The sequence below is a fragment of the Rhamphochromis sp. 'chilingali' genome (assembly GCF_963969265.1).
Source record: "Rhamphochromis sp. 'chilingali' genome assembly, chromosome: 13".
In the NCBI taxonomy this organism is placed as follows: domain Eukaryota; kingdom Metazoa; phylum Chordata; class Actinopteri; order Cichliformes; family Cichlidae; genus Rhamphochromis; species Rhamphochromis sp. 'chilingali'.
In genome coordinates, this window is record NC_137940.1 from 10099207 (window position 1) to 10164955 (window position 65749).

The 65749-nt window shown below is 42.3% G+C and overlaps 1 pseudogene across 1 annotated transcript; it reads right to left on the reverse strand.

Annotated features, from left to right (window-relative positions):
- Positions 1–40642: 40642 nt before the first annotated feature.
- Positions 40643–54053, reverse strand: LOC308408359 (TBC1 domain family member 2A-like; annotated as a pseudogene). The gene is made up of 7 exons: positions 54018–54053; positions 53547–53745; positions 42398–42611; positions 42190–42310; positions 41920–42105; positions 41174–41295; positions 40643–40844 (listed from the first exon to the last, which is right to left on the reverse strand). The product of its transcript is annotated as a TBC1 domain family member 2A-like (transcript).
- Positions 54054–65749: the final 11696 nt, after the last annotated feature.

The following is a 65749-nucleotide window of genomic DNA, read 5'->3' on the forward strand; positions in this document are numbered from 1 at the left end:
CAGACGCTTTTCTTTCCAAGCTCCTTTGACTGACTGTTAGGACAACTTATTTATTGCAAGCATGCAGTACAAGAATAACTCGATGTTTCTGACTTTGCATTACGAATTGTTTACCCACTGACAAACATTTCAAATGAAATTAAATTAAAAAACAATTTGTGGTAACCTGATTTTAATTCAAAAAGAATCATTAACAACACTTCTTGTAATGGTGTCAAAATCAGCCCAACTTTTATTTTCAAATGCAAAAAGTAAAAGAAAATGAGCCAACATACTGGACACATATAATTGTCAATATAATTGTTTATAAACAATTATACTGTCATCATTGTTACAGATATGGAAACTTTATTAACAATTTGTCCAAGTAAAAAAATGCCCTGCTAATTGTTGGGGTTTTCTCTCCTCTAGCCCTTTCCTTTAAGCTCTTCTTTACATCCCCCCACCCCCACCTTTTCTTTTTTCTTAATAATATAACAATAAAAACAATTGGCTGCATTTTAAATGTGTCAGATCAATGTCTTTATTCAAGAATACAAGAAATGGTAATAGCTGCATGTGTGTTTGTGTGTGTGCATAATATGCATACTTTACTTGTTGGATCCAAATCCCACAAGGAATCAAATAAAACAAGAAGACAAACAAAAACAAAACAAAAATATATTTCTCTCCCTTCCCAGGTCAGGTTCACAAAAGCATTGCAGCTCTTTATTCCTCTTGTACAGCTCCAGAGTCTGTCAGCCAAAAAGAAACTACTGAGGTTCCAACACCCAGTGTTTCTGTAAACACAGATGAAAATGAACAGTCATCCACATCTAAAAGATTTGTAGATTCGAGGGACCGGTATAATACATCTAGTACATCTTTGTTTAAACCTCAGAACACAAAAAGGGAACAAATCATTGTATACAGATTTAAAAGTGCGCAAAGCAACGAACAGTCACCCTCTGAAACAGCTGAGGTTATCACAACCATTGTTTCTGTAAATACACAGGAACAGTCACCCACCTCAAAAAGATTAGTATATTCAAGGGACCAGTGTATCTACTCTGGTCAAAAGAATCCATGCTTCGTACTGATGTCCACAATTCTTTTTTATTCCTCTCACAATCATGGAGCACCGTGAAAACTAGAAACGAGTAAAATAATATCAATAGCACATATGACATCCATCTCAGCCACTTATTTCTTTTCACAAGGTGCACAAGTGCTTAACAAATAACAGCATAATGTTTTTACCGTGTACGCCTTGTAAAACCAGTAGTAGAAAAGTTGTAGATTCGTGCTCTTGTGGGGTAGACGTATGTTATCCACCACCTCGATAGCTAGCCGAGAGTTCGAGGGTCACTAGAGCCGCCGAGAACGCATGAACTACTTACGGTAGGACGTTTTGCCAAAGTAAGACGTTTTGTCAGAACACCGAGTCCTCAGGAGGATGCAGCCCATGAATTTGGACACGATCTCAGATGCACTTCTGGTGTTGTCATGGCAACCCACACAAACATTTCAGCGTCAGCTACAATGAGGCGGAGCCCTTACTGAAACACTGAGCTCAGGTAGAGTGAAAGACAACATTTTTCCGCATCCAAAACAGCAGCGCTGTTCCTGTGACCTCTAGTAAAGCCTCTACTTGGGAAAAGGGAGTCTTTCATCAAAGCATCCTGCAGAAGTTGAATAAAAATATGCAAATGTTTAAATGATGCAACTTAATGAAGGCTGACAGCAGTTGTACTATTTTACATTGCAGCGAACAGGGGTGACCATTATTTTCAACGTTTTTACAGCATTTTTCACATTGAAAGTGAAATAATATAAATAATGTCTCAATTAAATTGCGCTAACGGAGTCGTGGCTAACATTGCTAACTCCGGACACGAGCGTGACACTACCGGGATTCCAGCTGCTGCGAGCGGACAGGACCAGAGACAGCGGTAAGAGGAAAGGAGGGGGACTGGCAGTTTTTGTGAACGACAGATGGTGTAACCCTGGGCACATCACTGTAAAAGAGCAACTCTGCAGCAGAGACATTGAGCTGTTAGCCGTTAGCATGCGTCCGTACTACCTGCCCCGGGAGTTCTCGCATGTTATCGCGATAACAGCGTATGTCCCCCCCTCGGCCAACACGGATGCAGCCTGTGACTCTCTCCACTCTGTGGTCAGCAGACTGCAAACACAATCACCGAGAGCCCTTCTCATAATATCAGGGGACTTCAATCATGCCTCACTGGACTCCACACTGCCCACCTTCACCCAGTATGTGACCTGCCCAACCAGAGTCAATAAAACACTGGACTTACTGTATGCCAATGCAGAAGAGGCATACAGTTCATCACCTCTCCCTCCCCTGGGCAGATCTGATCACAACCTGGTGCACCTTGTCCCTGTGTATGAGCCCTTAGTGCGCAGGGAGCCACCAGCCACCCGCACAGTACAGAGATGGTCAGAGGAGAGCGAGGAGGCTCTTAAGGATTGTTTTGAGTCGACTGTGTGGGAGGTGATTTGTGATGACCACGGTGAGGACATCGACAGCCTTACTACATGCATTACTGACTATATAAACTTCTGTGTGGATAACACTGTACCTACCAGGACTGTACGGTGTTTCTCCAACAACAAACCTTGGATTACCCCAGAAATTAAAGCTGTCCTCAAGCAGAAGAGGAGGGCCTTCAAATCCAGAGACAAAGAGGAGTTGAAAAGGGTGCAGAGAGAGCTGAGGGGACTGATAAGGAATGGGAAGGAGAGCTACAGGCAGAAGATGGAGAACCAGCTTCAACAAAACAACGTTGGTGAAGTCTGGAGAGGCCTCAGAACCATCTCGGGCCACAAACAGCAGAACTCTCTGCCTGGGAGGGATGTGAGATGGGCAAATGAACTGAATCATTTCTTCAACAGATTTGACTCAGCCATGAGGCAGTCTGCAACATCGGCTGCAGACTCACCCACCCCCACTGCTGCTGTTCCACCTCAGACACTTCACACCTCCTCTATTCACCCTGCTCACTCCCCCCCACCCCCAACAACAGCATCCAATACACACTCAACACAAGGCTCCAGCCTGTCTCTCTCAACCACCCAGGTTAGGAGGGAACTGAGGAGGATTAATGGCAAGAAGGCAGCGGGTCCAGATGGCATCAGCTCGAGGGTCGTCAGGTCCTGCGCGGACCAACTGTGTGGGGTGATGGAGCACCTCTTCAACCTGAGCCTGAGGTTGGGAAGAGTTCCACAGCTCTGGAAAACCTCCTGTGTTGTACCAGTGCCAAAGACTTCACGCCCCAAGGACCTCGACAGCTACAGGCCGGTGGCTCTGACATCCCACCTGATGAAGACCCTGGAGCGGTTGGTCCTGGCTCAGCTTCGGCGCCTAATAAGCTCATCACTGGACCCACTTCAGTTTGCCTACCAGCCTGGCATTGGAGCGGATGATGCCGTCATTCACCTCCTACATCGTTCCCTCGCTCACCTGGAGACCGCTGGAAGCACTGTGAGAATCATGTTCTTTGATTTCTCCAGTGCCTTCAACACCATTCTTCCCTCGGTTCTAAAGGACAAGCTGGTGAACTCTGGAGTGGACCATCACCTCACTACCTGGATCCTGGACTACCTCACCGACCGACCACAGTATGTGAGGACTCAGGGCTGTGTGTCGGACAGGGTCGTCTGCAGTACGGGGGCCCCACAGGGAACGGTTCTGGCTCCGTTCCTCTTCACCATCTACACTGCAGACTTCTCCCACAATTCCACCCAGTGCTTCCTGCAGAAGTTCTCTGATGACTCTGCAATAGTCGGCCTCATCACTGATGGGGACGACAAGGAGTACAGAGGTCTGACCCAAGACTTTGTGGACTGGTGCCAGCTGAACTACCTCCAGATCAACGCCAGTAAAACCAAGGAACTGGTGGTAGACTTCCGCAGGCACAAGCATTCTCCACTGCAACCACTGAACATCCAAGGTATGGACATTGAGGCTGTGGACAGCTACAGGTACCTTGGTGTTCATCTGAACAATAGACTGGACTGGACTCATAACTCAGACGCCCTCTACAGGAAAGGGCAGAGCAGGCTGTACCTGCTGCGGAGACTCAGGTCGTTTGGAGTGGAGGGCCCACTCCTGAAGAAATTCTATGACTCTGTTGTGGCTTCTGCTATCTTTTATGGTGTGGTCTGCTGGGGCGGCAGCATCTCTGCTGGGGACAGGAAGAGACTGAACAGGGTGATCCGAAGGGCCAGCTCTGTTCTAGGATGCCCTCTGGACCCAGTGGAGGTGGTGAGTGACAGGAGAACGGCGGCTAAGCTGTCATCCCTGATGGACAACATCTCCCACCCCATGCAGCAGACTGTGACAGCACTGAGCAGCTCCTTCAGTGGGAGACTGCGGCACCCACGGTGTGGGACGGAGAGATTTCGCAGGTCTTTCCTCCCCACTGCTGTCAGACTCCATAATAAAGACTTTAACTGATCAAGCACACACATCCATACATATGCAATAATACTAAGTGCAATAATCCTTTCTGTCATCGTTGTGTTTTTACTCAGTTGTATATAGTATTTGTATTTGTATTCTATTTTTATCTTATTGTATATTTATTTTATTTTATTCTACTGTATATAGTATATTATTTTATTCTATTCTGTACAGTTGTGTACTGTATTTATTCTTATTGTATTCTAATTTTTGCCTCATAACTTTTGCACTGTCCACTTCCTGCTGTGACAAAACAAATTTCCCACGTGTGGGACTAATAAAGGTTATCTTATCTTATCTTATCTTATCTTATTATTGTTGTTAGTACTGTTGTTGTTATGATTGATATTGTTATTGTTATGATCAGTTTTATTATTATTATTATCATTATTAATTTTTTAATACATTTGTTTATCTTTATTATTATTAGTAGTAATGTTGTTGTTTATGTTGTTATTGTTATTATTATTACTGGTATTTTTGACATTATTATTATTATTTTGTTGTTATTGTCATTATTAGTAGAAGTAGTATTAGTTATATCATTTTTATATCAGCCTGGAGTGAACAACATGAAAGCATGGATCCATCCTCCCTCACATTCACAATTCAGGCTGCTGGTGTAATCGTGCGGGGGATATTTTCCTGGTACACTTTGGGACCTTTAAATGCTACAGTCTGAGTATTGTTATGACCACAGTGTACCCTCTTCTGATGGCTGAAAGTAAAAGGGGGTCCAGTACCGGTTCCGGTACCAGGCCTACTGACAATTTAACATAATGTAAAATGGTAACATAGTAAACAGAATGTTACCATTTAACATAATGTAAATGGTAACATTGTAAACATAATGTTACCATTTAACATAATGTTAAATGGTAACATTGTAAACAGAATGTTACCATTTAACACAATGTAAAATGGTAACATTGTAAACAGAATGTTACCATTTAACACAAGGTAAAATGGTAACATTGTAAACAGAATGTTACCATTTAACACAATGTGAAATGGTAACATTGTAAACAGAATGTTACCATTTAACACAAGGTAAAATGGTAACATTGTAAACAGAATGTTACCATTTAACACAATGTAAAATGGTAACATTGTAAACAGAATGTTACCATTTAACACAATGTAAAATGGTAACATTGTAAACAGAATGTTACCATTTAACACAAGGTAAAATGGTAACATTGTAAACAGAATGTTACCATTTAACACAATGTGAAATGGTAACATTGTAAACAGAATGTTACCATTTAACACAAGGTAAAATGGTAACATTGTAAACAGAATGTTACCATTTAACACAATGTAAAATGGTAACATTGTAAACAGAATGTTGCCATTTAACATTATGTTAAATATAACTAACGGATTTACTTTACCAAATGGACCATCCCGGCCTTGCCGTATTGGTCTATTTGATTCACCTTTGTTTTTATTGTTTATTTTATTTTCACTTGCTACACATAGGACAGACATGACTGGGGGAAAGAAAGGGGAGAAAGAAAGAGGGAAAGAAAAACAGCAGGGAAGAGGAATGGTGATAAAGGGCAAAAAACAAAAACCAACAAAACAAACAGACAAAAAATATATATATCAGTCACTTCAACTCAAAGAAGTCCAGACGCTTTTCTTTCCAAGCTCCTTTGACTGACTGTTAGGACAACTTATTTATTGCAAGCATGCAGTACAAGAATAACTCGATGTTTCTGACTTTGCATTACGAATTGTTTACCCACTGACAAACATTTCAAATGAAATTAAATTAAAAAACAATTTGTGGTAACCTGATTTTAATTCAAAAAGAATCATTAACAACACTTCTTGTAATGGTGTCAAAATCAGCCCAACTTTTATTTTCAAATGCAAAAAGTAAAAGAAAATGAGCCAACATACTGGACACATATAATTGTCAATATAATTGTTTATAAACAATTATACTGTCATCATTGTTACAGATATGGAAACTTTATTAACAATTTGTCCAAGTAAAAAAATGCCCTGCTAATTGTTGGGGTTTTCTCTCCTCTAGCCCTTTCCTTTAAGCTCTTCTTTACATCCCCCCACCCCCACCTTTTCTTTTTTCTTAATAATATAACAATAAAAACAATTGGCTGCATTTTAAATGTGTCAGATCAATGTCTTTATTCAAGAATACAAGAAATGGTAATAGCTGCATGTGTGTTTGTGTGTGTGCATAATATGCATACTTTACTTGTTGGATCCAAATCCCACAAGGAATCAAATAAAACAAGAAGACAAACAAAAACAAAACAAAAATATATTTCTCTCCCTTCCCAGGTCAGGTTCACAAAAGCATTGCAGCTCTTTATTCCTCTTGTACAGCTCCAGAGTCTGTCAGCCAAAAAGAAACTACTGAGGTTCCAACACCCAGTGTTTCTGTAAACACATCATCATCATCATCATCAGCAACTTTATTCATAAAGCACTTTAAAACAACCACAGCTGACACAAAGTGCTGTACATTGGAACTGTAAAATAAAATTACATGAGATATAAATAAAAAACAAATAAAAGAAGAGTGAAATCATTAATTAAATAACTACTGCATTAAAAAAGAAACTAAGTCTCACTGAGGTTAAAAGCCAAGGAATAAAAGTGGGTTTTAAGACGTGATTTAAAAGTGGACAGTGAAGGGGCCTCTCTAACATGCATGGGCAAATTATTCCATAATTTTGGAGCCACAATAGAGAAGGCCCTGTCCCCTCTGAGCTTCCTCCTGGATCTCGGTACCTCCAGGAGCAGCTGGTCAGCTGACCTGAGAGACCGACAGGGTATGTGGGGATGAAGAAGCTCAGAGAGGTAAGGCGGGGCAAGACTGTGTAGACATTTAAAAACAAACATAAGAATTTTAAAATTAACTCTAAAAGACACAGGCAGCCAGTGCAGAGAGGCCAGCACGGGGGTTATATGCTCTCTCTTTCGAGTTCCTGTTAGGAGTCGTGCAGCCGCATTTTGAACCAGCTGCAGACGTGAGAGCAATAACTGACTGACCCCCACATAAAGTGAGTTACAGTAGTCCAGGCGGGAAGAAATAAAAGCATGGATCACTGTTTCAAGGTGCTGCCTCGAAAGAAAAGATTTTAGTCTTGCCAGTCGCCTTAAATGATAAAAACTGGACTTCACCACTGCTCTGATTTGGTTGTCCAATTTAAAATCACTGTCCAACTTAAAACCAAGGTCAGTAACAACAGATTTAAAATAGACTTCCAGGGATCCTAAAACAACAGAGGAGGACTCACAGGGACCACTGGGTCCAAACACCAACACTTCTGTTTTCTTTTTATTAAAATTTAAAAAGTTTCGAGCCAACCAAGCTTTAATGTCATCTAGACATGTCAAGAGAGGTTTTATGGAGATGGCATCCTTGCGTTTTAGTGTCAAATAAATTTGGCAGTCATCGGCATAACAGTGAAATGAGATCCCATGCCTTCTAAGGATAGAACCCAGAGGCAGTAGATACAGAGAAAAGAGCAGTGGCCCTAAAATTGAGCCCTGTGGGACACCACATGACAGAGGAGCAGAAGACGATTCGTAACCGAGAAGGCTGACAGAGAAAGTTCTATCTGACAAATAAGACCTAAACCAATTGAGTGCAGTGCCACCAATACCCACTACATCATGTAATCGAGAAATTAAAATATTGTGGTCTACTGTGTCAAAGGCAGCAGTTAGGTCAAGCAAGACAAGAACAACATGGTTACCAGAATCACATGCCAGAAGGATGTCATTAAAAACCCTTAGTAATGCAGATTCTGTGCTGTGAAGGGTTTTAAAACCTGACTGAAAAACCTCAAAGATTCCATTTTCATCTAGAAAATCTTTCAGTTGACTAAAAACAATTTTCTCTAAAACCTTGGAGACTAAAGGCAGCTTGGAAATAGGCCTATAGTTCGCTAAAACTGTGTGATCAAGGCCAGGTTTCTTAAGCAGTGGCTGTACTACTGCATGTTTGAAATTTGCAGGAACCACACCAGAAGACAGACTGCTGTTAATAATGTCAAGGACATACTGTTGTATACTAGGAAAAATTTCTTTAAAGAATTGTGGAGGGACAGGATCCCGTGGGGAACCTGTGGGCTTAATATGGCGAACCACATCCTCTAAAGAGGAGAGCGTCACAAGCTCAAACTGAGTGAAAACAGCAGCGCAAGGGACAGAGACAGAGGGGTCAGAGTCAGGAGCTGTGATAAGAGCCCTGATGGTGACAACCTTTTCAATAAAAAAGTTCAGAAAATCATTGCAAATCTCAGGAGAAACTTCCAAACAGACATTCAAAGGAGTATTAAGAACAGTGTCAATGGTCCTAAATAACACACGTGGGTTATGACAGTTGGAAGAAATAATATTTGCAAAATATTCCCTTTTTGCCTCTTTAACAGTGTTCTGGTAGCGATGCCAGCAGTCTTTGAGAATTTGAAATGATACATGCAGTTTATCCTTTTTCCACCTCCGTTCTGCTCGACGACATTCCCTCTTAACAGCACGACTGCTCTCATTAAACCAAGGCTCAGGTTTAGCCTTAAGCTGCCTGGTTTTTAAAGGAGCCACAGAGTCCATGATTTTTTGACAGCAAGAATTAAACCAGGAATGTAGGTCTTCTGTGTCAGAGGAAACAAAGTCAGAAGGCCCGCCGAGCTGATTAAAAGCAGCAGAAAACTGCGCAGCAGTGGCGGGGTTAATAACCCGACAGCACCGAGTAGCAGCGCCAGGTTTAACTGCGGTATATGTCAAACCAACGTTGAATAACACAGGCATATGATCTGAGAGTGCACAGTCACAAATCTCCAAGTCAGTGACAGGCAGACCATATGACAGAACAAGGTCCAGTGTGTGTCCGTGCTCATGTGTAGGGCCACGTACGGACTGTACCAGGCTAAAAGAGTCAATAAGGCTTAAAAAGTCCTTTACCAGTGGCTTATCAGGACAGCATACATGTATATTAAAATCTCCAACAATAAGAACACTATCATAGTTGGGCATAATCCCAGCTAAAAAATCAGAAAAGTCGTTTATGAAGTTCTTATTGTATTTCGGGGGGCGATAGATGACAGCGCAGAAAATCGGGTTTGTACGACTCACCTCAAATGAGGTAAGTTCAAAGCTGGAGAACGAAGGCTGTAGAAAACACTGCTTACATTTAAAATCCTTTTTGTAAACAGTCACTGTGCCTCCACCTCTGCCTGACGTCCGTGGCGAGTTAAAATAGCAACAATCCACAGGTAAAAGTTCAGATAGAACACTGGACTCACCAACACTCAGCCACGTCTCAGTCACACACAGAAAATCCAGATCACGGGAACTGAAGAAGTCCCGAAGAATAAAAGTTTTGTTTAAAAGTGATCTGGCGTTCACCAGGCCAATCCTAGCGGGAGCTGGAGTTGGCGCTCGGGGTTCAGGAGGTCCAGAAACCCGCCGCAGCGATCTCAGATTCCGATAATGTTGACAGCGGAGGTTTAGCCTGGGAGGGCATGGGCAGCGAGGCCGAGGAGCATCATCATCAAAGCCGACCACAGGCACCAAACAGGTATCAACAGGATCCAGAAAACGCTGAGACGCAAACAGCCTTGGCAAGAATCCATGCACTGGTCGGAAAACAGCAGAATAATTCTTTAGGTAAACCTTTAGCTTCACCAGGCGACCGCTTCGTTTACCCCGGCGACGAGGACGCTTTCGCCGGGAAGGTAGCGTGGGAACCCTGTACAGGTAACCCGGGGTTTCCGATGCAAATGGGGGCAAGGGTTGCTGCCCACCAGCTCCAAAGGACACAATATTTTGGACCACAGGTTTGAGGTCCAATAGTGTCTGGCGATCATACCTCAGCAGAGACTTTGTTTCATGAATGACACAAATTAAAAATAACATAAACAGGAACAAACTTGGCAGTGACAGACGAGCAGCCACACACACCGGCGCCATCTTGCCAATCTTCAGTGTGAGGTTTCCCTCAGAAGCATGTAGAACAGGGGTGGGCAATTCCAGATGAAAATGAACAGTCATCCACATCTAAAAGATTTGTAGATTCGAGGGACCGGTATAATACATCTAGTACATCTTTGTTTAAACCTCAGAACACAAAAAGGGAACAAACCATTGTATACAGATTTAAAAGTGCGCAAAGCAACGAACAGTCACCCTCTGAAACAGCTGAGGTTATCACAACCATTGTTTCTGTAAATACACAGGAACAGTCACCCACCTCAAAAAGATTAGTATATTCAAGGGACCAGTGTATCTACTCTGGTCAAAAGAATCCATGCTTCGTACTGATGTCCACAATTCTTTTTTATTCCTCTCACAATCATGGAGCACCGTGAAAACTAGAAACGAGTAAAATAATATCAATAGCACATATGACATCCATCTCAGCCACTTATTTCTTTTCACAAGGTGCACAAGTGCTTAACAAATAACAGCATAATGTTTTTACCGTGTACGCCTTGTAAAACCAGTAGTAGAAAAGTTGTAGGTTCGTGCTCTTGTGGGGGAGACGTATGTTATCCACCACCTCGATAGCTAGCCGAGAGTTCGAGGGTCACTAGAGCCACCGAGAACGCATGAACTACTTACGGTAGGACGTTTTGCCAAAGTAAGACGTTTTGTCAGAACACCGAGTCCTCAGGAGGATGCAGCCCATGAATTTGGACACGATCTCAGATGCACTTCTGGTGTTGTCATGGCAACCCACACAAACATTTCAGCGTCAGCTACAATGAGGCGGAGCCCTTACTGGGACACTGAGCTCAGGTAGAGTGAAAGACAACATTTTTCCGCATCCAAAACAGCAGCGCTGTTCCTGTGACCTCTAGTAAAGCCTCTACTTGGGAAAAGGGAGTCTTTCATCAAAGCATCCTGCAGAAGTTGAATAAAAATATGCAAATGTTTAAATGATGCAACTTAATGAAGGCTGACAGCAGTTGTACTATTTTACATTGCAGCGAACAGGGGTGACCATTATTTTCAACATTTTTACAGCATTTTTCACATTGAAAGTGAAATAATATAAATAATGTCTCAATTAAATTGCGTTAATATTTAAAAATACAAAAACTACAGCTTTGTTCACAAGCCAATAAAAATGTACTTGGGCCAGTGGTAAATGAAAATAACACTTATTCAGCACCTGGTTGTTGCGGCTGCATCAGGACACCAGATGTTCAGCCTCCATCCTGTAGGCAGACTTATCCCCGTCTGAGAGGAGTCCAATAATGGTGGTGTCATCTGCAAGCTTAATTAATTTGACAGACTGGTGGTTGGAGGTGCGGCAGTTGGTGTACAGGGAGAAGGGCATAGAAGAAAGAACACAGCCCTGAGTGGAGCTCGTGCTGATGGTCCGGGAGTCCAAGACATTCTTCCCCAGCCTCACTGGTTGCTTCCTGTCCGTCAGGAAGTCAGTGATCCACCGGCAGATGGGATCAGGCACATTCATCTGGGAAAGCAATCCTTGAAGAAGGTCTGAAAGGATGGTGTTGAAGGTAGAGCTGAAGTCCACAAACAGGATCCTAGCATAGATTCTGCAGGACAAAGTGTAGGGCCATGTTGATGGCATCGTCTACAGACCTGTTGGCTCTGTATGCAAACTGCAGGGGGTCCAGGAGGGGGGCCGTGAGGGTCTTAAGATAGGAGAGAACCAGGCGCTCAAAAGACTTCCTGACCAGATGTCAGAGCCACAGGTCTGTAGTCTTTTCGTCCAGTGATCTTTGGCTTCTTGAAAGCTATATATGATATAAAAATTATATAAAAACTGTTAATCAGCAAAAGAAATGATATCATAGTTCTTATAAAGAAAGCCTCTATCAATCAAACACCAGCAGTGTAGCAATGTTGTTCACTTACACTGTATATAAAACACTGATTTTGGCTACATCCAGTTTTTACTGTATTATAAACATTTTTTACCATGAAGAGTAAAGTGTTTGGCATTTTTGTCATTGTTATTGAGCTCAGAGATCAGGCCCAGCCCAGTATCTACCTGGTTATGAGCAAGGAGCTGGAGGTGATAACTCAACAATAACCAGGCCATGCATGCATGGATGGATGCATGGATGGATCAGTTTGTAGGCTGTGTGTGGTCAGCAGCAGGCTGCTGGGTGTGGACCAAGAGGGAAAGCCCAGCATGTGAAACCCATCAGCAGAAGGCCAGAACAAAGGTGCACAGACAAACGCAGCCCAGACACTCAGGCAGGACGAGTAAAATAAATGGCAGCAAACACAGTATGATGTGGTAAAATGTGCTTTCTTTCACAAACAGATAGCACAAACAAGAATCACAAGAATCTCCTTTGTGGTTCTTGTTTTTCTTTTGAGTACATTAATAAAAAGTTGAAATAAAGTGGCAATAAAATTCATGCACTGAAGACCACACGAAACCCTAATTCACCCTACTACCTGTTGCCTTCACATTCCATTTGCATCCCTTGTCCACAGAATCAAAAATGACCCTTCTTCACTAAAGATCGAACATAAAGCAATTGCATTTTAAATGGAAGCCCATTTTGCATTAAGAAACACTATCAGCAATCAGAAATTGTGTATATCAGAGTTCTCTGTTTTTACTGTCCTGAAAACTGCATTAATTCAGTGGATGCGGTTAGGTTCAAAACAACGTAATATAAGAGGGCAACCAATTCAATCTAAGAGGGATCCAATTTTTATCCATTCATGTACCAGCTACTGGCTTTTTGCTGTTATGTTCTCATATCGCGTGAGAGTTTATTTGCCAGGTGTCAGAAGTCTAATAATGAATAAAGTTCAGGATATGCTTAAAAACTCACCTCAGTATAGCCGTCATCAGAAGGAAGTGCGCTTCACTGACTCATCAACTTGTCTCAGGCTTTCCACAAAGTTTCACAGTTGACCTTAAAGTAAGATGCTGCAAGCTTACCTTGCAGTGTATTACTTTTCAAGGTCTAAAGACCTTAAAGTGCGCTATAGATTGAAGTGATTTGAACTGACAACAGGGCTAATTCAGCACTTCAAGTTAACATCAATAAAAGTTTTTAAATTTATTCTGATTTCCGTTTGTTTTCATTGCCTGTGCTATCTGTTATTTAGTTCAAATTGTGGGTAGATAATGCTGTGCTGTCATGTGACCTGTTCTCTCATGTGTGCCTTTCTCTTGTTTTGTATGTATTTCTCATTTGTTATTTATTCCTATTTTATTCCTGCAATTGGTATGGAATTCATTTTTTTTTAAAATTGATCAGTGTTTTGAAATTAGATGTGATGAAGATGTGACCTTAATTTACAAAATCAACATCATGTTGGATTCAATGAGACATGAAACTAGTGCATGAAACAGGTCTCAGTAAATGTTCTCATAGACTGCAATACACTGCCCCCTGCTGGTCATTATAAAGTCTGCAGATGTCATTTGACATGAATGTCATATTTGTGAAACAAAATAAAGGACTCTGTAAAATAAATGAAAATCAAATATTTATATACAGAATATTTATGTACAAATGCTGAAAAAGACATTTGAACAAGATGCACACCCAGTAAAATTAAAAAAAAGAAAAGTCAGTTTTATCATGTGACTATCATGCTGTCATTTCTGCACAATGCACTTTACACCAGATCAAAATAAAACACTGTGAGGTCGTTCTAACCGGAAGCCCAGAGAGCTTCGACAATGCAGCACAATGCCCTGAAGCATCAGCATCAAAATATACTTCAAGTACCAAAAAGTACTCATTGTGCAGAATGCCCTATTTTTGAATAGCTGGACATTTTAATTACTTTATCACCAGCTGTGACTACAGCTGATAATCAACCATGTTTCATAGGGATGTGACTACATTTAGAAATGTCACGCATTTTTAGGTATAAAGCAAAAGATGCAATGAAATAAATAAGCTATCACATATTAATCCAAATGAATTCACTGAAATACATCTGCACATTTCTGCAGCCTGACTTATTACACACGTGAACACAGTACACATTTGTTTACTGCAAGCTTGTTTCAGAGATGTGATGCAGTTAAATCTGTATGCGTCTGTTTCCTTGTAGTGTTAGTAGAGATGGTGAACCTGACACAATCCTGTGTTTAGTGTGAAGGAAACCAGTTAACAGCCGGTTTAGTGAAATTCTCTTGAACTCATGGAAAACTCATCGTCGTCTCGAAGTGAGCAGCTGAAGCGTCCCGTGTGATCAGAGGTCCTCGTCGTCCTCGCTCACCATGACGTCGAGCTCTTTGTCTTTCCGTACGACGCTCTCGGTGATGAACTCCTTGTGCTGCTCCTCCAGCTCACGCAGCTCCGCCTGCAGGCGCTCCAGGTGGAGCACTCGCCGGTTCCTCAGCAGCCGGCTGGGGAATGGGTTCATGTCGTTGAAGGCGATGCTGGTCAGCTTCCTGCATGGACACACGCAGGTGGAAAGGACTCGATCACCAACACAGAGGAACTGGAAACTGATCAGCTTGAGTGTTTCTGTTTTATGCTGCTTGATACTTCAGGTACTGCAGTTTGAGCAGGAAATACTGGACTGACTGGACCACATGTATCCGAGAGCTGCAGATACTTAAAAATCTTTAAATCGTTGTTACTGTGATCAGGGAAATTTAAACTTCTCACAAAATTTCAGTAAAAAGGGTTTGAAGCTCAAAGATTCAACAGCTACATCCGCTACACTTCTGAGAGTGTAACAGCTCGTAGATTAAGGCGGGTGGAGGCGAGTGCGTACCTGGCATTGGAGACGGTCTTTGTGAAGAAGCGTAGGTACTGGTAGATCTCCACGCTGTCGTGAATCTTCAGGATGTTGTCCTCTTTGTATTTGAACAGAGCCAGAGTGTATCTGAAGATCACCTGCAGCACAGACACGCATTTCATAACAGGACACTCACGCCACACAATTAATTGGAAACTTTGAGGAGGTGAGTCATAAATTACTCTTTCAGTTGTGGTGCAGTTGGGCCCTTTACTCATTACAGCTCTGATCGATTTCCAATAAGCCACTTGGTTCCTCAGTTGCCAGATAATATTAACTTACTTGGTAGTTGAGCTTTAAGTTTAAATTAAACTTTTGGGTTGGATCTACGTGGCTGAAGCTGTTGTCAGCATTTATCCCTGTGTGGTATATATTTCTGTGTCTGAACTGTGATTTTATTTCCTGAGACAAACGATGTAAAAGCTGTGCTGCATTTGTCACATTGCAGAAACAAGCCCAAAGCCATTGTCCCGCTCATCGTCTGGATTTACGCTGCTTGTGGTAGACTGTGAGGTCGTTACTAGAATTATCTGCTTTCCCACTCCTATTTCATGTCACATGACAGTTCCCCATGCTTAGTAAACAATGTCTTATTACTCCTAAAATGTAAATAAAGACATCTAAAGGTGAAAACAAAATCATTTTTGTTTCCATGGACACTACTGTGGTGCATTCAAGTGTTGTCTGCATTTCTGTCATGGTGTGTTCGGGTGTATGGTACCTTGGTACCCTCATACAGGAAGGCGTCCCACAGAGGCATCAGGATGTCGCTGGGCAGACTCTCCACAAAAACCACCAGGAACCAGTTGAAGGTGACCAGAGAGACCTCAATGTTGTGATCCTCAAAGTGAGATGCCAGGCGAGGAAGCTTCTCCGCCATGAAGTCCTTCAGCACGCGCTGGTCCGCCTGAGCACAAAGACTCACAGAGATCAGCCTCACTGATCACTAAAACAGATCACAGCAGGCAAGCAGGTGAGTGTGTCTGCTGACCTGAGAGGCCACCAGATTCTTGGTGTAGTAGTCCTGAGGCATGATGGCTTCCACCACTGCCACCAGACACCAGAAGGCGTCTTCGTCACTTTGGAGGACCAACAGAGCGAGGGCCGCTAACCTGTGGACATTGATGGAAGGTGAGGTTCTGCCTGGAAGGCGGGTCCACATAAGAACTCAGATATAATATTTATATTTTTGTTCTAACCTGTTGAGTCCCTGGCAGCAGCCAATGGCAAGGTTGTGCCAGCCAGCAGGATGCTGCGGAGCTGCTGAAGGGCGGGGCTGGAGTCTGAAAGTAAGAGCTCGTTTAGACTCTATTCTGTGAACAGGCTTGCTCCCACGAATATGTGAATTCATCTGTAAAAGAGTTTAACTCTAATGCACCTGTTCCTCCTGCTCCCTGCTGCAGGGCGGCCTGTTGGACTACGAATGCCAGTGCGGAGCTAAGAAGATCAAAGAGGAGCTGTTGTTCTTGAACCTGCCAAAGTGAGTAACCTCAAATCGGTCCTGAGGCATGATGGCTTCCACGACTGCCACCAGACACCAGAAGGCGTCTTCGTCACTTTGGAGGACCAGCAGAGCGAGGGCCGCTAACCTGTGGACATTCATGGAAGGTGAGGTTCTGCCTGGAAGGCGGGTCCACATAAGAACTCAGATATAAAATTTATACTTTTGTTCTGACCTGTTGAGTACCTGGCAGTAGCCAATGGCAGGGTTATGCCCGGAGAAGGCCAGAAGGATGGCTGGACGGCGAGGAGAAGTGCTGATTGGTCGTCAGGGTTCGGTGAAGGTCCAGCTGGACCTGCCTGGAGGCAGGATTAGGAGCTGTCCGACTCTTCTCACACAGCTGGAAACAGAACAGGATTACTGAGTGCTCGCCAGCATTCCCAACAGGAAGGAGGAAAGAGCCACCTGTGCTCAGGTGCGGATAAAGCACTCTCTCTCTCTACAGCTGTACCTGCTGATAGCGTTGCGTGTGGCACTCTTGGCTTGTCAAAGTTCTGGCTCGGACCAAACAGCGCCACACTCTCTGCCGATACTCCCGAGGGACGCCTTCACGCACCAGAATTTTGAGCTCAGGTGAGATGATGAAGTCATCGTCGGACCTGCCTGCAAGGTACTGAGCCCAGCGGCTCAGCAGGGGGTGCTCCAGACCCTCCTACAGAGACAATGATGTATGATATAAAAAGAGGATAACCATTATCTGTTAAGCATTATGTAACAATTTAACATAATGTAAAATTGTAACATTGTAAACATAATGTTACAATTTTACTTTATGTTACAGTTTAACATCATATAAAATTGTAACATTATGTTTACAATGTTACAATTTACAAATTGTAACATGATGTTACAATTTTACATGATGTTAAATTGTAGCTGTTAAGGGTGGTGAGTTAGCGAACCTAGACGCGGACCTCTCGTTTAAGTTGAACAGTGTCTTTATTTACAGTGAAGCCAAAATCAATCCACAGTTATCCACAGTGCAAGTCCCTTCAGTGCTCCTCTCCCCGTCTCCCCTCGTGTGTCCACAAAACTCCCTAGAATCAGTGAAGTGTCCCCTTCCGTCTCTCCGTCTCGATCGCGTCCAGGCTTAGTAGGCAGCTCAGAGCGGCAGCACGTACGGGTCGGAGGTCTCCCGTTGCTACGCGACCGCGTAACAATCGCAGCGGAGAAAAAGCGGAGCGAGAGAGGAGAACAAAAAAACACACACACACAGGTCGACCGGTCGGGGCACCGTCCGACTCTGACAGTAACATAATGTAAAATTGTATTATGTTTACAATGTTACAATCCCTACCCTCACCTATGGCCACGAGCTGTGGGTAGTGACCGAAAGAACGAGATCGCGTATACAAGCGGCAGAAATGAGCTTCCTCCGAAGGGTGGCTGGCCTCTCCCTTAGAGATAGGGTGAGAAGTTCGGCCGTCCGGGAGGGGCTCAGAGTAGAGCAGCTGCTGCTCCACATCGAAAGGAGCCAGCTGAGGTGGTTCGGGCATCTGACAAGGATGCCCCCTGGGCGCCTCCTGGGTGAGGTGTTCCAGGCATGTCCCACCGGGAGGAGGCCCCGGGGCAGACCCAGGACACGCTGGAGAGATTATATCTCTCGGCTGGCCTGGGAACGCCTTGGTGTTCCCCCGGATAAGCTGGAGGAGGTGGCTGGGGAGAGGGAGGTCTGGGCCTCTTTGCTTAGGCTGCTGCCCCCGCGACCTAGGATAAAGCGGATGAAGATGGATGGACTGATGGATGGATGGATGGATGGATGTTACAATTGTAAAATTGTAACATTATGTTTACAATGTTACAATTTCACATTATGTTAAATTGCAACATAATGTAAAATCGTAACATTAAGTTTACAATGTTACAATTGTAAATATAATTTACCCAATTAATTCTGTCATAACAGAAGTATGACTTCTCTGTGTTATTAATCCGTATTAATATCATAGGGATATTAATATCCCTACAATATTAAGCATCAGACTTTATCAAATTTTCTAAAAACTTTTTTTGTTGGATAGTGTAGCGCAGCTGGATAGTGTAGTGGTAATACTACACATCTTTGGAGTCGCACGTTCGATTCCCACCCAGTATCCAGTAAGGGTCCTGGCTAGACCCCTCATGCTAACCAAAAATCCCTGGAATGGTGCGGCTATGTCTGCAGTCTCTCCGCTTAAATTTAGAGCTTGCTTGTTTGTTAAATGTATTATTTACTGTTTTTAGTTTACTCCATGATGGGGCTGGATATCGGGCGTCCTGCACCACCCATCCGGTCTGGAGCATAGCGAAACCATTTCTGCACTGTTTGAACGAAGGTAAACTCAGAAACTGCCCCCACCTGCTGAGTCAGGCCATCTAAGACAACAAAAAACCCCAAAAACAAACAAACAAAAAAACAGTAAAAAAAAAGAGGGGTTCAATTAGAGTTCAAATATGAATAACCTCTCGCCAAAAGTCTTTAACAGCTAGAAAGCTGGCAAACTACTAAGCTGATCAACATGAAAGGCACAAGGTGGAAATCAGCAAACTGCTGCCTCACTTTGTTCACCTGTGCTCTATATTTCATGGTCCGGTTGGCGGCAGGACCAAACATTTGGCCTTACACCTTATTTCTTTATGTTTTGCTTCCAAGGTGCCAGACTTGTAGGTAACTTTTTACACTGACATGACCTCAGCAATAGTTTCCAGTCTTTCAACTTCCTTGGGTTTTGGCTGCTTTTTTACTCATTTTCAGTCCAGTCCTTCTACCTGACCATTTTCAGAGAACTCTAAGGAGCTTGGGGGAAAAAAGCAACCGGACTTCTTTAACTTTTTTGAAGACGTTTCGCTTCTCATCCCAGAAGCTTTTTCAGTTCACTGAAGCCTCATAAGAAAGTGACACAATGACATTTAGATAATAAAACTCGCCAAAAATGCACCTTAAGAGCACTGTCTCTTTAAATACCCTCTTTTGCTTGGTCTGCTCCTTATTTTTTCCTCATTTTTTCTTACTTTGGAGGACCAGCAGAGCGAGGGCCGCTAACCTGTGGACATTCATGGAAGGTGACGTTGTGTCTGGAAGGCGGGTCCACATAAGAACTCAGATATAATATTTATATTTTTGTTCTAACCTGTTGAGTCCCTGGCAGCAGCCAATGGCAAGGTTGTGCCAGCCAGCAGGATGCTGCTGAAGGGCGGGGCTGGAGTCTGAAAGTAAGAGCTCGTTTAGACTCTATTCTGTGAACAGGCTTGCTCCCACGAATATGTGAATTCATCTGTAAAAGAGTTTAACTCTAATGCACCTGTTCCTCCTGCTCCCTGCTGCAGGGCGGCCTGTTGGACTACGAATGCCAGTGCGGAGCTAAGAAGATCAAAGAGGAGCTGTTGTTCTTGAACCTGCAAAAGTGAGTAACCTCAAATCGGTCCCCAAAGGCCTCAAACCACCACAGTTCAGTCGGTGTCAGTTTTGTTCATGTCATGTCCTCCTTGCGTCTTCCTTTGAGCCTCTCCTCTTTGTCTCATCTCTTTCAGTGTGCTGATCCTCCATCTGAAGTGGTTTACGTTCACTCCATCGTTCACCGTGGAGAAGAAGAACAGCCCCATTGTTCTGACACAGCAGCTGGTGATCAGCCAGGACACAGCCTTTACTGAAGAGGTAAGGGAAAAGGCACACCGTTCATTTCAAGTATGGATGGAGCCCATTTCTACGCTAACGGGTGGTGCCGCTGCCCTCTCCCAGGAAACTGCTCGCTATTTGTTGGTCAGCGTGATCAGTCGTTTGGGCTCCTCAGCTTACAGCGGTGAGTGGGTGCTTTCAGACACATGTGCTGAATGCAGGTCAGCTTTGAAAGTTTATGAGACGTTAATAAGTGCGCCTTCTCCTCTCAGGACATTACGTCTGTGACGGCGTTCACCAGATGAGCGGAAGAGACGACGTCACAGACAGCCGGCTCACGTACGATGACGAGTTGGTCTGCCAGACCACGTGTGAGTCTGTGTGTGAGCAGCGGCAGAGAACAGCTAACCTGCTATTCTATAAAAGACAGGTGACGTCTCCCAGCAAACAGTCAGCATGTCTGTGCAAATATTCAGTGTAACTTGTAGAAAAACCCTCACACTCAGTTTATTTGTGTTTTTCTTTTTCTATTTCTTACTTTCTTTGCCGCACTAGAAAGGCAGCAGAGTCGGGACTCAGATCTGCAGCAACACCTTCATTGTTATTGTTATTATTGTTGTTAGTACTGTTGTTGTTATGATTGATATTGTTACTGTTATGATCAGTTTTATTATTATTATTATCATTATTAATTTTTTAATACATTTGTTTATCTTTATTATTATTAGTAGTAATGTTGTTGTTTATGTTGTTATTGTTATTATTATTACTGGTATTTTTGACACTATTATTATTATTTTGTTGTTATTGTCATTATTAGTAGAAGTAGTATTAGTTATATCATTTTTATATCAGCCTGGAGTGAACAACATGAAAGCATGGATCCATCCTCCCTCACATTCACAATTCAGGCTGCTGGTGTAATCGTGCGGGGGATATTTTCCTGGTACACTTTGGGACCTTTAAATGCTACAGTCTGAGTATTGTTATGACCACAGTGTACCCTCTTCTGATGGCTGAAAGTAAAAGGGGGTCCAGTACCGGTTCCGGTACCAGGCCTACTGACAATTTAACATAATGTAAAATGGTAACATCGTAAACATAATGTTACAATTTAACATAATGTAAATGTTAACATTGTAAACAGAATGTTACCATTTAACATAATGTAAAATGGTAACATTGTAAACAGAATGTTACCATTTAACACAATGTGAAATGGTAACATTATAAACAGAATGTTACCATTTAACACAATGTAAAATGGTAACATTGTAAACAGAATGTTACCATTTAACACAATGTAAAATGGTAACATTGTAAACAGAATGTTACCATTTAACACAATGTGAAATGGTAACATTGTAAACAGAATGTTACCATTTAACACAATGTAAAATGGTAACATTGTAAACAGAATGTTACCATTTAACACAATGTAAAATGGTAACATTGTAAACAGAATGTTACCATTTAACACAATGTAAAATGGTAACATTGTAAACAGAATGTTACCATTTAACACAATGTAAAATGGTAACACTGTAAACAGAATGTTGCCATTTAACACAATGTAAAATGGTAACATTGTAAACAGAATGTTACCATTTAACACAATGTGAAATGGTAACATTGTAAACAGAATGTTACCATTTAACACAATGTAAAATGGTAACATTGTAAACAGAATGTTACCATTTAACACAATGTAAAATGGTAACATTGTAAACAGAATGTTACCATTTAACACAATGTAAAATGGTAACATTGTAAACAGAATGTTACCATTTAACATAATGTGAAATGGTAACATTGTAAACAGAATGTTGCCATTTAACATTATGTTAAATATAACTAACGGATTTACTTTACCAAATGGACCATCCCGGCCTTGCCGTATTGGTCTATTTGATTCACCTTTGTTTTTATTGTTTATTTTATTTTCACTTGCTACACATAGGACAGACATGACTGGGGGAAAGAAAGGGGAGAAAGAAAGAGGGAAAGAAAAACAGCAGGGAAGAGGAATGGTGATAAAGGGCAAAAAACAAAAACCAACAAAACAAACAGACAAAAAATATATATATCAGTCACTTCAACTCAAAGAAGTCCAGACGCTTTTCTTTCCAAGCTCCTTTGACTGACTGTTAGGACAACTTATTTATTGCAAGCATGCAGTACAAGAATAACTCGATGTTTCTGACTTTGCATTACGAATTGTTTACCCACTGACAAACATTTCAAATGAAATTAAATTAAAAAACAATTTGTGGTAACCTGATTTTAATTCAAAAAGAATCATTAACAACACTTCTTGTAATGGTGTCAAAATCAGCCCAACTTTTATTTTCAAATGCAAAAAGTAAAAGAAAATGAGCCAACATACTGGACACATATAATTGTCAATATAATTGTTTATAAACAATTATACTGTCATCATTGTTACAGATATGGAAACTTTATTAACAATTTGTCCAAGTAAAAAAATGCCCTGCTAATTGTTGGGGTTTTCTCTCCTCTAGCCCTTTCCTTTAAGCTCTTCTTTACATCCCCCCACCCCCACCTTTTCTTTTTTCTTAATAATATAACAATAAAAACAATTGGCTGCATTTTAAATGTGTCAGATCAATGTCTTTATTCAAGAATACAAGAAATGGTAATAGCTGCATGTGTGTTTGTGTGTGTGCATAATATGCATACTTTACTTGTTGGATCCAAATCCCACAAGGAATCAAATAAAACAAGAAGACAAACAAAAACAAAACAAAAATATATTTCTCTCCCTTCCCAGGTCAGGTTCACGAAAGCATTGCAGCTCTTTATTCCTCTTGTACAGCTCCACAGTCTGTCAGCCAAAAAGAAACTACTGAGGTTCCAACACCCAGTGTTTCTGTAAACACAGATGAAAATGAACAGTCATCCACATCTAAAAGATTTGTAGATTCGAGGGACCGGTATAATACATTTAGTACATCTTTGTTTAAACCTCAGAACACAAAAAGGGAACAAACCATTGTATACAGATTTAAAAGTGCGCAAAGCAACGAACAGTCACCCTCTGAAACAGCTGAGGTTATCACAACCATTGTTTCTGTAAATACACAGGAACAGTCACCCACCTCAAAAAGATTAGTATATTCAAGGGACCAGTGTATCTACTCTGGTCAAAAGAATCCATGCTTCGTACTGATGTCCACAATTCTTTTTTATTCCTCTCACAATCATAGAGCACCGTGAAAACTAGAAACGAGTAAAATAATATCAATAGCACATATGACATCCATCTCAGCCACTTATTTCTTTTCACAAGGTGCACAAGTGCTTAACAAATAACAGCATAATGTTTTTACCGTGTACGCCTTGTAAAACCAGTAGTAGAAAAGTTGTAGGTTCGTGCTCTTGTGGGGGAGACGTATGTTATCCACCACCTCGATAGCTAGCCGAGAGTTCGAGGGTCACTAGAGCCGCCGAGAACGCATGAACTACTTACGGTAGGACGTTTTGCCAAAGTAAGACGTTTTGTCAGAACACCGAGTCCTCAGGAGGATGCAGCCCATGAATTTGGACACGATCTCAGATGCACTTCTGGTGTTGTCATGGCAACCCACACAAACATTTCAGCGTCAGCTACAATGAGGCGGAGCCCTTACTGGGACACTGAGCTCAGGTAGAGTGAAAGACAACATTTTTCCGCATCCAAAACAGCAGCGCTGTTCCTGTGACCTCTAGTAAAGCCTCTACTTGGGAAAAGGGAGTCTTTCATCAAAGCATCCTGCAGAAGTTGAATAAAAATATGCAAATGTTTAAATGATGCAACTTAATGAAGGCTGACAGCAGTTGTACTATTTTACATTGCAGCGAACAGGGGTGACTATTATTTTCAACGTTTTTACAGCATTTTTCACATTGAAAGTGAAATAATATAAATAATGTCTCAATTAAATTGCGTTAATATTTAAAAATACAAAAACTACAGCTTTGTTCACAAGCCAATAAAAATGTACTTGGGCCAGTGGTAAATGAAAATAACACTTATTCAGCACCTGGTTGTTGCGGCTGCATCAGGACACCAGATGTTCAGCCTCCATCCTGTAGGCAGACTTATCCCCGTCTGAGAGGAGTCCAATAATGGTGGTGTCATCTGCAAGCTTAATTAATTTGACAGACTGGTGGTTGGAGGTGCGGCAGTTGGTGTACAGGGAGAAGGGCATAGAAGAAAGAACACAGCCCTGAGGGGAGCTCGTGCTGATGGTCCGGGAGTCCAAGACATTCTTCCCCAGCCTCACTGGTTGCTTCCTGTCCGTCAGGAAGTCAGTGATCCACCGGCAGATGGGATCAGGCACATTCATCTGGGAAAGCAATCCTTGAAGAAGGTCTGAAAGGATGGTGTTGAAGGTAGAGCTGAAGTCCACAAACAGGATCCTAGCATAGATTCTGCAGGACAAAGTGTAGGGCCATGTTGATGGCATCGTCTACAGACCTGTTGGCTCTGTATGCAAACTGCAGGGGGTCCAGGAGGGGGGCCGTGAGGGTCTTAAGATAGGAGAGAACCAGGCGCTCAAAAGACTTCCTGACCAGATGTCAGAGCCACAGGTCTGTAGTCTTTTCGTCCAGTGATCTTTGGCTTCTTGAAAGCTATATATGATATAAAAATGATATAAAAACTGTTAATCAGCAAAAGAAATGATATCATAGTTCTTATAAAGAAAGCCTCTATCAATCAAACACCAGCAGTGTAGCAATGTTGTTCACTTACACTGTATATAAAACACTGATTTTGGCTACATCCAGTTTTTACTGTATTATAAACATTTTTTACCATGAAGAGTAAAGTGTTTGGCATTTTTGTCATTGTTATTGAGCTCAGAGATCAGGCCCAGCCCAGTATCTACCTGGTTATGAGCAAGGAGCTGGAGGTGATAACTCAACAATAACCAGGCCATGCATGCATGGATGGATCAGTTTGTAGGCTGTGTGTGGTCAGCAGCAGGCTGCTGGGTGTGGACCAAGAGGGAAAGCCCAGCATGTGAAACCCATCAGCAGAAGGCCAGAACAAAGGTGCACAGACAAACGCAGCCCAGACACTCAGGCAGGACGAGTAAAATAAATGGCAGCAAACACAGTATGATGTGGTAAAATGTGCTTTCTTTCACAAACAGATAGCACAAACAAGAATCACAAGAATCTCCTTTGTGGTTCTTGTTTTTCTTTTGAGTACATTAATAAAAAGTTGAAATAAAGTGGCAATAAAATTCATGCACTGAAGACCACACGAAACCCTAATTCACCCTACTACCTGTTGCCTTCACATTCCATTTGCATCCCTTGTCCACAGAATCAAAAATGACCCTTCTTCACTAAAGATCGAACATAAAGCAATTGCATTTTAAATGGAAGCCCATTTTGCATTAAGAAACACTATCAGCAATCAGAAATTGTGTATATCAGAGTTCTCTGTTTTTACTGTCCTGAAAACTGCATTAATTCAGTGGATGCGGTTAGGTTCAAAACAACGTAATATAAGAGGGCAACCAATTCAATCTAAGAGGGATCCAATTTTTATCCATTCATGTACCAGCTACTGGCTTTTTGCTGTTATGTTCTCATATCGCGTGAGAGTTTATTTGCCAGGTGTCAGAAGTCTAATAATGAATAAAGTTCAGGATATGCTTAAAAACTCACCTCAGTATAGCCGTCATCAGAAGGAAGTGCGCTTCACTGACTCATCAACTTGTCTCAGGCTTTCCACAAAGTTTCACAGTTGACCTTAAAGTAAGATGCTGCAAGCTTACCTTGCAGTGTATTACTTTTCAAGGTCTAAAGACCTTAAAGTGCGCTATAGATTGAAGTGATTTGAACTGACAACAGGGCTAATTCAGCACTTCAAGTTAACATCAATAAAAGTTTTTAAATTTATTCTGATTTCCGTTTGTTTTCATTGCCTGTGCTATCTGTTATTTAGTTCAAATTGTGGGTAGATAATGCTGTGCTGTCATGTGACCTGTTCTCTCATGTGTGCCTTTCTCTTGTTTTGTATGTATTTCTCGTTTGTTATTTATTCCTATTTTATTCCTGCAATTGGTATGGAATTCATTTTTTTTTTAAATTGATCAGTGTTTTGAAATTAGATGTGATGAAGATGTGACCTTAATTTACAAAATCAACATCATGTTGGATTCAATGAGACATGAAACTAGTGCATGAAACAGGTCTCAGTAAATGTTCTCATAGACTGCAATACACTGCCCCCTGCTGGTCATTATAAAGTCTGCAGATGTCATTTGACATGAATGTCATATTTGTGAAACAAAATAAAGGACTCTGTAAAATAAATGAAAATCAAATATTTATATACAGAATATTTATGTACAAATGCTGAAAAAGACATTTGAACAAGATGCACACCCAGTAAAATTAAAAAAAAAAGAAAAGTCAGTTTTATCATGTGACTATCATGCTGTCATTTCCGCACAATGCACTTTACACCAGATCAAAATAAAACACTGTGAGGTCGTTCTAACCGGAAGCCCAGAGAGCTTCGACAATGCAGCACAATGCCCTGAAGCATCAGCATCAAAATATACTTCAAGTACCAAAAAGTACTCATTGTGCAGAATGCCCTATTTTTGAATAGCTGGACATTTAATTACTTTATCACCAGCTGTGACTACAGGTGATAATCAACCATGTTTCATAGGGATGTGACTACATTTAGAAATGTCACGCATTTTTAGGTATAAAGCAAAAGATGCAATGAAATAAATAAGCTATCACATATTAATCCAAATGAATTCACTGAAATACATCTGCACATTTCTGCAGCCTGACTTATTACACACGTGAACACAGTACACATTTGTTTACTGCAAGCTTGTTTCAGAGATGTGATGCAGTTAAATCTGTATGCGTCTGTTTCCTTGTAGTGTTAGTAGAGATGGTGAACCTGACACAATCCTGTGTTTGGTGTGAAGGAAACCAGTTAACAGCCGGTTTAGTGAAATTCTCTTGAACTCATGGAAAACTCATCGTCGTCTCGAAGTGAGCAGCTGAAGCGTCCCGTGTGATCAGAGGTCCTCGTCGTCCTCGCTCACCATGACGTCGAGCTCTTTGTCTTTCGACGCTCTCGGTGATGAACTCCTTGTGCTGCTCCTCCAGCTCACGCAGCTCCGCCTGCAGGCGCTCCAGGTGGAGCACTCGCCGGTTCCTCAGCAGCCGGCTGGGGAATGGGTTCATGTCGTTGAAGGCGATGCTGGTCAGCTTCCTGCATGGACACACGCAGGTGGAAAGGACTCGATCACCAACACAGAGGAACTGGAAACTGATCAGCTTGAGTGTTTCTGTTTTATGCTGCTTGATACTTCAGGTACTGCAGTTTGAGCAGGAAATACTGGACTGACTGGACCACATGTATCCGAGAGCTGCAGATACTTAAAAATCTTTAAATCATTGTTACTGTGATCAGGGAAATTTAAACTTCTCACAAAATTTCAGTAAAAAGGGTTTGAAGCTCAAAGATTCAACAGCTACATCCGCTACACTTCTGAGAGTGTAACAGCTCGTAGATTAAGGCGGGTGGAGGCGAGTGCGTACCTGGCATTGGAGACGGTCTTTGTGAAGAAGCGTAGGTACTGGTAGATCTCCACGCTGTCGTGAATCTTCAGGATGTCGTCCTCTTTGTATTTGAACAGAGCCAGAGTGTATCTGAAGATCACCTGCAGCACAGACACGCATTTCATAACAGGACACTCACGCCACACAATTAATTGGAAACTTTGAGGAGGTGAGTCATAAAATTACTCTTTCAGTTGTGGTGCAGTTGGGCCCTTTACTCATTACAGCTCTGATCGATTTCCAATAAGCCACTTGGTTCCTCAGTTGCCAGATAATATTAACTTACTTGGTAGTTGAGCTTTAAGTTTAAATTAAACTTTTGGGTTGGATCTACGTGGCTGAAGCTGTTGTCAGCATTTATCCCTGTGTGGTATATATTTCTGTGTCTGAACTGTGATTTTATTTCCTGAGACAAACGATGTAAAAGCTGTGCTGCATTTGTCACATTGCAGAAACAAGCCCAAAGCCATTGTCCCGCTCATCGTCTGGATTTACGCTGCTTGTGGTAGACTGTGAGGTCGTTACTAGAATGATCTGCTTTCCCACTCCTATTTCATGTCACATGACAGTTCCCCATGCTTAGTAAACAATGTCTTATTACTCCTAAAATGTAAATAAAGACATCTAAAGGTGAAAACAAAATCATTTTTGTTTCCATGGACACTACTGTGGTGCATTCAAGTGTTGTCTGCATTTCTGTCATGGTGTGTTCGGGTGTATGGTACCTTGGTACCCTCATACAGGAAGGCGTCCCACAGAGGCATCAGGATGTCGCTGGGCAGACTCTCCACAAAAACCACCAGGAACCAGTTGAAGGTGACCAGAGAGACGTCAATGTTGTGATCCTCAAAGTGAGATGCCAGGCGAGGAAGCTTCTCCGCCATGAAGTCCTTCAGCACGCGCTGGTCCGCCTGAGCACAAAGACTCACAGAGATCAGCCTCACTGATCACTAAAACAGATCACAGCAGGCAAGCAGGTGAGTGTGTCTGCTGACCTGAGAGGCCAACCAGATTCTTGGTGTAGTAGTCCTGAGGCATGATGGCTTCCACGACTGCCACCAGACACCAGAAGGCGTCTTCGTCACTTTGGAGGACCAACAGAGCGAGGGCCGCTAACCTGTGGACATTGATGGAAGGTGACGTTGTGTCTGGAAGGCGGGTCCACATAAGAACTCAGATATAATATTTATATTTTTGTTCTAACCTGTTGAGTCCCTGGCAGCAGCCAATGGCAAGGTTGTGCCAGCCAGCAGGATGCTGCGGAGCTGCTGAAGGGCGGGGCTGGAGTCTGAAAGTAAGAGCTCGTTTAGACTCTATTCTGTGAACAGGCTTGCTCCCACGAATATGTGAATTCATCTGTAAAAGAGTTTAACTCTAATGCACCTGTTCCTCCTGCTCCCTGCTGCAGGGCGGCCTGTTGGACTACGAATGCCAGTGCGGAGCTAAGAAGATCAAAGAGGAGCTGTTGTTCTTGAACCTGCCAAAGTGAGTAACCTCAAATCGGTCCCCAAAGGCCTCAAACCACCACAGTTCAGTCGGTGTCAGTTTTGTTCATGTCATGTCCTCCTTGCGTCTTCCTTTGAGCCTCTCCTCTTTGTCTCATCTCTTTCAGTGTGCTGATCCTCCAGCTGAAGTGGTTTACGTTCACTCCATCGTTCACCGTGGAGAAGAAGAACAGCCCCATTGTTCTGACACAGCAGCTGGTGATCAGCCAGGACACAGCCTTTACTGAAGAGGTAAGGGAAAAGGCACACCGTTCATTTCAAGTATGGATGGAGCCCATTTCTAAGCTAACGGGTGGTGCCGCTGCCCTCTCCCAGTAAACTGCTCGCTATTTGTTGGTCAGCGTGATCAGTCGTTTGGGCTCCTCAGCTTACAGCGGTGAGTGGGTGCTTTCAGACACATGTGCTGAATGCAGGTCAGCTTTGAAAGTTTATGAGACGTTAATAAGTGCGCCTTCTCCTCTCAGGACATTACGTCTGTGACGGCGTTCACCAGATGAGCGGAAGAGACGACGTCACAGACAGCCGGCTCACGTACGATGACGAGTTGGTCTGCCAGACCACGTCAAGTCAAGTCAAGTCAAGTTTATTTATAGAGCACATTTAAAAACAACCAAGGCTGACCAAAGTGCTGTACAGTAAATACAGATAAAAATACAATAGAACACAATTTCGTAATAACACCTCGCTGATAAAAATAAAATAAAAATATATAAAACAAATAAATTAAACCTTTCTAAAAGCCAATGAAAAGAGGTGAGTTTTAAGAGCGGTTTTAAAAGTTTCTAGGCTTTTGGAGAGTCTGACGTGAGGAGGTAAACTGTTCCACAGTCTGGGTGCAGCCACAGCAAACGCCCTCTCTCCCTTTGTCTTTAATTTATACCTGGGAACATCTAAAAGCATCAGGTCGGCTGACCTCAAAGATCTCCTGGGGCGATAAGTACTAAGGAGTTCTGACAGGTAAGAAGGTGCAGTGCCATTTAAAACCTTAAAAGCCAGCAATAAGATTTTAAAATCAATCCTAAAGGCAACTGGGAGCCAGTGGAGAGAGCAGAGAACCGGAGTGATGTGGTCTCTTTTTTTTGAACCGGTCAACAGGCGAGCGGCAGCGTTCTGCACCAGTTGAAGGCGATGTAGACAGGAACGATCTAGGCCAGCATAGAGGGAATTGCAGTAGTCTAGCCGTGAAGTAATAAAAGCATGGACCACTCTTTCTAGATCGTTCCTGCAAAGGTAAGACTTGACTTTGGCTAAAATCCGCAAATGATAAAAAGATCCCTTAACTACAGAGCTGATTTGTTTATCAAGTTTAAAAGCATTGTCAAAAATAACACCAAGACTCTTAATGGAAGAAGTGCAATCGGAGGTTAGGGGTCCCAAAAAGTCAAGAGAGAAGTTGGGATCTTTAGGAAGCCCAAACACAATGACTTCAGTTTTGCTTTCATTAAGGTGTAAGAAGTTAAGAGTCATCCAAGTCTTAATGTCAGACAAGCAGGAGAGTAGCGGCTGCAAAGAAACATTGCAGTTCAACCTCAGAGGGAGGTAGATCTGAATATCATCGGCAAAGATGTGGAAGGACACATTATGTTTACGGAGCACATCGCCCAGAGGGAGCAAGTACAGAATAAACAACAGGGGGCCTAGTATGGACCCCTGAGGTACGCCACAGGTTAAAGGAGCTCTGGGAGATGACAGTTCACCAAGGTGAACAGAAAAACTCCTATTATTCAAATAGGACTGGAAAAACTTTAAGACAGTGCCCTTTAAACCGACACAATGTTGAAGGCGGGATAGCAGTATGTTGTGATCAACAGTGTCGAAGGCTGCTGTCAGGTCCAGGGTTACTAAGACAGCAGCACAACCAGAGTCAACAGTTAAAAGCAAATCATTAAAAACTCTCAGAAGGGCGGTTTCTGTGCTATGCCGAGCTCTAAAACCAGACTGGAACTTCTCATAGAGATTGTTATTGTCAAGAAATAGCTGGAGCTGCGTGAGGGCGGCTCGTTCCAGTACTTTAGACAGAAAAGGGAGGTTGGAAATGGGCCTATAGTTAGAGAGTAGGGATGGATCTAGATTAGGCTTTTTAAGGAGAGGTTGAACAACAGCGTGCTTGAAGGGTGTTGGAAAACAACCAGAACTGAGGCAGGCATTGATCAGGACCAGAAGGAAAGGTCCGACTGAGTCCAGAACCTGCTTCAGAAGCCGAGAGGGGATAGCATCGGTGGAACAGTTGGTAGTCTTAACCTTGCAGACTATTTCATGCAGCTGAGAGAGAGAGATTGGTTCGAACTGATTAAAGGCAGAATGGCACAAAGACAAAACACAGGGATTGGAAGGTGAAGATGGAATGACAGACTGCAGGGAGGAAATCTTGTTTACAAAGAACTTTAGAAAGTCATTACAGAGGGTGGCAGAAGGTGTGAGGCTGGTGGATGTGTAAGGATTTACAATGGAATTTAAAACACGAAACAGAGTCTGAGGTTTATGGACACTACTGCTAACCAGGTTTGATATGTAGGAGGACTTGGCCTCTTTAACGGCTTTCTGATAGGTTGAAAGAGAGTCTCTGAGGATATTAAAAGAAATGTGCAGCTTGTCCTTTTTCCATTTTCTCTCAGCACACCTACAGGTGCGCCTGAGAGCACGAACAGAGTCTGTAATCCAGGGTTCAGCGTGAGCTTTGGGACGGAGTGTTTTTAGGGGAGCGATGAGGTCCAAAATAGAAGTACATGTTGAGTTGAAAAGAGCAGTTAAATCTTCTGCACACAAGTAATCAATCCAGTCCACCATGGAGAGCTCAGAGTTGCTAAAAGTAGCAGAAAACTGAGATGGTACATGGGTATTGATGATCCGGTGACGGCGTGAAGGTGGTTTAACTGCAGCATCAGAACAATGTGCAGTGGCAGAAAATAGAACAGGAAAATGATCGGAGATACACGCACTCTCACAAATTTCAGAGATGTGGATACCCAAGCCGTGAGACATGACAAGGTCCAAAGTGTGACCCTTCTCATGTGTGGAGCCAGACACACACTGAGTAAGGTTGAAGGAATCCAACAGTGAAACAAAGTCTCTAACCAGGGGTTTAGATGGACAGCACACATGAATATTCAGGTCACCAACAATAAGAAAATGATCGAAATCTACTGAAAGCCCTGAAAGGAATTCCCCAAACTCACTGATAAAGTCCTTGTTAAATTTGGGAGGACGATATACCACTGCAATCAGTAACGGAGTGGATGAGTTTAGTTTAAAAAGCTGTAGTTCAAAGCTGGAAAAAGAGGAAAAAGAAATCTGATGGCAGTCATAAACAGATTTAAAAACACAGGCGAGGCCTCCGCCTTTGCCAGAGGACCTGGGAGTGTTTAAAAAACAACAGCCTGGAGGAAGAAGCTCAGAGAAAGCCACAGTCTCACCAGCGCGTAACCAGGTCTCCGTCAGGAACATAAAATCCAAGTCGTAAGAAGAGAAAAAATCCTTGAGCAGAAACGTCTTATTGGAGAGGGATCGAGTGTTGATCAAAGCCATAGATAAGGTGAGATCAGTAGCTGTCATCGGGGTTGATATGCGGGTGAGTGGGCGTAGGTTAGAGTTTGTAGCACCAAATCTGCGGATCCGTGGCTGTAGGAGAGCCGATGACCGAGGACCCGGAACGGAAACAGCGAGCGACGGACCCGGAGAGTCACGCAGGAAGGGAGCAAACACCAGGCGTGGGCCGGAGATGGCAGAGAGTCGCCTACCAGAGGAGAACGCCGCCGCCGGCATGGCGAGGAGTGAGCCAGATGACCGAGGGAGGCGCGGGCCAAGAAGCGGGCCTACCGGTAAAGCCGGAGCAACAGCAGGCGGAGTTTGAGAGACGGTTTTCACCCAGGGTCCTCTGGGCTGGAGTGAGCCCCTCAGCGCAGCAGAGTAGCAGAAACCCATCTGAGCGAGGGGAGGATCAGCCAGGCAGGAGAGTGATAGAAATGCCTTTGTGCGAGCCAGGAGACCACTTCGCTTCCCTCGTCTTCTCCAACGTTTTTTCCGGTGTAGCTTGGGAGGGAGGAACCAGGTGCGACGTAGGTAAGGTGGAATACCATCGAACAGTGGAGGCACACCGCTTGTTTGTCCATCAAAGACAGAGGACAAAGGTGCTGACACTGCTGAGTCTCGAATAATAAAGAGAGTTTGCCGGTCATAAGTCCGGAGCGAGTTGATTTCCACAGTTAAGGCAAAGAACAGCAAACAAAAAACCAAAAAACAGGAGGAGGAGTGACGGCGAGCCGAACATACTGGCGCCATCTTGTACTAAAATTGTGAGTCTGTGTGTGAGCAGCGGCAGAGAACAGCTTACCTGCTATTCTATAAAAGACAGGTGACGTCTCCCAGCAAACAGTCAGCATGTCTGTGCAAATATTCAGTGTAACTTGTAGAAAAACCCTCACACTCAGTTTATTTGTGTTTTTCTTTTTCTATTTCTTACTTTCTTTGCCGCACTAGAAAGGCAGCAGAGTCGGGACTCAGATCTGCAGCAACACCTTCATTGTTATTGTTATTATTGTTGTTAGTACTGTTGTTGTTATGATTGATATTGTTACTGTTATGATCAGTTTTATTATTATTATTATCATTATTAATTTTTTAATACATTTGTTTATCTTTATTATTATTAGTAGTAATGTTGTTGTTTATGTTGTTATTGTTATTATTATTACTGGTATTTTTGACATTATTATTATTATTTTGTTGTTATTGTCATTATTAGTAGAAGTAGTATTAGTTATATCATTTTTATATCAGCCTGGAGTGAACAACATGAAAGCATGGATCCATCCTCCCTCACATTCACAATTCAGGCTGCTGGTGTAATTGTGCGGGGGATATTTTCCTGGTACACTTTGGGACCTTTAAATGCTACAGTCTGAGTATTGTTATGACCACAGTGTACCCTCTTCTGATGGCTGAAAGTAAAAGGGGGTCCAGTACCGGTTCCGGTACCAGGCCTACTGACAATTTAACATAATGTAAAATGGTGACATCGTAAACATAATGTTACAATTTAACATAATGTAAATGGTAACATTGTAAACATAATGTTACCATTTAACACAATGTAAAATGGTAACATTGTAAACAGAATGTTACCATTTAACACAATGTAAAATGGTAACATTGTAAACAGAATGTTACCATTTAACATAATGTAAAATGGTAACATTGTAAACAGAATGTTACCATTTAACATAATGTAAAATGGTAACATTGTAAACAGAATGTTACCATTTAACACAATGTGAAATGGTAACATTGTAAACAGAATGTTACCATTTAACACAATGTGAAATGGTAACATTGTAAACAGAATGTTACCATTTAACACAATGTGAAATGGTAACATTGTAAACAGAATGTTACCATTTAACACAATGTGAAATGGTAACATTGTAAACAGAATGTTACCATTTAACACAATGTGAAATGGTAACATTGTAAACAGAATGTTACCATTTAACACAATGTGAAATGGTAACATTGTAAACAGAATGTTACCATTTAACACAATGTGAAATGGTAACATTGTAAACAGAATGTTACCATTTAACACAATGTGAAATGGTAACATTGTAAACAGAATGTTACCATTTAACACAATGTGAAATGGTAACATTGTAAACAGAATGTTACCATTTAACACAATGTGAAATGGTAACATTGTAAACAGAATGTTACCATTTAACACAATGTAAAATGGTAACATTGTAAACAGAATGTTACCATTTAACACAATGTAAAATGGTAACATTGTAAACAGAATGTTACCATTTAACACAATGTAAAATGGTAACATTGTAAACAGAATGTTACCATTTAACACAATGTAAAATGGTAACATTGTAAAAAGAATGTTACCATTTAACACAATGTAAAATGGTAACATTGTAAACAGAATGTTACCATTTAACATAATGTGAAATGGTAACATTGTAAACAGAATGTTGCCATTTAACATTATGTTAAATATAACTAACGGATTTACTTTACCAAATGGACCATCCCGGCCTTGCCGTATTGGTCTATTTGATTCACCTTTGTTTTTCTTGTTTATTTTATTTTCACTTGCTACACATAGGACAGACATGACTGGGGGAAAGAAAGGGGAGAAAGAAAGAGGGAAAGAAAAACAGCAGGGAAGAGGAATGGTGATAAAGGGCAAAAAACAAAAACCAACAAAACAAACAGACAAAAAATATATATATCAGTCACTTCAACTCAAAGAAGTCCAGACGCTTTTCTTTCCAAGCTCCTTTGACTGACTGTTAGGACAACTTATTTATTGCAAGCATGCAGTACAAGAATAACTCGATGTTTCTGACTTTGCATTACGAATTGTTTACCCACTGACAAACATTTCAAATTAAATTAAATTAAAAAAACAATTTGTGGTAACCTGATTTTAATTCAAAAAGAATCATTAACAACACTTCTTGTAATGGTGTCAAAAGCAGCCCAACTTTTATTTTCAAATGCAAAAAGTAAAAGAAAATGAGCCAACATACTGGACACATATAATTGTCAATATAATTGTTTATAAACAATTATACTGTCATCATTGTTACAGATATGGAAACTTTATTAACAATTTGTCCAAGTAAAAAAATGCCCTGCTAATTGTTGGGGTTTTCTCTCCTCTAGCCCTTTCCTTTAAGCTCTTCTTTACATCCCCCCACCCCCACCTTTTCTTTTTTCTTAATAATATAACAATAAAAACAATTGGCTGCATTTTAAATGTGTCAGATGAATGTCTTTATTCAAGAATACAAGAAATGGTAATAGCTGCATGTGTGTTTGTGTGTGTGCATAATATGCATACTTTACTTGTTGGATCCAAATCCCACAAGGAATCAAATAAAACAAGAAGACAAACAAAAACAAAAAAATATATTTCTCTCCCTTCCCAGGTCAGGTTCACAAAAGCATTGCAGCTCTTTATTCCTCTTGTACAGCTCCAGAGTCTGTCAGCCAAAAAGAAACTACTGAGGTTCCAACACCCAGTGTTTCTGTAAACACAGATGAAAATGAACAGTCATCCACATCTAAAAGATTTGTAGATTCGAGGGACCGGTATAATACATCTAGTACATCTTTGTTTAAACCTCAGAACACAAAAAGGGAACAAACCATTGTATACAGATTTAAAAGTGCGCAAAGCAACGAACAGTCACCCTCTGAAACAGCTGAGGTTATCACAACCATTGTTTCTGTAAATACACAGGAACAGTCACCCACCTCAAAAAGATTAGTATATTCAAGGGACCAGTGTATCTACTCTGGTCAAAAGAATCCATGCTTCGTACTGATGTCCACAATTCTTTTTTATTCCTCTCACAATCATGGAGCACCGTGAAAACTAGAAACGAGTAAAATAATATCAATAGCACATATGACATCCATCTCAGCCACTTATTTCTTTTCACAAGATGCACAAGTGCTTAACAAATAACAGCATAATGTTTTTACCGTGTACGCCTTGTAAAAACAGTAGTAGAAAAGTTGTAGGTTCGTGCTCTTGTGGGGGAGACGTATGTTATCCACCACCTCGATAGCTAGCCGAGAGTTCGAGGGTCACTAGAGCCGCCGAGAACGCATGAACTACTTACGGTAGGACGTTTTGCCAAAGTAAGACGTTTTGTCAGAACACCGAGTCCTCAGGAGGATGCAGCCCATGAATTTGGACACGATCTCAGATGCACTTCTGGTGTTGTCATGGCAACCCACACAAACATTTCAGCGTCAGCTACAATGAGGCGGAGCCCTTACTGAGACACTGAGCTCAGGTAGAGTGAAAGACAACATTTTTCCGCATCCAAAACAGCAGCGCTGTTCCTGTGACCTCTAGTAAAGCCTCTACTTGGGAAAAGGGAGTCTTTCATCAAAGCATCCTGCAGAAGTTGAATAAAAATATGCAAATGTTTAAATGATGCAACTTAATGAAGGCTGACAGCAGTTGTACTATTTTACATTGCAGCGAACAGGGGTGACCATTATTTTCAACGTTTTTACAGCATTTTTCACATTGAAAGTGAAATAATATAAATAATGTCTCAATTAAATTGCGTTAATATTTAAAAATACAAAAACTACAGCTTTGTTCACAAGCCAATAAAAATGTACTTGGGCCAGTGGTAAATGAAAATAACACTTATTCAGCACCTGGTTGTTGCGGCTGCATCAGGACACCAGATGTTCAGCCTCCATCCTGTAGGCAGACTTATCCCCGTCTGAGAGGAGTCCAATAATGGTGGTGTCATCTGCAAGCTTAATTAATTTGACAGACTGGTGGTTGGAGGTGCGGCAGTTGGTGTACAGGGAGAAGGGCATAGAAGAAAGAACACAGCCCTGAGGGGAGCTCGTGCTGATGGTCCGGGAGTCCAAGACATTCTTCCCCAGCCTCACTGGTTGCTTCCTGTCCGTCAGGAAGTCAGTGATCCACCGGCAGATGGGATCAGGCACATTCATCTGGGAAAGCAATCCTTGAAGAAGGTCTGAAAGGATGGTGTTGAAGGTAGAGCTGAAGTCCACAAACAGGATCCTAGCATAGATTCTGCAGGACAAAGTGTAGGGCCATGTTGATGGCATCGTCTACAGACCTGTTGGCTCTGTATGCAAACTGCAGGGGGTCCAGGAGGGGGGCCGTGAGGGTCTTAAGATAGGAGAGAACCAGGCGCTCAAAAGACTTCCTGACCAGATGTCAGAGCCACAGGTCTGTAGTCTTTTCGTCCAGTGATCTTTGGCTTCTTGAAAGCTATATATGATATAAAAATGATATAAAAACTGTTAATCAGCAAAAGAAATGATATCATAGTTCTTATAAAGAAAGCCTCTATCAATCAAACACCAGCAGTGTAGCAATGTTGTTCACTTACACTGTATATAAAACACTGATTTTGGCTACATCCAGTTTTTACTGTATTATAAACATTTTTTACCATGAAGAGTAAAGTGTTTGGCATTTTTGTCATTGTTATTGAGCTCAGAGATCAGGCCCAGCCCAGTATCTACCTGGTTATGAGCAAGGAGCTGGAGGTGATAACTCAACAATAACCAGGCCATGCATGCATGGATGGATGCATGGATGGATCAGTTTGTAGGCTGTGTGTGGTCAGCAGCAGGCTGCTGGGTGTGGACCAAGAGGGAAAGCCCAGCATGTGAAACCCATCAGCAGAAGGCCAGAACAAAGGTGCACAGACAAACGCAGCCCAGACACTCAGGCAGGACGAGTAAAATAAATGGCAGCAAACACAGTATGATGTGGTAAAATGTGCTTTCTTTCACAAACAGATAGCACAAACAAGAATCACGAGAATCTCCTGTGTGGTTCTTGTTTTTCTTTTGAGTACATTAATAAAAAGTTGAAATAAAGTGGCAATAAAATTCATGCACTGAAGACCACACGAAACCCTAATTCACCCTACTACCTGTTGCCTTCACATTCCATTTGCATCCCTTGTCCACAGAATCAAAAATGACCCTTCTTCACTAAAGATCGAACATAAAGCAATTGCATTTTAAATGGAAGCCCATTTTGCATTAAGAAACACTATCAGCAATCAGAAATTGTGTATATCAGAGTTCTCTGTTTTTACTGTCCTGAAAACTGCATTAATTCAGTGGATGCGGTTAGGTTCAAAACAACGTAATATAAGAGGGCAACCAATTCAATCTAAGAGGGATCCAATTTTTATCCATTCATGTACCAGCTACTGGCTTTTTGCTGTTATGTTCTCATATCATATGAGAGTTTATTTGCCAGGTGTCAGAAGTCTAATAATGAATAAAGTTCAGGATATGCTTAAAAACTCACCTCAGTATAGCCGTCATCAGAAGGAAGTGCGCTTCACTGACTCATCAACTTGTCTCAGGCTTTCCACAAAGTTTCACAGTTGACCTTAAAGTAAGATGCTGCAAGCTTACCTTGCAGTGTATTACTTTTTAAGGTCTAAAGACCTTAAAGTGCGCTATAGATTGAAGTGATTTGAACTGACAACAGGGCTAATTCAGCACTTCAAGTTAACATCAATAAAAGTTTTTAAATTTATTCTGATTTCCGTTTGTTTTCATTGCCTGTGCTATCTGTTATTTAGTTCAAATTGTGGGTAGATAATGCTGTGCTGTCATGTGACCTGTTCTCTCATGTGTGCCTTTCTCTTGTTTTGTATGTATTTCTCGTTTGTTATTTATTCCTATTTTATTCCTGCAATTGGTATGGAATTCATTTTAAAAAAAAATTGATCAGTGTTTTGAAATTAGATGTGATGAAGATGTGACCTTAATTTACAAAATCAACATCATGTTGGATTCAATGAGACATGAAACTAGTGCATGAAACAGGTCTCAGTAAATGTTCTCATAGACTGCAATACACTGCCCCCTGCTGGTCATTATAAAGTCTGCAGATGTCATTTGACATGAATGTCATATTTGTGAAACAAAATAAAGGACTCTGTAAAATAAATGAAAATCAAATATTTATATACAGAATATTTATGTACAAATGCTGAAAAAGACATTTGAACAAGATGCACACCCAGTAAAATTTAAAAAAAAAAGAAAAGTCAGTTTTATCATGTGACTATCATGCTGTCATTTCTGCACAATGCACTTTACACCAGATCAAAATAAAACACTGTGAGGACGTTCTAACCGGAAGCCCAGAGAGCTTCGACAATGCAGCACAATGCCCTGAAGCATCAGCATCAAAATATACTTCAAGTACCAAAAAGTACTCATTGTGCAGAATGCCCTATTTTTGAATAGCTGGACATTTTAATTACTTTATCACCAGCTGTGACTACAGCTGATAATCAACCATGTTTCATAGGGATGTGACTACATTTAGAAATGTCACGCATTTTTAGGTATAAAGCAAAAGATGCAATGAAATAAATAAGCTATCACATATTAATCCAAATGAATTCACTGAAATACATCTGCACATTTCTGCAGCCTGACTTATTACACACGTGAACACAGTACACATTTGTTTACTGCAAGCTTGTTTCAGAGATGTGATGCAGTTAAATCTGTATGCGTCTGTTTCCTTGTAGTGTTAGTAGAGATGGTGAACCTGACACAATCCTGTGTTTAGTGTGAAGGAAACCAGTTAACAGCCGGTTTAGTAAAATTCTCTTGAACTCATGGAAAACTCATCGTCGTCTCGAAGTGAGCAGCTGAAGCGTCCCGTGTGATCAGAGGTCCTCGTCGTCCTCGCTCACCATGACGTCGAGCTCTTTGTCTTTCCGTACGACGCTCTCGGTGATGAACTCCTTGTGCTGCTCCTCCAGCTCACGCAGCTCCGCCTGCAGGCGCTCCAGGTGGAGCACTCGCCGGTTCCTCAGCAGCCGGCTGGGGAATGGGTTCATGTCGTTGAAGGCGATGCTGGTCAGCTTCCTGCATGGACACACGCAGGTGGAAAGGACTCGATCACCAACACAGAGGAACTGGAAACTGATCAGCTTGAGTGTTTCTGTTTTATGCTGCTTGATACTTCAGGTACTGCAGTTTGAGCAGGAAATACTGGACTGACTGGACCACATGTATCCGAGAGCTGCAGATACTTAAAAATCTTTAAATCGTTGTTACTGTGATCAGGGAAATTTAAACTTCTCACAAAATTTCAGTAAAAAGGGTTTGAAGCTCAAAGATTCAACAGCTACATCCGCTACACTTCTGAGAGTGTAACAGCTCGTAGATTAAGGCGGGTGGAGGCGAGTGCGTACCTGGCATTGGAGACGGTCTTTGTGAAGAAGCGTAGGTACTGGTAGATCTCCACGCTGTCGTGAATCTTCAGGATGTCGTCCTCTTTGTATTTGAACAGAGCCAGAGTGTATCTGAAGATCACCTGCAGCACAGACACGCATTTCATAACAGGACACTCACGCCACACAATTAATTGGAAACTTTGAGGAGGTGAGTCATAAAATTACTCTTTCAGTTGTGGTGCAGTTGGGCCCTTTACTCATTACAGCTCTGATCGATTTCCAATAAGCCACTTGGTTCCTCAGTTGCCAGATAATATTAACTTACTTGGTAGTTGAGCTTTAAGTTTAAATTAAACTTTTGGGTTGGATCTACGTGGCTGAAGCTGTTGTCAGCATTTATCCCTGTGTGGTATATATTTCTGTGTCTGAACTGTGATTTTATTTCCTGAGACAAACGATGTAAAAGCTGTGCTGCATTTGTCACATTGCAGAAACAAGCCCAAAGCCATTGTCCCGCTCATCGTCTGGATTTACGCTGCTTGTGGTAGACTGTGAGGTCGTTACTAGAATGATCTGCTTTCCCACTCCTATTTCATGTCACATGACAGTTCCCCATGCTTAGTAAACAATGTCTTATTACTCCTAAAATGTAAATAAAGACATCTAAAGGTGAAAACAAAATCATTTTTGTTTCCATGGACACTACTGTGGTGCATTCAAGTGTTGTCTGCATTTCTGTCATGGTGTGTTCGGGTGTATGGTACCTTGGTACCCTCATACAGGAAGGCGTCCCACAGAGGCATCAGGATGTCGCTGGGCAGACTCTCCACAAAAACCACCAGGAACCAGTTGAAGGTGACCAGAGAGACGTCAATGTTGTGATCCTCAAAGTGAGATGCCAGGCGAGGAAGCTTCTCCGCCATGAAGTCCTTCAGCACGCGCTGGTCCGCCTGAGCACAAAGACTCACAGAGATCAGCCTCACTGATCACTAAAACAGATCACAGCAGGCAAGCAGGTGAGTGTGTCTGCTGACCTGAGAGGCCACCAGATTCTTGGTGTAGTAGTCCTGAGGCATGATGGCTTCCACGACTGCCACCAGACACCAGAAGGCGTCTTCGTCACTTTGGAGGACCAGCAGAGCGAGGGCCGCTAACCTGTGGACATTCATGGAAGGTGAGGTTCTGCCTGGAAGGCGGGTCCACATAAGAACTCAGATATAAAATTTATACTTTTGTTCTGACCTGTTGAGTACCTGGCAGTAGCCAATGGCAGGGTTATGCCCGGAGAAGGCCAGAAGGATGCGGCGGAGCTGCTGGAGGGCAGGGCTGAAGGGTGGGGCTGGAGGGCGGGGCTGGACGGCGAGGAGAAGTGCTGATTGGTCGTCAGGGTTCGGTGAAGGTCCAGCTGGACCTGCCTGGAGGCAGGATTAGGAGCTGTCCGACTCTTCTCACACAGCTGGAAACAGAACAGGATTACTGAGTGCTCGCCAGCATTCCCAACAGGAAGGAGGAGGAGCCACCTGTGCTCAGGTGCGGATAAAGCACTCTGTTGGCAGAGGTATGAAAATGCGCAGTAAAATCTAACGTGCATAGCTAACTTCATCAACGACATTTTGGGAGGAATAATCACACATCAGCCTTCGGCCATTTTTTGATGAACGCATACGCCCCCTAGAGCGCGCTAACTTTATTAACAGCCACACAAATGTAAAGCACACATCAAACATAAATAAACCATTTGACTGTCTCCATAATTGAGAGCATTTTCTCTTCTTATTTCAACACCCCCACTTGCTCTCATATTATGATGCTCTTAAGTAAACAAAAAAAACAACAAACAAAAGGTTTCTTCCTCAGTACTGTATACATGTTCGTATACCATGTTAATGCCCAAACATAAACTTCTCAAACTTGAACAGCTTAACTTTTGTTGCAGGCTTTGTCATTACATCTGCAACCATCTCTTCTGTTGAACAATAATCCAGAGTTATTTTTCCTGCACTCACAGTTGATCTCACAAAGTTGTACTTTATGTCAACATGTTTACATCTCTGTCTCGTCACAGGATTCTTCGCCAACGCAATTGCACCCTGATTATCTTCATGAACTTTTGGCGGTGCATATTTTTGTCCATCAATACCTTGTAACAGTTGCATTAGGTACAAAACTTCTTGTAGGGTCGCAGCTAAAGCCATGTACTCCGCTTCACAGGTAGATAATGCAACAGTAGGTTGTCTTTTGGTTTTCCATGAGATTAAAGGACCATCTACAGACAAGCTTATGCAATAACCAGTTGCACTCCGTCTGTCTGTTACATCAGCTGCCCAATCAGCATCGCTGTATGCCCACAACCTCAGTTCTTTGTTGTCACATTTCCTGTAACACAGTTCTTTCTCGGTTGTCCCTTTCAGATACCTCAGTACTACAGCAGGGCGATATGGCCAAAAATATTTATCACGATATATATTTGAAAATTTGCGATAACGATATAACTGACGACATAATTGATGCGAGACAAAATACAACTCCACGACATTACTAGCGCAAAAAGAAAACCTTCCATTTATTTTCACTTAAATAAGAAGCTGGTTTTTATGTACATTAAAGCTTTATAAAAATGTAACAGTGCAAATACAAATTCCTTGCTGAAAGTTTAATCAAAAGGCATTTCCAGTAGAAATGGGCTGACATATCCTGAGCATAACCATATATAATATCCACTGAAGTTAAAAAGAGGTGCTTTGCAAAATTAAACTGCAGTATGCAATACGTATTTTTCGGACCATAAGGTGCACGGGATTATAAGGCACATCAAGCGAAACAAAGCAGTCAGATAAATCAAACTTTATTAAACTCATTCTTCTTGCTTCCTCCACTTCTGTACCATTGATTCATTAATGTTGAATTCTCTGGCAGCTGCGCTATTCCCATGTTGTTGCAGTATATTAATGACTAACCTCGTATTGTGGATGGATTATCTCAGTTGTTCTCCTGACTGAAGTTTGGTCTGTTTACAGCACCCTGCCATGCGATTGCATTTGTCTCTAACCATGAGGAACCTTAACGTTAACTTTTATAAGTGGAAAAGTGTTAGTGTTCGTCCTCCAGCTTCCCTGTTTATGTTATGCTAACATAGCTGTGTCGCTAGCGATTACGTAGCACATCATTATATACCAGCTAGCCCAACTTCAGTAACCCTACAAACGTCACTGCTGTTTAGTTTCCTGTCTTCATTTATGTTGGAAGTGATAGCAGAGCTGTACGTTTGATTTTTTTCAGAAATCTCTCAGTCAGAACATGCTATATCATGCTTAGGTAACTAGCGAGCTAACTTCCGCTAGCTTCCTGCTAACTTCTAACTCTGTTAAATGTAATAAATTTTGTTTTAATGGATGCCTGGAAGTTAAACTTCATAGTTACACCTGGTAAAGCAGCAATGCTGATCGTTTTATTAAAGTTGCAGTGTTCGTTTGAACTGAAGAATTAAGGAGTTTAGGACCCAGATTACTCCCAGATTTAAGAGCATCTTAGTCCGACAAATACGACAATAACGACGGCCGCTTGCATGTTCTGCAAAAAAATGTGCTTTGTCGTGTATCTGACGGACAAACACCAAACCAGTTCCACATCACTGAAGTTGCACCATTTTTACAAACCAATTCTGGTTCATCTGTTTCACTCAACAATCGGCCATGTGCGTATGAAAACAAAGGCACTGCGCATGCGCGTTTTACTCATATTCTATCGCGATATTTCATTTTCCTATTGTTGCCTAACATTATACCGGTATTACCGTGAACGGTATAATATGGCCCAGCCCTACTCAGTACATGTTTTACTGTAGTCCATTTGTCTTCAGTTGGCTCAGTAAAGTACTGTGAAAGTTTACTGACTATAAAACTCAAGTCCGGTCTTGTGCATGTAGCCAAATAGATCAGACTACCAACTGCCTCTCTGTACCTTTTGACATCACTCATCTTTTCTGCATCATCAGCATAGTTCAGTTTTTGCTCACAAGGTGTCTGTCTTTCTTTACAATCCTGCATGTTGAATCTTTCAAGTATTTTTTCCACATATTGTTTTTGTGACATTTTTACACAGTTATCACTCTGGTCAAAATCTATACCAATGAAATGTCTCAGTTTACCCAAATCCTTCATTTTGAATTTTGCTGCAAGCATTTTCTTCACAACAGTTAGTTCACTTTCATCACTAGCAGCAATGATCAGGTCATCTACCCATACAATCAGAATCACCTTCTTATTTTCTGTCATTTTTGTGTAAACACAATGGTCAGCGGGGTTTTGCACAAAGTTGTTCTCACTCAGATATTCATGCAACAACTTGTTCCAATTCCGGCCTGATTGTTTTAGCCCATATAGCGACTTTTTCAACTTGCACACCAGTTTTTCATTTGTGTCGGATTTTACCTCATAACCCTCAGGTTGTTCCATGAATACCTCACAATCTATTGGTGCATGAAGATAGGCAGCTTTAACATCCATCTGGTGTAAAAGCATGTTTTCTTGTGCTGCCTTTTGCATCAACACTCTGATACTAGTCAGGTTAGCAGTAGGGGAAAATGTTTCTTCATAATCCACACCTATCCTCTGACTATATCCTTTAGCAACATAACGTGCCTTGTACTTCTCAGATCCATCAACATTGTTTTTGACTGCGTACACCCATCTACCCCCCACTGTCTTCTTACCCTCAGGCAAAGTGGTTAAGGTAAATGTGTCATTTTCTCTTAGTGATTGCATCTCTTCATCCATTGCACTGACCCATTTCTCTGAGTTAGATGAAGTTATTGCTTCCTTGAATGTTTGGGGAATGTTACACATTGCTCTGTAACAATAATCCATGTTTGTAAGTACTTGATCACAATCCTCCTTATCAGTAACATATTCACTTAAATACCCAGGCCTCTTTCTCACTCTGGAAGGATACCTTGCAGCCTCGCAGTCGAGTTCATTCTCCTGTGACTGGCTGCTCATCTCAGACATGCTTACTGGGATCTGTTCCTGAGTATCTGTGTGTTCTGTACTCACATCAGTCTGTTCTCTGGTCTTGGTGAACCTGTTTGGTGTCTCAAAGTCACCCTCATCATCTGGCACCTTGTCAGTCTGTGTTTGTCTCTCTACTCTTGTTTTAGTCTCAAACTTCACCAGTCTATGCTTCTGTACTTTCCCACTGCCCGGGTAGTAGACCATATAAGCTGGACTGTTCTTGTCATATCCAACAAAAATTCCTTTCTCACACCTTGAGTCTAGTTTTCTCTTGTTCTGCCTGTAGGCATAACACACTGACCCAAATGTCTGCATCCTGGAAAGGTTTGGCCTTCTTCCTGTCAGCATTAAATATGGTGTCTGTTCTGTGCGTCTGTTAAAACATCTATTCCTCACTACAGCTGCTGTTTGCACTGCGTAAGTCCACAACTCTTTAGGTAACTGTTTCTCTATTAACATACACCTGGCCATATCAAAAAGAGTACGCCAATTGCGTTCTGCAGTACCATTTTGGTGTGGTGAGTATGGTGCTGAGGTCTCATGCCTGATTCCATTTTTGCTAAGGAGTGCCTGATACTCATTTCCCATAAACTCTGTTCCATTGTCAGACCTGATACATTTAACTTGCCCATACGGGGCTGTATCAGCCAAAAACTTCTGTGTTGCTTTTGCTGTGTCACTCTTATTTTTCAGAAAATACACAAACACTGCACTGGAATAGTCATCAGTGAATGATAGTGCAAATCTATATCCATCTCTGGACTCTGAGTCTACTGGACCAGCTAGATCTGTGTGTACCAGCTCTAAGGCGGTTTTGGCTCGTGCATCAGGGTCCCTGTTTCTAGTTTGAACAAACTTTCCCTGTGTGCACACTTCACAATGCAAGACAGATTTGTCTGTTTTTCCTTTGATTGCCATACCATCAACAACCCCCTGTAATTTCTGAATGTCATCATAATTACAGTGACCAAGAATTTCATGCCATGTTTGCATGTCATAGCAACCCTTACACTGGTCTTTACCTTCAGTGTTTACTGTTTGTAGGTAGTACAGTCTGTTGTACTCATATATTGGGAACCTTGTACCGTCTTTGTGTCGCAGGGTGTCTTTTCCTTGCTTGAAGATCATAGTTGCTCCATTTGAGGTAGCTGCTTTCACAGAGAAGATGTCTTGTGGATACGATGGGATGTACAGTGCCTGTTTCAAGGTTGTTTTGTGGCACTGCCCCCTGCTGTCCATCAAGCAAAACTCTGCCTCCCCTCTTTGCTCTGCAACTCCAGTGCACTTGGTGCCGTCAGCCAACTCTACGTAGTGTGACTTGGGCTGGAAACTGTCGTCGAATCTCCTGAACTTCGTTATATCTGTAACAATATGCGAAGTTGCCCCTGTGTCCACCATCAGACCCTTTTTGTTGATGCCATGCTCTGACTGGAACGCTGCACCCTCGCTGCTTACCCGGAATGCGTAGTCTTTGCTACCCCACTCCTCGGAAACTTTCCGTGCATTGTCTTGCCGCCGTTTCCGTCTGCATGTTGAGTCCCGATGGGTGGTGCTCGCTACACCACTGCTTGCGCTGACACGTCCTGGCTTTGTGTCCCTTTAGTCCGCATCTGAAACACACTATGTCTGCGTTGCCGGCCCCACGGTCATTCGATTTTTCAAACGTGGGATTGTCGCTCGGTCGTGTGTTGTTTTTTGTATGTATACCGAGCTTCTTATTAACTGCACGCACACACTGATCTCTGCTCCGCTTCCACTTTATTTCGTCTACTTCTCCATTTCCTCTGGAGCTTCTTGCTCGCGAGTGAATTACACACATTGCAGCAACACAGTGCCATCTAGTGGCTGATACACACATGAGTCAACATGTTACATCTCCCTTCTTAAAAACAAACACAACACAACTCAGGCTTGTAAAATTCCTAAGGCAACTGAAATTACAGGAATAATATCCTGACCAACATCCATTACTAACGTAGCATTCGTCTCAATACTGGCTACATCATTAACATAATAAACAGATGCATATAATGACATCATTGGAACAACAAACATGTAAACAGCTTTTGTTTTGTTTTTTTTTGTTTGTTTTTTTGTTTGTTTGTTTTTGTTTTTGTTTTTGTTTTTTTGTTTGTTTTCTCTAGGGCAGCGATCCGCCTGCACCCTTTACAATATTACAGGTCCAAGACCTGTCTTGGTTTGGTAACACGCCCATAACGAGTTGTGTATCCAGGTGTTGTAATGTCTTTATCAGGGGGCTCCACAGGCGGGGGCTGAGATACCACAGGGCTGTCATCGCTGATGCCTGTTGGTTGAATGAACTCCTCACCTCCTACGCTGTTCCTGCTTCTGCGGAGGTGTCGGCGGTTACGCCGGTAAACTTGTCCTGTATCTGTGGTTATGTTGTAGCTTCTGGACGTGTCGGCACAACTTGTGACCACAGCTGGTTTCCAGGAACCGTCTTTTTGCCGGAACCGGACCGGTGTGCCAGGATATAGTTGAGGCAGAGGTCGGGCGGCTCTGTTGAAATAAGTCTGCTGGCGCTGCTGGCAGACCTCTCTCCTCTCACGCACTGTTTGCTGGCAAACTACTTGGGGTTCCAGCTGTTTTGGTGTTGCAGGGAGGATGGAGCGAAGTCTCCGGCTCATGAGTAGTTGTGCAGGCGACTTTAAGTTGTCCACGGGGGTGTTCCGGTATTCTAATAGGCTCAAGTAGGGATCCTTATGTTCCGCTTTGGCCTTGTCCAGAAGTTTCTTTGCTGTCTGGACTGTTTTCTCGGCTAGACCATTGCTCTGTGGGTAATGGGGACTAGTAGTGGTGTGGGTGAAACTCCATGACTTTGCGAACTGTTGAAACTTACTCGAAGCATAGCACGGACCGTTATCACTAATCACCGACTCTGGAATACCATGCCTAGCCATGGCTGACTTTAGTTTGTGGATCACTGCTTCTGCAGTGCAGCTGCGCAGTCTTTCCAACTCGAAGAATCTACTGTAGTAATCTACCATGATGATGTAGTCTTCCGAGTTCCAAGTGAACAGATCGGTGGCTATGACCTGCCACGGTCGTTCTGGTATTGCATGTGACAACAGGGGTTCCTTGGGGTTAGCAGCTTGTCTCTCCTGGCATGTGCTGCAGGCTCCGACTGCTTCCTCAATCTGCTTTCCCATGCCTGGCCAAAACAGAAGGTCTCTGGCTCTGTTTTTGCTCTTTTCTATACCCATATGGCTGGAATGAATCCGCTCTATCATGTCCTTTCTGAGCCTTTTTGGGATGATCATTTTCTCTCCTTTAAACATGATCCCGTCTATCAGTGAGATCTCATCCCTGTGGTTCCAAAACTCCTGAATGTCAGGCGGACATTGAGACCGTTTATCAGGCCATCCACTCAATGTGGTCCGTCTCAGGCTGTTGAGCTGAGGATCTTGGGCTGTTTCGTTTCTTATCTCTGAGAGTCTCTGATCACTGACAGGCATGTTGCTGAGGACTGAGTGGATCTGCGCATCCATCCCGTCACATAGTGATTTGTCGTGAAACTCTATGGATTTCCGGGAGAGCGTGTCGGCTACCGGGATGTCTTTTCCTGGCTTGTGGATGATGCTGATGTCGTACTTTTGCAGCTGTATTATCATCCTCTGTAGCCGTGGTGGTGCTGATGCTAGTGTTTTTTTGAGTATGGACTCAAGTGGCTTGTGGTCTGACTCAATGGTCACATGTCGACCGTACATGTACTCGTGGAACCGCTTGCAACCAAAGAGAACAGCATACAGCTCTTTTTCTATTTGGGCATAGTTCTGCTCAGTGCTGTTAAGTGACTTGGATGCGTAGGCAACTGGCTTGCCGTCCTGCAGCATCACAGCACCGAGGCCACTTTTGGATGCATCGACCTGGAGTCGTAGCGCTTTCTTGGGGTTGAAGAAGGAGAGAACTGGGCCTGGTTCTTTAGTGATCAGCTCCTTCATTCGTTGAAAGGCTCTGTCATGGTTCTTGTCCCATACAAACTCACTGTCCTGCTTTAACAGCTGGCGGAGCGGAGCATTTATCTCTGACAGGTGTGGGGCAAATCTTGCTAGATAATTAACCATCCCCAGCACTGTTTCCAATTCCGCCCTGTTCTGTGGGGGCGCCATGTCTTGGACTGCTTTTACTTTTTGTGGATCTGGTTTCAGCCCTTCGTGTGACAATGTGTGACCGAAGTAACTGACCTCTTTGACGCAGATGGTGCACTTGTCAGGGTTCAGTTTTACACCTCTCTCTCTGCTGCGCTGCAGCATGGCCCTCAGGTTGTCGTCATGCTCCTGTTTGGTTTCTCCGAAGACCAGTACGTCGTCCACAATGGCTGCCACGCCCCTCAGGCCCTCGTAGGTCTCGTCCACGCGTCGCTGGAACTCATCCTGAGCTGAGATTATGCCGAATGGCAACCTGAGGAAGCGGTACCTGCCAAACACAGTATTAAATGTGGTTAACAGAGATGATTCGTGGCTTAGCTTAATGGCCCAGTAGCCTGATCTGGCGTCCAAAACACTGAAATACTTGGCTCCAGCAAGTTTTGTGGTGACATCCTCCAAGGTGGGTAGAGGGTAATGGGGTCTTTGTATAGCCTTGTTGAGGGGTCTGGGGTCCAGACATACTCTGAGTCTGCCTGTCTTGGGTTTTTCCACGACAACAAGTGCATTCACCCAGTCCGTAGGATCTGTGACCTTGCATATGATTTGGTTCCTTTCCATGTTGTCGAGCTCGTCTTTGAGTCGGGCTCGCAGAGCAATGGGAATCCGACGAGGTGGGCTGACTGTGGGTGCAACGTCTGGATTTACATGGAAACTGCATTCACCAGGAAATTCTCCTATCCCTTTGAATACGTCTGCATATTCGTCTAGTATTGCCTGTGAACTGTTGGTTGTCTTGCCTCTTTCCTCCGTCACTGCCATCACAATCCTTACCAGGTTAAGGTCACGGCAAGCTTTCATTGCTAATACAGGTGGGGCGCTTGTGTTAACAACATGGAATTCCAACGTGCAGGTTTTGTCTTTGTGTTTGCATTTTAGCTGGCATTTTCCTTCCACGCTGAGTGAGTGTCCCCCATAATCTGTGAGCTTGTGTGTGACAGGCTTCAGTGTCACGTGTGGGAAGAGTGTCTGGAACATGTTAGCTGGAATTGTGTTTGCTTGCGCCCCAGTGTCAACTTTAAACCTCACTGTCTGTGGGGGGGAACCAAGCTGCATGTCTGCATATGCTTGCTCATCATTTCTTCCTTCATTTTCTATGGTGATGCTATCAATGTAGAAACAGTCTTGGTCCTCATCTGTGTCCATAGTTGACATTTCTATGTTCTCTCTCACAGTGTGTACTGATTTGAGGTGGGCTTTTGTCTGCGAAGGGAGTCTTGACCTGCATGCTCTCGCAAAATGGTTCATTTTCTTGCATTTTGCACATTGCTTCCCTTTTGCTGGGCAGGTGTCTTTATTACCGTGTTGTCCGGCACAATAGCTGCACGTTTTTAGTGTTGCATTAGCGTGTTCTTTTGGTCTCACGCTTCTTGTTTGATATTCTTGTCTGTGCGATTTCCTGCCGATGGCGTGCACAGTTTCTTGGCCCCTGGAGTGACCCATAGTTTTTAGCTGTTGCTTTGCTAGCTCGTGTGATCGTGCTATATCTATAGCTTTCTCTAGCGTGAGCTCTGCGCCTTGGCTGAGTAGCTTTTCTCGGACGTGTGGCGAGTTAGTGGCAAATACAATGCGATCCCTGACCATTTCATCTGTATTTGGGTACCCACAGTCTTTAGCAAGTAGTTTCAGTTCCGTAATAAACTGTTCAAATGTCTCATTTTCACCCTGCATCTTTTCATGAAACTTATATCGGGCGTAGATTGGGTTAGCTTTCGGTATGATGTAATCAGTGTACTTATCGTAGTACGTCTGAAGCTTTCGGGAGTCGTCTGCGGTGAGCGTCCACGTGTTGTAGACGTCCCGTCCTTTCTCACCGACCCATAGAAGAAGGTAGCTGCATTTGTCTGCCTCCTCCTTCCCCCGAAGAGGACCAGCGAACATTAGCTCGGCGTGCTGCTTGAAACGCCGCCATGCCTCGGGCAGGTTGCTGGAGTCCCAATCCATACGCGGTGTGGGAACGCCGTAAGCCTCCATGTCTGCGCTGTCCGACGGCGAGGGATTGCGTAGAAAGCCGCTACTCTGACACCATGTTTTGTTTTTGTATGTATACCGAGCTTCTTATTAACTGCACGCACACACTGATCTCTGCTCCGCTTCCACTTTATTTCGTCTACTTCTCCATTTCCTCTGGAGCTTCTTGCTCGCGAGTGAATTACACACATTGCAGCAACACAGTGCCATCTAGTGGCTGATACACACATGAGTCAACATGTTACAGGTCGTGCACGTGCTTTCATGATGTTGTCATCTGACGCTGCGGCGCGCATTTTCTCTGTGTCTTCAAAGCTTCGCAGTTTAGTTTTAAATTCAGCAAAAGTCACTTCAACTTCACTTTGTGTGACATGGATAGCAAACGGTTTGAACGATTCTGGCAGTCCCTTCAAAACCATTGCTACCAATAGCCCATCACTCAAAGTTTCACCAGCATTCCTCAGGGCTGTGATTATTGTCTCTGCTCGTATCACATACTCAGTCACACTCTCACTTTTGGAGCGAAGTGAGTTCTGTGTACAGGCTAATTATACGAGGCTTTCCTTTACCTGCATAATAGTTTCTTAGAATCCCCAGCGCCTTCCGTCCATCATCCGCTGCTTCTCGCATAACAAGAGACAAACTTTTGTCATCCAGAAACTGGATCAGCTCCGCGTAGGCCTCTGCATTCTTTGCTCTCTCTTCTTCCCCCTCCGCGTCGGTAGGCTGCTTCAAAATAATGTCTCTTAAACCTTGCAGACGAAGGTGGCCCAAAAATTTCGTCTCCCATAGTTCGTAATTCTTTTCATCCCCATCAAAAACTAGCCGAGCCCAACGGCTATTTGACTCAGCGGCTCGTCGGCTCATGGCGCTAGCATGGTATGCTAATCCTCACCGAGTGCGCAGTACGTCGCGGCGTTTCTCTCGGTGGCAAAACGACATGGACTCTTTTGGAAAACTTCTTAGCTTCCTGGGCCCATAACCTGTTGGCAGAGGTATGAAAATGCGCAGTAAAATCTAACGTGCATAGCTAACTTCATCAACGACATTTTGGGAGGAATAATCACACATCAGCCTTCGGCCATTTTTTGATGAACGCATACGCCCCCTAGAGCGCGCTAACTTTATTAACAGCCACACAAATGTAAAGCACACATCAAACATAAATAAACCATTTGACTGTCTCCATAATTGAGAGAATTTTCTCTTCTTATTTCAACACACTCTCTCTCTCTACAGCTGTACCTGCTGATAGCGTTGCGTGTGGCACTCTTGGCTTGTCAAAGTTCTGGCTCGGACCAAACAGCGCCACACTCTGCCGATACTCCCGAGGGACGCCTTCACGCACCAGAATTTTGAGCTCAGGTGAGATGATGAAGTCATCGTCGGACCTGCCTGCAAGGTACTGAGCCCAGCGGCTCAGCAGGGGGTGCTCCAGACCCTCCTACAGAGACAATGATGTATGATATAAAAAGAGGATAACCATTATCTGTTAAGCATTATGTTACAATTTAACATAATGTAAAATTGTAACATTGTAAACATAATGTTACAATTTTAATCCGTATTAATATCATAGGGAGATTAATATCCCTACAATATTAAGCATCAGACTTTATCAAATTTTCTAAAAACTTTTTTGTTGGATAGTGTAGCGCAGCTGGATAGTGTAGTGGTAATACTACATATCTTTGGAGTCGCACGTTCGATTCCCACCCAGTATCCAGTAAGGGTCCTGGCTAGACCCCTCATGCTAACCAAAAATCCCTGGAATGGTGCGGCTACGTCTGCAGTCTCTCCGCTTGAATTTAGAGCTTGCTTGTTTGTTAAATGTATTATTTACTGTTTTTAGTTTACTCCATGACGGGGCTGGATATCGGGCGTCCTGCACCACCCATCCGGTCTGGAGCATAGCGAAACCATTTCTGCACTGTTTGAACGAAGGTAAACTCAGAAACTGCCCCCACCTGCTGAGTCAGGCCATCTAAGACAACAAAAAACCCCAAAAACAAACAAACAAAAAAACAGTAAAAAAGAGGGGTTCAATTAGAGTTCAAATATGAATAACCTCTCGCCAAAAGTCTTTAACAGCTAGAAAGCTGGCAAACTACTAAGCTGATCAACATGAAAGGCACAAGGTGGAAATCAGCAAACTGCTGCCTCACTTTGTTCACCTGTGCTCTATATTTCATGGTCCGGTTGGCTGCAGGACCAAACATTTGGCCTTACACCTTATTTCTTTATGTTTTGCTTCCAAGGTGCCAGACTTGTAGGTAACTTTTTACACTGACATGACCTCAGCAATAGTTTCCAATCTTTCAACTTCCTTGGGCTTTGGCTGCTTTTTTACTCATTTTCAGTCCAGTCCTTCTACCTGACCATTTTCAGAGAACTCTAAGGAGCTTGGGGGAAAAAAGCAACCGGACTTCTTTAACTTTTTTGAAGACGTTTCGCTTCTCATCCCAGAAGCTTTTTCAGTTCACTGAAGCCTCATAAGAAAGTGACACAATAACATTTAGATAATAAAACTCGCCAAAAATGCACCTTAAGAGCACTGTCTCTTTAAATACCCTCTTTTGCTTGGTCTGCTCCTTATTTTTTCTCATTTTTTCTTACTTTGGAGGACCAGCAGAGCGAGGGCCGCTAACCTGTGGACATTCATGGAAGGTGACGTTGTGTCTGGAAGGCGGGTCCACATAAGAACTCAGATATAATATTTATATTTTTGTTCTAACCTGTTGAGTCCCTGGCAGCAGCCAATGGCAAGGTTGTGCCAGCCAGCAGGATGCTGCTGAAGGGCGGGGCTGGAGTCTGAAAGTAAGAGCTCGTTTAGACTCTATTCTGTGAACAGGCTTGCTCCCACGAATATGTGAATTCATCTGTAAAAGAGTTTAACTCTAATGCACCTGTTCCTCCTGCTCCCTGCTGCAGGGCGGCCTGTTGGACTACGAATGCCAGTGCGGAGCTAAGAAGATCAAAGAGGAGCTGTTGTTCTTGAACCTGCCAAAGTGAGTAACCTCAAATTGGTCCCCAAAGGCCTCAAACCACCACAGTTCAGTCGGTGTCAGTTTTGTTCATGTCATGTCCTCCTTGCGTCTTCCTTTGAGCCTCTCCTCTTTATTATTATCATTATTAATTTTTTAATACATTTGTTTATCTTTATTATTATTAGTAGTAATGTTGTTGTTTATGTTGTTATTGTTATTATTATTACTGGTATTTTTGACATTATTATTATTATTTTGTTGTTATTGTCATTATTAGTAGAAGTAGTATTAGTTATATCATTTTTATATCAGCCTGGAGTGAACAACATGAAAGCATGGATCCATCCTCCCTCACATTCACAATTCAGGCTGCTGGTGTAATTGTGCGGGGGATATTTTCCTGGTACACTTTGGGACCTTTAAATGCTACAGTCTGAGTATTGTTATGACCACAGTGTACCCTCTTCTGATGGCTGAAAGTAAAAGGGGGTCCAGTACCGGTTCCGGTACCAGGCCTACTGACAATTTAACATAATGTAAAATGGTAACATCGTAAACATAATGTTACCATTTAACATAATGTAAATGGTAACATTGTAAACATAATGTTACCATTTAACATAATGTAAAATGGTAACATTGTAAACAGAATGTTACCATTTAACACAATGTAAAATGGTAACATTGTAAACAGAATGTTACCATTTAACACAATGTAAAATGGTAACATTGTAAACAGAATGTTACCATTTAACACAATGTAAAATGGTAACATTGTAAACAGAATGTTACCATTTAACACAATGTAAAATGGTAACATTGTAAACAGAATGTTACCATTTAACACAATGTGAAATGGTAACATTGTAAACAGAATGTTACCATTTAACACAATGTGAAATGGTAACATTGTAAACAGAATGTTGCCATTTAACATTATGTTAAATATAACTAACGGATTTACTTTACCAAATGGACCATCCCGGCCTTGCCGTATTGGTCTATTTGATTCACCTTTGTTTTTATTGTTTATTTTATTTTCACTTGCTACACATAGGACAGACATGACTGGGGGAAAGAAAGGGGAGAAAGAAAGAGGGAAAGAAAAACAGCAGGGAAGAGGAATGATGATAAAGGGCAAAAAACAAAAACCAACAAAACAAACAGACAAAAAATATATATATCAGTCACTTCAACTCAAAGAAGTCCAGACGCTTTTCTTTCCAAGCTCCTTTGACTGACTGTTAGGACAACTTATTTATTGCAAGCATGCAGTACAAGAATAACTCGATGTTTCTGACTTTGCATTACGAATTGTTTACCCACTGACAAACATTTCAAATGAAATTAAATTCAAAAACAATTTGTGGTAACCTGATTTTAATTCAAAAAGAATCATTAACAACACTTCTTGTAATGGTGTCAAAATCAGCCCAACTTTTATTTTCAAATGCAAAAAGTAAAAGAAAATGAGCCAACATACTGGACACATATAATTGTCAATATAATTGTTTATAAACAATTATACTGTCATCATTGTTACAGATATGGAAACTTTATTAACAATTTGTCCAAGTAAAAAAATGCCCTGCTAATTGTTGGGGTTTTCTCTCCTCTAGCCCTTTCCTTTAAGCTCTTCTTTACATCCCCCCACCCCCACCTTTTCTTTTTTCTTAATAATATAACAATAAAAACAATTGGCTGCATTTTAAATGTGTCAGATCAATGTCTTTATTCAAGAATACAAGAAATGGTAATAGCTGCATGTGTGTTTGTGTGTGTGCATAATATGCATACTTTACTTGTTGGATCCAAATCCCACAAGGAATCAAATAAAACAAGAAGACAAACAAAAACAAAACAAAAATATATTTCTCTCCCTTCCCAGGTCAGGTTCACAAAAGCATTGCAGCTCTTTATTCCTCTTGTACAGCTCCAGAGTCTGTCAGCCAAAAAGAAACTACTGAGGTTCCAACACCCAGTGTTTCTGTAAACACAGATGAAAATGAACAGTCATCCACATCTAAAAGATTTGTAGATTCGAGGGACCGGTATAATACATCTAGTACATCTTTGTTTAAACCTCAGAACACAAAAAGGGAACAAACCATTGTATACAGATTTAAAAGTGCGCAAAGCAACGAACAGTCACCCTCTGAAACAGCTGAGGTTATCACAACCATTGTTTCTGTAAATACACAGGAACAGTCACCCACCTCAAAAAGATTAGTATATTCAAGGGACCAGTGTATCTACTCTGGTCAAAAGAATCCATGCTTCGTACTGATGTCCACAATTCTTTTTTATTCCTCTCACAATCATGGAGCACCGTGAAAACTAGAAACGAGTAAAATAATATCAATAGCACATATGACATCCATCTCAGCCACTTATTTCTTTTCACAAGGTGCACAAGTGCTTAACAAATAACAGCATAATGTTTTTACCGTGTACGCCTTGTAAAACCAGTAGTAGAAAAGTTGTAGGTTCGTGCTCTTGTGGGGGAGACGTATGTTATCCACCACCTCGATAGCTAGCCGAGAGTTCGAGGGTCACTAGAGCCGCCGAGAACGCATGAACTACTTACCAGAGGTGTGGACTCGAGTCACATGACTTGGACTCGAGTCAGACTCGAGTCATTAATTTTATGACTTTAGACTTGACTTGAAAAAATGTTCTAAGACTTGTGACTTGACTTGGACTTTTACACCAATGACTTGGGACTTGAATTGGACTTGAACCGGTTTACTTGAAAAGACTTGATATTTTACCCCAAATATAAAATTTAACATGCATATTATATAGAGATTGAAAATGTGACGTCATTCACGGGTAGAACCGCAAAGGATTCTGGGAACTCGTGGCAAGCGGTACTAGCGCACGCAGGCTTTCAATTGAAATCAGTTATACAGCGATAAAAAGAAACACAAAAATGTCAAGAAGCTGTTGTATTATTAACTGCAATAGCCGGTCGCATGACAGCCACGAGAAGCTGACGGGTAAAGAGATCGGTTGTTATCGGATTACGTCGTTGAAGAGAAATTGTTCAAGCCATGTTTCCGAAGTAACAAAGACGCGACGGATGGCCTGGATCGCAGCCATTCAAAGATCAAATATAACGTCCCAGAACACTCCAGCTCACAGGTTAGTCTGCTCCAAGCATTTACACGAAGGTCAGTGTTTTTTAGTAGTTAATACGTCATTTTCATAACATAATTAGTGATATAGGTTACAAGCAAGTCTGGCGCTGAACAGAAATTGTCGCGCTATGCTCCTGTGTTTATTGTGCATAAATAGTGAATTGTCCTGACACAATATTGCGTTTCGCTTCTGTTATTATGGTACATTGACAAAAACATATACTTTTATTCACAGGATAAAACAGTTGTTTTGTATCACTAATTGCCCAGTACGATTACAGCATACAATATTATTGTCACTGCTACATTTCTGTGATGGGTACCAGAAATTATTTCCACTACTAATTAATTACCGTTGAGCTCAAAGGTCCTATTAATAAACGGTTAATGAATGTGTATTTATGACGACGATTTGTGAGACTGGTAAACTTATGATACGTACGATGGTCTTTACTTTCTACACGGTGCATTTCAAGGTCCTGTACCCATCCGTCGGTAAACTGTACCTGGGCTTGTTGCAGTGACCTGAAGTTACTAAACTTCATGAGTGTATGCACTCACTCCAAGAACCGTATAATTATAAATATGCATATAAATATGCTACGATGAGATAGCTGACTTCATCTAACTAGCAAATGTTGTCCAGGCTACGTTGGTGATACAGTTTTTTTTAATGTGTATGATATTTTTGTCATGCGATTTTAAAGCTGGTCCTACAACCGCATCCAAGAATAACATGCAGCTTATCTCAGAACTGTCGGTGAAAATTATTCTTGGAGCTAGGTTTAATTGAGCTGCATTTTAAAGAGGTGCAATTTCACAATTTGTGTATATTTTCTAAGTTCACTATTTTGTCATGTGTTGAGAAAAACACAGATTTTAAAATTACATGGTCTAATATTTACATTTAGCATAACTGCAACATTATTATTATTATTTTTTTTTTTAAAGACTCGAAAGGACTTGAAATTCAAAGTTTCAGACTTGTGACTTGACTCGGACTTTTACACCAGTGACTTGAGACTCGACTCTGACTTGCCTGACATTACTTGAGACTTGACTTGAGACTTGAGGATAAAGACTTGAGACTTACTTGAGACTTGCAAAACAATGACTTGGTCCCACCTCTGCTACTTACGGTAGGACGTTTTGCCAAAGTAAGACGTTTTGTCAGAACACCGAGTCCTCAGGAGGATGCAGCCCATGAATTTGGACACGATCTCAGATGCACTTCTGGTGTTGTCATGGCAACCGACACAAACATTTCAGCGTCAGCTACAATGAGGCGGAGCTCTTACTGAAACACTGAGCTCAGGTAGAGTGAAAGACAACATTTTTCCGCATCCAAAACAGCAGCGCTGTTCCTGTGACCTCTAGTAAAGCCTCTACTTGGGAAAAGGGAGTCTTTCATCAAAGCATCCTGCAGAAGTTGAATAAAAATATGCAAATGTTTAAATGATGCAACTTAATGAAGGCTGACAGCAGTTGTACTATTTTACATTGCAGCGAACAGGGGTGACTATTATTTTCAACGTTTTTACAGCATTTTTCACATTGAAAGTGAAATAATATAAATAATGTCTCAATTAAATTGCGTTAATATTTAAAAATACAAAAACTACAGCTTTGTTCACAAGCCAATAAAAATGTACTTGGGCCAGTGGTAAATGAAAATAACACTTATTCAGCACCTGGTTGTTGCGGCTGCATCAGGACACCAGATGTTCAGCCTCCATCCTGTAGGCAGACTTATCCCCGTCTGAGAGGAGTCCAATAATGGTGGTGTCATCTGCAAGCTTAATTAATTTGACAGACTGGTGGTTGGAGGTGCGGCAGTTGGTGTACAGGGAGAAGGGCATAGAAGAAAGAACACAGCCCTGAGGGGAGCTCGTGCTGATGGTCCGGGAGTCCAAGACATTCTTCCCCAGCCTCACTGGTTGCTTCCTGTCCGTCAGGAAGTCAGTGATCCACCGGCAGATGGGATCAGGCACATTCATCTGGGAAAGCAATCCTTGAAGAAGGTCTGAAAGGATGGTGTTGAAGGTAGAGCTGAAGTCCACAAACAGGATCCTAGCATAGATTCTGCAGGACAAAGTGTAGGGCCATGTTGATGGCATCGTCTACAGACCTGTTGGCTCTGTATGCAAACTGCAGGGGGTCCAGGAGGGGGGCCGTGAGGGTCTTAAGATAGGAGAGAACCAGGCGCTCAAAAGACTTCCTGACCAGATGTCAGAGCCACAGGTCTGTAGTCTTTTCGTCCAGTGATCTTTGGCTTCTTGAAAGCTATATATGATATAAAAATTATATAAAAACTGTTAATCAGCAAAAGAAATGATATCATAGTTCTTGTTGTGATATTTTGATACCATGGTAGCATTTACAGGATATTGTTTTGTAGTGATATTATACAGAAAAGAGTTACTCAATAAGGCCCATTTACTAGTTGTTTTTCTCTTTCTCTCTGACCCAAGAATTGATGTGTAAAACTCACAGGCTGGTACCCCAAGGTCGAAAATACCACAGAGACGAGACCACTTCCTTACTCCCATCCTCCCTTCTTTATCTCTTAGAAAAAGGCTCGTTAAAGGCCAGGTGGTTTGTTTCAGAATTCACTAATGAAAGAACTCTGTATTCTATGTCTAGGAGTGTATTTTGCTGGAATGATCATAAATTGTAGCTGAACTGATAAACTACACAAAGGATACTTCTTTGCTCACAAGGCAGGAAGACGTTTCCTTATTTGGTCTGTACTGAGAACCTGCTGACACACGAACCTTTTTTTCCTCTATATAAGCTGTTTTGTACTGAATAAACCTTTGAGTTGATTTTGGAAGAGCAACCTGAAGCAGTCTGTGTTTCCTTGTTCTCCCAAGCTACTCCCGGCGCTGTAACTAACCCAGCTGAACGGCATACTTGAGTGTTACTTTGAATAATTAGGAATCTAATAAAGAAAGGACAGAACTCTGCTTATCGGTGCTCGTGCCTTGGAGGGAAACCGGGACGGAGATTTTCTCTTCAATTTGGTGTCAAGAAGTGGGATTGGCTGACAGAAGGTAAATATGCGTCTTTCATATTTATATAAAGACCGTATTATACCTCTCTCAGTGATCGATCCATAAAAAAAACGGGATATGCTGACGAAGTTTCACTTAGTGATCCAGAGAGATACACTGACGACTTCCTTAGTCCCCGAATAAAGTAAATTAACCCTTGTGTGGTGTTGGTGGACCCGCTAGAGTTGTGGCTTTCCAAATTAACACTATCAAACAATTTTATGTTAAATTACTATGAATTAATGTGCTTCTCGTTTTTCTTTTATATAAAATGTTATGAATAAATCAGTTATAATCAAGTGGAAAGACACAACACATTTACACGTGAAAGAATAATTAATTGTTTAATTTTTCTTTAAAAAAAAAAAAAAACGAAAGAAAAGAAAACTGAACACGGGTCTCACAGACCCGATTACCATACAAGGGTTAAAAGCAGTAAATTAAAAGCAGAAAGACACAGGAAGTTGCCTGTTGTTTTGCGAGAAGTTGCTCGTTAAGCGAGAAGTTGCTCGTTAAGTGAGAGTTGCTCACCCAAACAAAAATTGCTAGCAATAAATTTAAAGTAACCTCAGCTGTGCCGCAGCGAAATACTAACATAAATCCTTCAAGCGTGTAAACCCCTCTGGAAATCACTGAACATGGGTCAGAATAATTCAAAGACCACAGACAGGTCCGATAAAAAATCGAAATTAACTGTAAAACAAAATAATAAAATAAACTATAAAATCACAAATAACGGCTCAGTGCGCCTCCCACTTCCGGTTACGTGTAACCCACGTCCGCGAATCGGTGAAGACGTCCATGGTCACGTATCCAGAACATGCGGAAGTGCTTATGTGACTGACTTTGTTTACAACTTACGGACTGTAAGTTCAATGCATTCTAATTTATTTCCGGAGCCCTATCCCGAACGATTATCGCCAGAAAACAGGTCAGTAAAACCGAAGGCCAGTGCAGATACTACCACGAAAGCTAAAAGTGTTAAGATAATGTTGAATTTTGATGTTGAAGGCTCAGAGGAAAGTGAAAAAAATGATGTATGCAGGATCACCTGCTCCAGCGCAGCAGGGAGATTTCAGAAGGAAAGATAAGAGTAGAGATGTGTGTTTTTATTGTGGAAAAATAGGACACTGGTTTCGTGAGTATCGATTTGCAGTCTCCGGCAAAGCACGCGCGCCTCGACCACAGAACGCAGTACAAGTTCCTGCCACTAGGCGTCAGCGGAGCTCTTCCAGACAAGGTAACTGGCAACAAAGGGAAGCATGCAATAATGGCCCCACAGGTGCAGATTTAGCTCAGTTTTCCAGCAGCCGCAGACACCCAGAGCAAAAATGAATTTGTGTATTTCATTTAACATAAAGGGTGAAATGTTTGCTGACACTGATAACAGCTTATGTTTTCTCTGCCTTATGTACCATTATGCTGCCCTCACGACACGTGACCCTGTGAGGTTAGACAGCTAGCGAACAAATAGAAGAGGTCTTCCACACAAGGCTTGACTTTCTTGTTTTTATGTAACTAGAACATGAGAAAAAATGAAAATGAATCGCTGGTTAACACACATCTTAATAACAACTTGCCGATTAGCCTAGCTTAACATGTACATTACATCAGCATACAGTTCGCTCCATGTAAACACACATAACGACTGTCTCTACACATGTCAATACTCACAAAGACGAACGTTTTCCGAGGTGCGAACGTGTAGAGCACTCTTAGCGTGAACATGAACTAGTCCCTATTTAATAACTGCCGGAGCACTTTTCACGACATCATAAACGAAAGGGTACATCAAAGATAGGTTAGTGAACAGAGCGCTCCCTCACTCCATTTCCGCACATAGGATACAAAGATCTCTTGTGGAAATGATGTCTCACTCTGAGCTTATTTATCACTCTGCTTATGTGGCTCAATCAGCACACACACCAACCGCTGACTTTTGACTCAAGGGCATAACACTCCCCGCTTGATATACACACATTATATCACAATAAACATCAATACAACATATTCAAACATCATCTAGCATTGAAGAATATTCATTCAGTCTCTGCAAGCAAAACAACAATCTCTGAAACTGGTCTGAGAAACATTTTAACAGTCCCATCTTTTACAGTCCGCACTTCCACTTTTCGGACCTTCTTGTCGCTGCTGGGGAATGTTTTTACTATTAGTCCCATGGGCCATTCGTTCCTGCTGGCTTGGAGGTCCTTTAGCAGGACCACATCTCCTATTTTGACATTAGGTCTAGTCTCTGTCCATTTTGCACGACCTTGTAAGGTGGATAAATACTCTCCCTTCCACCTTTTCCAAAAAGTGTCAGCGAGGAGTTGAACATGTTTCCATTGTTTCCCAAACAGCTGCCCTGATGAGAAGTTCCCAAGTGGGGCGGACACAGTACTCATCTTCTGCGTTAGTAGCACTGCTGGAGTGAGTACTGCAGGACTGTCAGGGTCGGTGGATATGGGAACAAGAGGCCTTGCATTAATAATTGCCATCACCTCGGCCATGAAGGTGCACAACACTTCATGAGTAAGACGTGTTTGTTCAGTTCGTAACAACATTGCATCCAGAATGCGCCTGGCAACGCCTATAAGGCGCTCCCACGAGCCTCCCATATGAGACGCATGAGGGGGATTGAAAGTCCAAACACACCCTCTCTCTTGCAGGTACTTTCCTACTGCTTTGTTTCCTGAGTTTAGGTCTAATTCCTTACAAGCGCCCACAAAATTCGTGCCTCTGTCCGAGCGCAGAAACTTGGCCGGGCCCCGAATAGAGAAGAGCCTTCTTAATGCATTGATAAAACTATCAGCAGACATAGTCTCTATCAGTTCGATATGCACAGCCCTAGTTGACATGCATGTGAATAACACAGCCCAACGTTTGTTCTGGGAACAACCACCTCTTGTACGACGCGTCACAATAGTCCATGGCCCAAATACATCTAGGCCTACAGTGGTAAAGGGTGGTTCAGGGGTGACTCGGTCTGCAGGCAAGTCTGCCATTTTCTGGATCTGCATTTTGCCTCGCAACTTGCGACATGTGACACACCGATGAATGACAGATGACACAAGCCGCTTCCCTCCAATTATCCAGTACCCAGCACCACGGATAGCTCCTTCAGTTATGTGTCTTCCTTGATGAGCCACTCGTTCATGATAGTGAGTTACAATTAGCATGGCGATGTGGCTGGTAGATGGGATAATCAGAGGGTGCTTTTCATTCTCTGTGAGATCGGCAGCGGAAAGACGTCCACCGACTCGTAAGAGACTGTCTTTGTCCACTACAGGATTGAGCTTTTTGAGTGCATCAAATATGCCACTGACCTTCCTTCCTTCTTTAATGTTTTCAAGCGTCCCTTTGTAAGCTTCTTGTTGGACGGCTCGAATAATGACTGCTTGGGCTCGGGTGAGTTCTTGGACGCTCGGTGTCTCACTGAAACCTTTCCATCCCCTTTGCCCACTTGTCTTTTGTGCAAAGGATGTAACTACATGAATGAGTCTGGCTATGACTCTGCAAAGAGTGATCCAGTTTGAGTACTTTTTGAAACGGTCAGAACCCAACTGTGGCTCTGCTACAGTAGTTTTCATTACTTTTATTTCCGGATGTATCTCTCTGTCTTTTTCAGGTTCGATGAGCGTGAAAGGACCAGTGTGTGGTTCTGTGTGTGGGTCAGAGTACAGAAAGGGTGGACCTGAGAACCAGGTACTGTTCTGCAGGTCTGCTGCTGGAATGAACCGAGTGGCCTGGTCAGCTGGATTTAACTCACTTGGTACATAATGCCATTGACTCGGATGGGTGGATGCTCTAATGCGCGTAACCCTGTTGGCAACATACATGTAGAATCGTCTGGAGGTGTTGTGTATGTACCCCAACACAATCCTACTGTCTGTGTAAAAAGTCACATTGTCTACTTTAATGTCTAACTCGTCTCTGATGAGCTCAAACATGTCCACCGCGAGCACAGCAGCACATAGTTCCAGGCGTGGTACAGTGTGTGCGGGGCGGGGTGCGAGTTTAGACTTCCCCATCACAAACCCAGTATGACACTGTCCTTCACTGTCAACTGTACGCAGATAGACTACTGCACCTATAGCGACAGTGGAGGCATCACAGAAAATGCAAAGTTCTTTCGCTTTCGTTGTGCTTAACGTACCTGGGCTGTAGCACCTTGGTATTTGGAGGTTCTCAAGGACTTGCAAGGAGTCTTTCCATGAGTCCCACCTCTCCTGTTTCTCAGGGGGTAAGAGTGTGTCCCAGTCTTTTCC